The following is a 72089-nucleotide window of genomic DNA, read 5'->3' as shown; positions in this document are numbered from 1 at the left end:
TAGGGTCTCATTTTTTGCGTGATTTTTTGCGTGATCAGGCGGCGGTTTGATTGGTACCATTTTGGGTGGCATACGTCTTTTTGATCGCTTGGTGTAAGGTGTCAAAAATAGCTTTTTTAAAACAGTTTTTTTTATGGTGTTTATTGGATGGGGTGGATCACAAGATATTTATAGAGCCGGTTGTTACGGATGCGGCAATATCTAATATGTGTGTGTTTTCCTTTTTTTTCTTCTTTTTTTATATAAAATCATTTTTTTAACTTGATACGTTATTTTTTTTATTAAACTTTTTTTTTACTTTTTTTTTTAAACTTTATTTCTGTCCCACTCTGGGACTTTACATTTGGGGGTCTGATTTCCTCTGCAATTTAATACAATACATCTGTATTGTAATGCTTTGCTTTTTAGTGTATTACACTGAGTAATACACTAACAGGTTGCCTAGGAGACCAAGCCTGAGGCTGTATCTCCTGGGCACCCGTAGAAGGCAGTTCCTGATGCCGTGCAGGGAATTGGGAAGCCTCTGCACGGCACCGGGCTGCCTTCTCACCCATCAGGTCCCCGCCACAGCTGCGTTGGGATTCGATGGACTCCCTCACCCCCTCAAATCCCTTCTATGTCGCGATCAGCGCTGATCGTGGCATAGAAGGGGTTAATCCGCCGCTTGTACAGAAATGCAGGCGAATACAGCAGGGGCCCGGCCATCAGGGACTGCCAGACCCTTACAGTGATCGGGCGCGCACCGCTCCAGTGCCCGCCTAATCACCATGACGTAATAGTACGTCAAAATGCGGGAACGCACTTGCCGCCATAACGTACTATTACATATATACAAATTAGCCTCTAGGAGCAATAGGGGCATTGCGATTACACCTAGAGGCTCAGCTCTCTATGCAACAGCCATACCCTCTCCACTTTGTTTGACAGGGTCATGTAGTGAAAACGTTAGGAGGTGTTGGGAACAGTGGTTATATGAGGGCATGCACACATGACGAACAGGCTCCGGGCGGCACAAACAGACCACCAGTAGAGAAGATCATTTGATCTGTCGTTAAGCACAAAGCAGCTCCCACAGTTTTGTTGTCCACCATCCAGACACAGATGGCACCTTCATTACCCACCCCTGTCTCTCCCTGGATCATTTTCAAGTGCATAGCAGAAGGAATATTGATGTGACACCACCCAATAAATTGACAGCTAGCCACCATCGCCCTTGTTTACAGTGGTGTTGGGACCAAGAAACCTGGACTGCTATACATTGGAACCTTATCATCTTTAGGGGAAAATCCAGATTCCATTTGGCATCAGACAATGGTCGTTTTCAGTATGGACACCTTGTGGTGGCTACTTCAATCGTGCTTTTTCTGTGGAGAGACACACTGCCCAAACTGCTTGTGTGATGATCTGAGGAACTCGGTCACCCCTAGAAGTGATAAAAAGGACACTAACAACTCAGCGATATGCGCAGGACATCCTGCAGAAACAACATTGCTTTTGTCTCTATAGAAACTCAGTTCAATTTAATTGGTGGGGAAAATCAAAAGATTGTATTTGATGCTCCAAACGCCACAATCAGCCACATAAACTGGAATCAATATAGATAATATAAAAAATAAAGAATACAACTTGGTAATAGTCACCACAATATAATTATATTCCCCCTGAATGATAAAAAGCAAACTCTACCTTGATGAACAAAAACACAATTTTAAAAAGGCCAACTTCCCTGATTTGAGGGCAGCTCTTCAGGGCATAGACTGGGAGCAGCTATTGTCAGATAATAGCATATATCAGGGGGAGAAAAACAGAACTGGATCGCACATTCACAATGCTATGCTTTGATCTAATTAAACTCGCTTCTTAGCGTCATATTAAAGTGTACAGCCCCCCATACTACATGCTGTACAAGAGGCATTAGTGTACATTTTGACCAAAAGGCATAAGCCCACTCACCACGCCAAGGTCGCCTCTTTGAGTGGGACCAACTCTAACAAAAGGCGCAGCACAATGCAGTGACAAAGCGGCACTACCCTAGTAGGCGGCAGGACCCAGGAGTCAAACAGCAACCCAGCTGTCTGACAATGCCACACTTTAATATGACGCTGAGAAGCGAGTTTAATTAGATCAAAGCATAGCATTGTGGATGTGCGATCCAGTTCTGTTTTTCTCCCCCTGATATATTGTCAGATAATAGTACAGAGGATAAATGGAAGAGCTTTAAAGCGTACCTATGTTTTTGAAACAAAGTTTGCATAATGGCTCTGCTTCTTTGTACAATCATAACTGTGAAGGAACAGTTATGTTTGGGCTTCCCTAATTTTTTTTTTTTGCCATATTATTCTGTTTCAGCTGCACAGCTAGATGCATTTCACTCAGAAGTAGAGGTTGTATCCCTTCAGCCTGCAATATACTGCTATGACATCCTTTCTCTTCCTTCCCACTATGTATGTTTGTAGCTCAAGAGATCACAGGACAGATAAGGAGGGATAAATCAAACTTATAGACACATAGGCTTACAATCTCATCTAGCTCTGACACCCCCCCATTTTCTGTGATAGTCTTCTGAGTCTCTGTTAATCAGGGACACATCTTGCCTGACAACAGGCAGTGGACTACAATTTAGGTGGAAGTGAGACTCCTAGTGGCCATGATTTTACAGATTTTTTTTCAGGTGGATGCAGGCAGATTTTTTAAATGAAATAATTTAGAAATCTTCTTGTTACACCATTCTCTGTTAAATGAAATAGTGAGAAAGTACAGTGACTCTTTAAATCTACATTGGGTAATTATACTGCAAAATTTAAACCCCACATGACTAACAGCTACTGTAAAAAGGGTAATAAAGACAAAAAGGGCTGTTAAAAAATACAAATCTGAGGGATCAGCTTCATAAAACCTGTGAAAAAGAGATAAATACTGCAAAAAAAAAATGGTGCCAAAGAGATCATAACTAGAGTTGAGCGAACACCTGGATGTTCGGGTTCGAGAAGTTCGGCCGAACATCCCGGAAATGTTCGGGTTCGGGATCCGAACCCGATCCGAACTTCGTCCCGAACCCGAACCCCATTGAAGTCAATGGGGACCCGAACTTTTCGGCACTAAAAAGGCTGTAAAACAGCCCAGGAAAGAGCTAGAGGGCTGCAAAAGGCAGCAACATGTAGGTAAATCCCCTGCAAACAAATGTGGATAGGGAAATGAATTAAAATAAAAATTAAATAAATAAAAATTAACCAAAATCAATTGGAGAGAGGTTCCATAGCAGAGAATCTGGCTTCCCGTCACCCACCACTGGAACAGTCCATTCTCAGATATTTAGGCCCCGGCACCCAGGCAGAGGAGAGAGGTCCCGTAACAGAGAATCTGTCTTCATGTCAGCAGAGAATTAGTCTGCATGTCATAGCAGAGAATGAGGCTTCACGTCAGCCACCACTGCAACAGTCCATTGGCATATATTTAGGCCCAGCACCCAGGCAGAGGAGAGAGGTCCCGTAACAGACAATCTGGCTTCATGTCAGCAGAGAATCAGTCTGCATGTCATAGCAGAGAATCAGGCTTCACGTCACCCACCACTGCAACAGTCCATTGTCATAAATTTAGGCCCAGCACTAGTGTTGAGCGGCATGTCCCATATTCGAATTCGCGAAATTTTGTGAATATTCGAAAGAATATTCGTAAAATATTCGCGATTATTCAAATTCGTTATTATTTCGCATATGCGATAATTCGAATTTTCGCATCGCATAATACATATGCTATGCAAAATTCACATGTGCGCTAATGAAATCGCCTTACGAAGATTCGCAACTCAATTCAATCACTAATGTATGAATGCAATGCCCTTTGCCTCTGTTCTGGGACAAGTGTAGATATTCGCATGTGCGCTAATAAAATCGCCTTACGAAGATTCGCACCTCAATCACTTTATAGGGAATGTGAGACTTTTGGGAATCAATCGAGATACAGTGGGGGGTGATGACAGTAGTTGACAGAGTACAGATCAATGTAATCTGTAAGGTGGAAAGTAAAATAAAAAATACGAATATTCGTAAATCGAATTTTACGAAGTTCTACGTATTCGCGAATATGGTGCTATACTATATGAATGCACAGGCCTTTGCCTCTCTGTTCTGGGGACAAGTGTAGATATTTGCATTTGCGTTAATAAAATCGCCTTACGAAGATTCGCAGCTCAATTCAATCACTAATGTATGAATGCAAAGCCCTTTGCCTCTGTTCTGGGACAAGTGTAGATATTCGCATGTGCGCTAATAAAATCGCCTTACGAAGATTCGCAACTCAATTCACTAATGTATGAATGCAAAGCCCTTTGCCTCTGTTCTGGGACGTGCCGATATTCGCATGTGCGCTAATAAAATCGCCTTACGAAGATTCGCGCCTCAATCACTTTCTAGGCAATGTGAGTAAGATCTGAGCTGTTGGACCTTTGGGAAACAATCAATTATATGTGTACTGTAATTTTGTGGGGGGGGGGGAAAAAACAAAAAACGAATATTCGTTTTTACGAATATATAGCACTATATTCGAAATATTCGCGAAATCGCGAAGTTGCGATATTCGCGAAAAAAATTTGCTTTTCGAATATTCGCGCTCAACACTACCCAGCACCCAGGCAGAGGAGAGAGGTCCCGTAACAGACAATCTGGCTTCATGTCAGCAGAGAATCAGTCTGCATGTCATAGCAGAGAATGAGGCTTCACGTCAGCCACCACTGCAACAGTCCATTGGCATATATTTAGGCCCAGCACCCAGGCAGAGGAGGGAGGTCCCGTAACAGACAATCTGGCTTCATGTCAGCAGAGAATCAGTCTTACTCTTCATATCATAGCAGAGAATCAGGCTTCACGTCAGCCACCACTGTAAGAGTCCATTGGCATATATTTAGGCCCAGCACACACACAGGCAGAGGAGAGAGGTCCCGTAACAGAGAATCTGTCTTCATGTCAGCAGAGAATCAGTCTGCATGTCATAGCAGAGAATGAGGCTTCACGTCACCCACCACTGCAACAGTCCATTGGCATATATTTAGGCCCAGCACACACACAGGCAGAGGAGAGAGGTCCCGTAACAGACAATCTGGCTTCATGTCAGCAGAGAATCAGTCTGCATGTCATAGCAGAGAATGAGGCTTCACGTCACCCACCACTGCAACAGTCCATTGGCATATATTTAGGCCTAGCACACAGGCAGAGCAGAGAGGTCCCGTAACAGACAATCTGGCTTCATGTCAGCAGAGAATCAGTCTGCATGTCATAGCAGAGAATCAGGCTTCACGTCAGCCACCACTGCAACAGTCCATTGTCATAAATTTAGGCCCAGCACCCAGGCAGAGGAGAGAGGTCCCGTAACAGACAATCTGGCTTCATGTCAGCAGAGAATTAGTCTGCATGTCATAGCAGAGAATCAGGCTTCATGTCAGCCACCACTGCAACAGTCCATTGGCATATATTTAGGCCTAGCACACAGGCAGAGGAGAGGTTCATTCAACTTTGGGTAGCCTCGCAATATAATGGTAAAATGAAAATAAAAATAGGATTGAATGAGGAAGTGCCCTGGAGTCCAATAATATATGGTTATGGGGAGGTAGTTAATGTCTAATCTGGACAAGGGACGGACAGGTCCTGTGGGATCCATGCCTGGTTCATTTTTATGAACGTCAGCTTGTCCACATTGGCTGTAGACAGGCGGCTGCGTTTGTCTGTAATGACGCCCCCTGCCGTGCTGAATACACGTTCAGACAAAACGCTGGCTGCCGGGCAGGCCAGCACCTCCAAGGCATAAAAGGCTAGCTCTGGCCACGTGGACAATTTAGAGACCCAGAAGTTGAATGGGGCCGAACCATCAGTCAGTACGTGGAGGGGTGTGCACACGTACTGTTCCACCATGTTAGTGAAATGTTGCCTCCTGCTAACACGTTGCGTATCAGGTGGTGGTGCAGTTAGCTGTGGCGTGTTGACAAAAGTTTTCCACATCTCTGCCATGCTAACCCTGCCCTCAGAGGAGCTGGCCGTGACACAGCTGCCTTGGCGACCTCTTGCTCCTCCTCTGCCTTGGCCTTGGGCTTCCACTTGTTCCCCTGTGACATTTGGGAATGCTCTCAGTAGCGCGTCTACCAACGTGCGCTTGTACTCGCGCATCTTCCTATCACGCTCCAGTGCAGGAAGTAAGGTGGGCACATTGTCTTTGTAGCGTGGATCCAGCAGGGTGGCAACCCAGTAGTCCGCACAGGTTAAAATGTGGGCAACTCTGCTGTCGTTGCGCAGGCACTGCAGCATGTAGTCGCTCATGTGTGCCAGGCTGCCCAGGGATAAGGACAAGCTGTCCTCTGTGGGAGGCGTATCGTCATCGTCCTGCCTTTCCCCCCAGCCACGCACCAGTGATGGACCCGAGCTGCGTTGGGTGCCACCCCGCTGTGACCATGCTTCATCCTCATCCTCCTCCACCTCCTCCTCATCCTCGTCCTCCTCGTCCTCCAGTAGTGGGCCCTGGCTGGCCACATTTGTACCTGGCCTCTGCTGTTGCCAAAAACCTCCCTCTGAGTCACTTCGAAGAGACTGGCCTGAAAGTGCTAAAAATGACCCCTCTTCCTCCTCCTCCTCCTCCTCCTCCTGGGCCACCTCCTCTTCCATCATCGCCCTAAGTGTTTTCTCAAGGAGACATAGAAGTGGTATTGTAACGCTGATAACGGTGTCATCGCCACTGGCCATGTTGGTGGAGTACTCGAAACAGCGCAACAGGGCACACAGGTCTCGCATGGAGGCCCAGTCATTGGTGGTGAAGTGGTGCTGTTCTGTAGTGCGACTGACCCGTGCGTGCTGCAGCTGAAACTCCACTATGGCCTGCTGCTGCTCGCACAGTCTGTCCAGCATGTGCAAGGTGGAGTTCCACCTGGTGGGCACGTCGCATATGAGGCGGTGAGCGGGAAGGCCGAAGTTACGCTGTAGCGCAGACAGGCGAGCAGCAGCAGGATGTGAACGCCGGAAGCGCGAACAGACGGCCCGCACTTTATGCAGCAGCTCTGACATGTCGGGGTAGTTGTGAATGAACTTCTGCACCACCAAATTCAGCACATGCGCCAAGCAAGGGATGTGCGTCAAATTGGCTAGTCCCAGAGCTGCAACGAGATTTCGCCCATTATCACACACCACCAGGCCGGGCTTGAGGCTCACCGGCAGCAACCACTCGTCGGTCTGTTGTTCTATACCCCGCCACAACTCCTGTGCGGTGTGGGGCCTGTCCCCCAAACATATGAGTTTCAGAATGGCCTGCTGACGTTTACCCCGGGCTGTGCTGAAGTTGGTGGTGAAGGTGTGTGGCTGACTGGATGAGCAGGTGGAAGAAGAGGAGGAGGAAGCCGAGAAGGAGGAGGTGGCAACAGGAGGCAAAGAATGTTGCCCTGCGATCCTTGGCGGCGGAAGGACGTGCGCCAAACAGCTCTCCGCCTGGGGCCCAGCTGCCACTACATTTACCCAGTGTGCAGTTAGGGAGATATAGCGTCCCTGGCCGTGCTTACTGGTCCACGTATCTGTGGTTAGGTGGACCTTGCCACAGATGGCGTTGCGCAGTGCACACTTGATTTTATCGGATACTTGGTTGTGCAGGGAAGGCACGGCTCTCTTGGAGAAGTAGTGCCGGCTGGGAACAACATACTGTGGGACAGCAAGCGACATGAGCTGTTTGAAGCTGTCTGTGTCCACCAGCCTAAATGACAGCATTTCATAGGCCAGTAGTTTAGAAATGCTGGCATTCAGGGCCAGGGATCGAGGGTGGCTAGGTGGGAATTTACGCTTTCTATCAAATGTTTGTGAGATGGAGAGCTGAACGCTGGCGTGTGACATGGTTGAGACGCTTGGTGACGGAGGTGGTGGTGGTGGTGTTGGTGGTACATCCCCTGTTTGCTGGGCGGCAGGTGCCAACGTTCCTCCAGAGGCGGAGGAAGAGGCCGAGGCGGCAGCAGCAGAATAGGCCGAGGCGGCAGCAGCAGAAGAGGTAGCAGGGGGAGCCTGAGTGACTTCCTTGGTTTTAAGGTGTTTACTCCACTGCAGTTCATGCTTTGCATGCAGGTGCCTGGTCATGCAGGTTGTGCTCAGGTTCAGAACGTTAATGCCTCGCTTCAGGCTCTGATGGCACAGCGTGCAAACCACTCGGGTCTTGTCGTCAGCACATTGTTTGAAGAAGTGCCATGCCAGGGAACTCCTTGAAGCTGCCTTTGGGGTGCTCGGTCCCAGATGGCGGCGGTCAGTAGCAGGCGGAGTCTCTTGGCGGCGGGTGTTCTGCTTTTGCCCACTGCTCCCTCTTTTGCTACGCTGTTGGCTCGGTCTCACCACTGCCTCTTCCTCCGAACTGTGAAAGTCAGTGGCACGACCTTCATTCCATGTGGGGTCTAGGACCTCATCGTCCCCTGCATCGTCTTCCACCCAGTCTTGATCCCTGACCTCCTGTTCAGTCTGCACACTGCAGAAAGACGCAGCAGTTGGCACCTGTGTTTCGTCATCATCAGAGACATGCTGAGGTGGTATTCCCATGTCCTCATCATCAGGAAACATAAGTGGTTGTGCGTCAGTGCATTCTATGTCTTTCACCGCTGGGGAAGGGCTAGGTGGATGCCCTTGGGAAACCCTGCCAGCGGAGTCTTCAAACAGCATAAGAGACTGCTGCATAACTTGAGGCTGAGACAGTTTCCCTGGTATGCATGGGGGTGATGTGACAGACTGATGGGGTTGGTTTTCAGGCGCCATCTGTGCGCTTTCTGCAGAAGACTGGGTGGGAGATAATGTGAACGTGCTGGATCCACTGTCGGCCACCCAATTGACTAATGCCTGTACCTGCTCAGGCCTTACCATCCTTAGAACGGCATTGGGCCCCACCATATATCGCTGTAAATTCTGGCGGCTACTGGGACCTGAGGTAGTTGGTACACTAGGACGTGTGGATGTGGCAGAACGGCCACGTCCTCTCCCAGCACCAGAGGGTCCACTAACACCACCACGACCATGTCCACGTCCGCGTCCCTTACTAGATGTTTTTCTCATTGTTATGGTTCACCACAACAACAAATATATTATTTGGCCCAATGTATTGTATTCAAATTCAGCGGGATATAAATTTGAGGCCTAGTATTTAGGCGCTGGGTGACCGGTATGGATTTAGTGACAGAATTAGACTTGGAAATGCACAGAAGCGTGTGTGTGAAGTTATTCTGAATGACCCTATGTGCACCTTCAATATGATCTACCCTTTTAGGGATAGATTTCAAATAGCTCTGATATAGCAGAAACGACTAAATTATGAAATTGCTAAATTGGGAATTGTATTTCAACCCAGAACAAAAAATGTGCTTTGACGGACACTAAATAACTTTCCCAGCCACAACAGGACAGCGGTAACGAGAGATTTAGCGGGATATAAATTTGAGGCCTAGTATTTAGGCGCTGGGTGACAGGTATGGGTTTAGTGACAGAATTAGATTTGGAAATGCACAGTAGCGGGTGTGTGAAGTTATTCTGAATGACCCTATGTGCACCTTGAATATTATATACCCTTTTAGGGATAGATTTCAAATAGCTCTGATATAGCAGAAACCACTAAATTATGAAATTGCTAAATTGGGAATTGTATTTCAACCCAGAACAAGAAATGTGCTTGAACGGACACTAAATAACTCGCCCAGCTACAGCACTAGGGACAGATTTAGCGGGATATAAATTTGAGGCCTAGTATTTAGGCGCTGGGTGACAGGTATGGGTTTAGTGCCAGAATTAGACTTGGAAATACACAGTAGCGGGTGTGTGTGAAGTTATTCTGAATGACCCAATGTGCACCTTGAATATTATATACCCTTTTAGGGATAGATTTCAAATAGCTCTGATATAGCAGAAACCACTAAATTATGAAATTGCTAAATTGGGAATTGTATTTCAACCCAGAACAAGAAATGTGCTTGAACGGACACTAAATAACTCGCCCAGCTACAGCACTAAGGACAGATTTAGCGGGATATAAATTTGAGGCCTAGTATTTAGGCGCTGGGTGACAGGTATGGGTTTAGTGCCAGAATTAGACTTGGAAATACACAGTAGCGGGTGTGTGTGAAGTTATTCTGAATGACCCAATGTGCACCTTGAATATTATATACCCTTTTAGGGATAGATTTCAAATAGCTCTGATATAGCAGAAACCACTAAATTATGAAATTGCTAAATTGGGAATTGTATTTCAACCCAGAACAAGAAATGTGCTTGAACGGACACTAAATAACTCGCCCAGCTACAGCACTAAGGACAGATTTAGCGGGATATAAATTTGAGGCCTAGTATTTAGGCGCTGGGTGACAGGTATGGGTTTAGTGCCAGAATTAGACTTGGAAATACACAGTAGCGGGTGTGTGTGAAGTTATTCTGAATGACCCAATGTGCACCTTGAATATTATATACCCTTTTAGGGATAGATTTCAAATAGCTCTGATATAGCAGAAACCACTAAATTATGAAATTGCTAAATTGGGAATTGTATTTCAACCCAGAACAAGAAATGTGCTTGAACGGACACTAAATAACTCGCCCAGCTACAGCACTAGGGACAGATTTAGCGGGATATAAATTTGAGGCCTAGTATTTAGGCGCTGGGTGACAGGTATGGGTTTAGTGCCAGAATTAGACTTGGAAATACACAGTAGCGGGTGTGTGTGAAGTTATTCTGAATGACCCAATGTGCACCTTGAATATTATATACCCTTTTAGGGATAGATTTCAAATAGCTCTGATATAGCAGAAACCACTAAATTATGAAATTGCTAAATTGGGAATTGTATTTCAACCCAGAACAAGAAATGTGCTTGAAGGGATACTAAATAACTCGCCCAGCTACAGCACTAAGGACAGATTTAGCGGGATATAAATTTGAGGCCTAGTATTTAGGCGCTGGGTGACAGGTATGGGTTTAGTGCCAGAATTAGACTTGGAAATACACAGTAGCGGGTGTGTGTGAAGTTATTCTGAATGACCCAATGTGCACCTTGAATATTATATACCCTTTTAGGGATAGATTTCAAATAGCTCTGATATAGCAGAAACCACTAAATTATGAAATTGCTAAATTGGGAATTGTATTTCAACCCAGAACAAGAAATGTGCTTGAACGGACACTAAATAACTCGCCCAGCTACAGCACTAAGGACAGATTTAGCGGGATATAAATTTGAGGCCTAGTATTTAGGCGCTGGGTGACAGGTATGGGTTTAGTGCCAGAATTAGACTTGGAAATACACAGTAGCGGGTGTGTGTGAAGTTATTCTGAATGACCCAATGTGCACCTTGAATATTATATACCCTTTTAGGGATAGATTTCAAATAGCTCTGATATAGCAGAAACCACTAAATTATGAAATTGCTAAATTGGGAATTGTATTTCAACCCAGAACAAGAAATGTGCTTGAACGGACACTAAATAACTCGCCCAGCTACAGCACTAGGGACAGATTTAGCTGGATATAAATTTGAGGCCTAGTATTTAGGCGCTGGGTGACCGGTATGGATTTAGTGACAGAATTAGACTGGGATATGGCCAAAAAATAAACAGACTATTGCTGGTTAAATGCACTTGGTGTGACAGCTTCACCCTGATGTAGGCTTTAGCCAAAAAACAACCACACCATTGAGGGTTAAATGCACTTGGTGACAGGCGCAGCTTGCCCCTGATTTAGTATATGGCCAAAAAATGAACAGACTATTGCTGGTTAAATGCACTTGGTGTGACAGCTTCACCCTGATGTAGGCTTTAGCCAAAAAACAACCACACCATTGAGGGTTAAATGCACTTGGTGACAGGCGCAGCTTGCCCCTGATTTTGTATATGGCCAAAAAATGAACAGACTATTGCTGGTTAAATGCACTTGGTGTGACAGCTTCACCCTGATGTAGGCTTTAGCCAAAAAACAACCACACCATTGAGGGTTAAATGCACTTGGTCGCAGCTTGTGCTGGCGCACCACAAGACACAAGATGGCCGCCGATCACCCCAGAAAAATGTGACTGACAAACGGTCTGGGCAGCCTAAAAACAGTGAGCAATTGAGGATCAGCAGCTCAATGATCCACAGCTGCAGATCGATCAGTTAATCAAGTCCTTTGGAGGAGTTAATCTGCCTAATCTCGCCCTACTGTCGCAGCCGCAACCTCTCCCTACGCTAATCAGAGCAGAGTGACGGGCGGCGCTATGTGACTCCAGCTTAAATAGAGGCTGGGTCACATGGTGCTCTGGCCAATCACAGCCATGCCAATAGTAGGCATGGCTGTGATGGCCTCTTGGGGCAAGTAGTATGACGCTTGTTGATTGGCTGCTTTGCAGCCTTTCAAAAAGCGCCAAGAAAGCGTCACAAAAGCGCGAAGAAAGCGACGAACACCGAACCCGAACCCGGACTTTTACGAAAATGTCCGGGTTCGGGTCCGTGTCACGGACACCCCAAAATTCGGTACGAACCCGAACTATACAGTTCGAGTTCGCTCATCCCTAATCATAACCAATCCCAAAACATTCTTTAAATGCTAAAAACCCAAGGTCAGAGCAGGTAGGTACCCTAAATAATGGTCACTGGAGATATGGAAAAGGCAGAGTAACTAAATAGTTTTTTTTAGCTCTGTATGTATATAAGAAGAGAAAGAAACTAGTATTGGTGGTGCCAGGGCTGTAAGTATATCCAGTAATACTCTCAATTGGCTAATTATAGATATGGTCCAAGCTAAGGGTACTTTCACACTAGAGTTATTCTTTTCCGGTATTGAAATCTGGCAAAGGGTTTCAATACCGAAAAAAAACAAACATCTGTTTTGTCCAAATACATTCTGAATGGAAAGCAATCTGTTCAGTATGCTTCAGGATGTATTCCGTTCAGTCCCTTGTATGGTATCTGACCTGACAAAATACTGCAGCTTGCTGCGGTATTTTTTCTGGCCAAAATTCCGGAACAATACCGCACTTAATTTCCATTGAGCTGTATTAATGCAGAGTGTTCCGGAAATTGCAGTTAGCATAAGTACATAGGGGATGTAGGCGTTACAGTACCTAGGACTACTGCTCCTAGCATCCCCTATGTACTTATACTACCTGCAGACCCTATGTACTATTGCATATGGAAAGCTAGTAGTATAAGTACATAGGTGAAGCTAGGGGTAGTAGTCCAAGGTACTGCAACTCCTAGCATCCCCTATGTACTTATACTACCTGCAGTCCCTATGCAATAGTACATAGGGACTGCAGGTAGTATAAGTACATAGGGGATGCTAGGAGTAGTAGTCCTAGGTACTGCAACTCCTAGCATCCCCTATGTATTTATACTACCTGCAGTCCCTAAGTACTATTGCGGTTTGCGGCGGCGTGTGGCGGTGCCATCGGGTCCCCATGCGGCTGTAGGAGGGACCCGACGGCCTGGAAGTCAGCGCGATGTCTAAGGAAGGCATCACGCTGCCTTCTGGTGACAAGCCTGTGTTCATAGGCCGGAAGCTGTATGAGTAATACACACAGTATTACTCATACAGCCAATGCATTCCAATACAGAAGTATTGGAATGCATTGTAAAGGATTAGACCACCAAAAGTTCAAGTCCCAAAGTGGGACAAAAAATAAAGTGAAAAAAAAAGTTTAAAAAATAAAAGTTTTCCACAAAAGAAATTAAAAGTTTCAAGTAAAAATAAACAAAAATGTCATTTTCCCCAAATAAAGTAAAAAAAAAAAGGGAAAAAATAGGGGAAAAAAAAAAGTATACATATTAGGTATCGCCGCGTCCGTATTGACCAGCTCTATAAACATATCACATGACCTAATCCCTCAGATGAACACCGTAATAAATAAAAACTGTGCTCAATAAACCATTTTTTTTGTCACCTTACATCACAAAAAGTACAACAGCAAGCGATCAAAAAGGCGTTTGCCCACCAAAATAGTATAAATCTTACCGTCACCTCATCCTGCAAAAAATTAGCCCCTACCTGAGACAATTGCCCAAAAAATAAAAAAAACTATGGCTCAGAATATGGAGACACTAAAACATATTATTTTTTGTTTTAAAAAAGCTTTTATTGTGTAAAACTTCCATTAATAAAAAAAAGTATACATATTTGGTATCGCCGCGTTCATATCGACCGGCTCTATAAAAATATCACATGACCTAACCCCTTAGATGAACACTGTAAAAAAAAAAAACTGTACTAAATAAACAATTTTTTTGTCACCCTACATCACAAAAAGTGTAATAACAAGCGATCAAAAAGTCATATGCACCCCAACATAGTGCCAATCAAACCGTCATCTCATTCCGCAAAAAATGAGACCCTACCTCAGATAATCGCCTAAAAACTGGAAAAAACTATGGCTCTCAGAATATGGAGACACTAAAACATGATTTTTTTGGCTTCAAAAATGAAATCTTTGTGTAAGGCCTCCTGCACACGACCGTTGTGTGCACCCGTGGCCGTTGTGCCGTTTTCCGTTTTTTTTCGCGGACCCATTGACTTTCAATGGGTCCGTGGAAAAATCGGAAAATGCACCGTTTTGCAGCCGAGGCCGTGATCCGTGTATCCTGTCCGTCAAAAAAATATGACCTGTCCTATTTTTTTGACGGACAACGGTTCACGGACCCATTCAAGTCAATGGGTCCGTGAAAGAACACGGATGCACACAAGATTGGCATCCGTGTCCGTGATCCGTGGCCGTAGGTTGCTTTCATACAGACGGATCCGAAGATCCGTCTGCGTAAAAGCTTTTTCAGAGGTGAGTTTTCACTTCGTGAAAACTCAGATCCGACAGTATATTCTAACACAGAGGCGTTCCCATGGTGATGGGGACGCTTCAGGTTAGAATATACTGAAAAACTGTGTACATGACTGCCCCCTGCTGCCTGGCAGTTGCTGCCAGGCAGCAGGGGGCAGACCCCCCCCCCCCTGTTTTTAACTCATTTGTGGCCAGTGCGGCCGCCCCCCCCCCCCTCCCTCCCCTGTAGTTAACTTCTTGGTAGCCAGCCCCCCCTCCCTCCCCTGTAGTTAACTAATTGGTGTCCAGTGGGCCCCCCCTCCGTCCGCTATAGATAACTCATTGGTGGCCAGTGGGCCCTCTCCCCTCCCACCCCCTCCTAATTAAAATCGCCCCCCTATCATTGGTGGCAGTGGTGAGTACCGATCGGAGTCCCAGTGTAATCGCTGGGGCTCCGATGGGTAACCATGGCAACCGGGACGCTACTGCAGTCCCGGTTGCCATGGTAGCTTAGCAATTTGTAGAAGCTTCATACTTACCTGAAGAGCAGCGATGTCTGTGACCGGCCGGGAGCTCCTCCTACTGGTAAGTGACAGGTCTGTGCTATAAGCAATGCGCCGCACAGACCTTTCACTTACCAGTAGGAGGAGCTCCCGGCCGGTCACAGACATCGCAGCTCTTCAGGTAAGTATGAAGCTTCTACAAATTGCTAAGCTACCATGGCAACCGGGACTGCAGTAGGGTCCCGGTTGCCATGGTTACCGATCGGAGCCCCAGCGATTACACTGGGACTCCGATCGGTACTCACCACTGCCACCAATGATAGGGGGGCGATTTTAATTAGGAGGGGGAGGGAGGGGAGAGGGCCCACTGGCCACCAACGAGTTATCTACAGCGGAGGGAGGGGGGGCCCACTGGACACCAATGAGTTATCTATAGCGGACGGAGGGGGGGCCCACTGGACACCAATGAGTTATCTATAGCGGACGGAGGGGGGGGCCCACTGGCCACCAACGAGTTAACTACAGGGGAGGGAGGGGGGGCCCACTGGACACCAACGAGTTTACTACAGGGGAGGGAGGGGGGGGGCGGCCGCACAGGGGAGGGAGGGGGGGGGCGGCCGCACTGGCCACCAATGAGTTAACTACAGGGGAGGGAGGGGGGGCGGCCGCACTGGCCACCAATGAGTTAACTACAGGGGAGGGAGGGGGGGCGGCCGCACTGGCCACCAATGAGTTAAAAACGGGGGGGGGGTCTGCCCCCTGCTGCCTGGCAGCACCTGCCAGGCAGCAGGGGGCAGTCATGTACACAGTTTTTCAGTATATTCTAACCTGAAGCGTCCCCATCACCATGGGAACGCCTCTGTGTTAGAATATACTGTCGGATCTGATTTTCACGATGTAGCTCATATCCGACAGTATATTCTAACATAGAGGCGTTCCCATGGTGATGGGGACGCTTCAAGTTAAAATATACCATCGGATTGGAGAAAACTCCAATCCGATGGTATAAAAGAACTCCAGACTTTACATTGAAAGTCAATGGGGACGGATCCGTTTGAAATGGCACCATATTGTGTCAACTTCAAACGGATCCGTCCCTATTGACTTGCATTGTAATTCAGGACGGATCCGTTTGGCTCCGCACGGCCAGGCGGACACCAAAACGACTTTTTTTTCATGTCCGTGGATCCTCCAAAAATCAAGGAAGACCCACGGACGAAAAAACGGTCACGGATCACGGACCCACGGACCCCGTTTTTGCGGACCGTGTAAAAAAACGTTCGTGTGCAGGAGGCCTTAAACTTACATAAATAAAAAAAAAGGTATATATATTAGGTATTGCCGCGTCCGTATCGACCGGCTATATAAAAATATCACATGATTTTATCCCTCAGATGAACACCGTAAATTTTTTTAAATAAAAACTGTGCTAAAAAAACCATTTTTTGTCACCTTACATCACAAAAAGTGTAATAGCAAGCAATAAAAAAGTCACACACACCCCAAAATAGTGCCAATAAAACCGTCATCTCATCCCGCAACAATCATACCCTACCCAAGGTAATCGTCCAAAAACTGAAAAAATTATGGCTCTCAGACTATGGAAACACTAAAACATGATTTTTTGGGCTTCAAAAAAGAAATCATTGTGTAAAACTTACATAAATTAAAAAAAGTATACATATTAGGTGTCGCCGCATCCGTGACAACCTGGTCTATAAAAATATCACATGATCTAACCTGTCAGATGAATGTTGTAAATAACAAAAAATAAAAACAGTGCCAAAACAGCTATTTCTTGTTATCTTTTGCCTCACAAAAAGTGTAATATAGAGCAACCAAAAATCATATGTACCCTAAACTAATACCAACAATACTGCCACCCTATCCCGTAGTTTCTAAAATGGGGCCACTTTTTTTGAGTTTCTACTCTAGGAGTGCATCAGGGGGGCTTCAAATGGGACATGGTGTCAAAAAAACCAGTCCAGCAAAATCTGCCTTCCAGAAACCGTATGGCATTCCTTTCCTTCTGCGCCCTGCCGTGTGCCCGTACAGCGGTTTACGACCACATATGGGGTGTTTCTGTAAACTACAGAATTAGGGCCATAAATATTGAGTTTTGTTTGGCTGTTAACCCTTGCTTTGTTATCGGGAAAAATGGGTTAAAATAGAAAATTTGCCCAAAAACTTAAATTCTGAAATTTCATCTCCATTTGCCAATAACTCTTGTGGAACACCTAAAGGGTTAATGACGTTTTTTAAAATCTGTTTTGAATACCTTGAGGGGTGCAGTTTCTTAGATGGGGTCACTTTTATGGAGTTTATACTCTAGGGGTGCATCAGGGGGATTCAAATGGGACATGGTTTAAAAAAAACTGTCCAGAAATCCTGCCTTCCAAAAACCGTATGGCATTCCTTTCATTCTGCGCCCTGTCGTGTGCCCGTACAGCGGTTTACGACCACATATGGGGTGTTTCTGTAAACGACAGAATCTGGGCCATAAATATTGAGTTTGTTTTGGCTGTTAACCCTTGCTTTGTAACTGGAAAAAAAAATGTATTATTGGAAAATCTGCCAAAAAAGTGAAATTTTGAAATTGTATCTCTATTTTCCATTAATTCTTGTGGAACACCTAAAGGGTTAACAAAGTTTGTAAAATCAGTTTTGAATACCTTGAGGGGTGTAGTTTATAGAATGTGGTAATTTTTGGGTGGTTTCTATTATGTAAGCCTCGCAAAGTAACTTCAGACCTGAACTGGTCCCTAAAAATTGGGTTTTTGAAAATGTATGCAAAATTTCAAGATTTGCTTCTAAACTAAGCCTTGTAACATCCCCAAAAAATAAAATATCATTCCCAAAATGATCCAAACATGAAGTAGACAAAGGGGAATGTGAAGTAATAACTATTTTTAGAGGTATTACTATGTATTATAGAAGTAGAGAAATAGAAACTTGGAAATTTGCAATAAATTTTTTTTTTTTGTAAATTTGTTTTTTTTTTAGAAATAAAATGATTTTTTTTTACTTTATTTTACCAGTGTCATGAAGTACAATATGTGACGAAAAACAATCTCAGAATGGCCTGGCTAAGTCAAAGCGTTTTAAAGTTATCACCACTTAAAGTGACATTGGTCAGATTTGCAAAAAATAGCCGGGTCTTTAAGGTGAAATAGGGCTGAGTCCTTAAGGGGATAATATAATGGAAAAAATATTTTTTGTAATAAAGTACTCAGAACCAGTGCCTTGGGGCTTGATGCTTGATAATACATATATGTTTCCCATCCACTGCCCCAAGACAATTAGGAAACTGGCACACCTCCCTACATTTTTCTGAAATTTCGATCCACTGTTGCCTACTTGGATGTGGTATAAATTCTGCATGAAACTGCTCCCACAAAGCACGGCACGTATCCTTAACAATCAAGGAAACTGTGGATATTCCTAGACGAAACTGATAATGGAGGGACGACAAACTTTCTCCTGTTGCCAGAAATCTATCATAAGAAAAAAAAAATGAGCAAATATGTTAAAAAAAAGCCCCAAAAAACAATACAAGCTATAAAATTTGGTTGGCCTTGTTTGGGACCTTAAACTGGCCATACCACTGTTAAATGCTTAAATGCTTTTCTTTGTTCTGTGGTTAGAGATGTCCCGAACTATTCGCCGGCGAGCAGTTCCTGGCGAACATAGCTTGTTCGCGTTCGCCGCAGCGGGCAAACATATGCGATGTTCAGTCTGCCCCCTATACATCATCATTGAATAAACTTTGACCCTGTACCTCACAGTCAGCAGACACATTCCAGCCAATCAGCAGCAGACCCTCCCTCCCAGACCCTCCCACCTCCTGGACAGCATCAATGTTAGATTCATTCGGAAGCTGCATTCTTAGTGAGAGGAGGGACAGTGTAGCTGCTGCTGATTTAATAGGGAAATCGATAGCTCAGCTAGTGTATTCAGTGTCCACTGCAGTCCTGAAGGACTCATCTGATCTCTGCTGTAAGGACAGCACCCCAAAAAGCCCTTTTTAGGGCTAGAACATCAGTCTGCTTTTTTTTTTTTTTTTTTTCCTGTGTAATCAAATTGCAGTTGCCTGCCTGCCAGCGTGTGTGTCAGGCTCACAGCCCTGCAAGTGCATAGTGTCACCAGCGCCATTCATATCTGGTGTCACATTCGATTCCATTTAAAGAAAAAAAACAATTTTGACTGAATAAATAGCAGTCAGTTGCACATGTGTTTGTGTGTTTAAGGCCCAGTGCAGTACATAGTGTCACTTCAGCGCCATTCATATCTGGTGTCACATTCGATTCCATTTAAAGAAAAAAAACTATTTTGACTGAATAAATAGCAGTCAGTTGCACATGTGTTTGTGTGTTTAAGGCCCAGTGCAGTGCATAGTGTCACTTCAGCGCAACTCATATCTGGTGTCACAGTACCTTGCACGCATAGTACAACTTAACTAATCTAAATAAAATGACAGGCAGAGGCAGGCCACCCCGCAGGGGCCGTCGTGCTCGTGGTGCTGTGATTCCCTTTTGCCCTAGACTAATGCCCAGTGTTCAGAGGCTACGTACCCTGAACTCGAAAAGTTCTGAGGACATAGTTGACTGGCTAACACAGGACACCCAATCTTCTACAGCTTCCGCTCGGAACCTTGACGCACCATCCTCCTCCAGCTCAGCTTCAGGCACCTCTCAAGTTACCACTCGCCCGCCTGCCGCCACCACCAACTCTAGCACCACAGCCGCTTCACTTGATCTGTCAGAGGAGTTATTTACACATCGGTTGGAAGAAATGAGTGATGCGCAACCATTATTGCCAGAGGATGTAGATAACAGGGATATGTCTCAGTCAGGCAGCATTACACAGATGGACGTACGGTGTGATGATGATGATGTTGTATCCGCTGCTGCTTCCTTTGCTGAGTTGTCAGATACAAGTGAAGCGGTTGATGATGACAATGTGTTGGTGGATGTCATGTGGGTGCCCGCTCGAAGAGAAGAATAACAGGGGGAAAGTTCAGATTGGGAGACAGAGAGGAGGAGGAGACGAGTTGGAAGCAGGGGGAGGTTGTTGCAAGGAGCTAGTGGCACAGTCAGACAGCATGTATCGTCACCCGTGGTCAGCCAGACAGCACGCTAATCAACGCATGCTGTTGCCATCACCAGAATGTCGTCATTGCAAAGCTCAGCAGTGTGGTATTTTTTTTGTGTGTCTGCCTCTGATAACAGCGATGCCATTTGCAACCTGTGCCAAAAGAAACTGAGTCGTGGGAAGTCCAACACCCACCTAGGTAAAAATGCTTTGCGAAGGCACATGATTTCACATCACAAACGCCTATGGGATCAACACATGAGTAAAAGCAGCACACAAACTCAAAGCAACCATCCTCCTCCTGGTCTAGCATCTTCAGCCATGTCAACCACTGCTGTCCTCCTTGCCCCCTCTCAACCACCCGCCACTCCGCCTCTCGCCTTGAGCAGTTCCTGCTCATCTGCCCACAGTCAGGTGTCTGTCAAGGACATGTTTGAGCGTAAGAAGCCAATTTCACAAAGTCACCCCCTTGCCCGGCGTCTGACAGCTGGCTTGTCTGAACAGGTAAACCTGCTCATGGCTGCCAAGCATGGAATGCGTGGCTCTGCAGACGAGTTGGTGACACCGCCACGACTTGCAGGCAGGCCTGCTGCCACCTCCTCTACTCCTCCTACTCCATCCTCTTCCATAACCTCCTCAGCTGAGTCCTCTTCTGCTGCTGCATCTTGCTCCACATCAACCGCACCCCCACAGCTCCCCAGGGGCTATTCCACATCCTGGATACGACAGTGTCACGCCGTCTTGGGGTTGACTTGCCTGAAAGCAGAGAGTCACACCGGACCAGCACTCCTGTACGCCCTGAACACACAGGTGGATCAGTGGCTGACTCCGCACCAACTGGAGATCGGCAAAGTGGTGTGTGACAACGGAAGCAATTTGTTGGCGGCATTGAATTTGGGCAAGTTGACACATGTGCCATGCATGGCACATGTGTGTAACCTGATCGTACAACGCTTTGTGCATAAGTACCCAAGCTTACAGGACATCCTCAAGCAGGCCAGAAAGGTGTGTGGCCATTTCAGGCGTTCCTACATGGCCACTTTTCAGACATTTAGCACCGAAACAACATGCCAGTGAGGCGCTTGAGTTGCGACAGCCCGACACGTTGGAATTCAACACTCCTAATGTTCGACCGCCTGCTCAAACAAGAAAAAGCCGTCAATGAGTATTTGTATGACCGGGGTGCTAGGACAGCCTCTGCGGAGCTGGGAATTTTTTTGCCACGTTACTGGACGCTCATGCGTAATGCCTGTAGGCTCATGCGTCCTTTTGAGGAGGTGACAAACCTAGTCAGTCGCACCGAAGGCACCATCAGCGACATCATCCCATTTGTTTTCTTCCTGGAGCGTGCCCTGCGAAGAGTGCTGGATCAGGCCGTAGATGAGCGTGAAGAGGAAGAGGAAGAGTTGTTGTCACCATCATCACCACCAGAAACAGCCTTATCAGCATCGCTTGCTGGACCTGCGGCAACGCTTGTAGAGGAGTCTGAGGAAGAGGAGTCAGAGGAGGAATGTGGCTTTGAGGAGGAGTAAGACCAACCACAGCAGGCATCCCAGGGTGCTCGTTGTCACCTATCTGGTACCCATGGTGTTGTACGTGGCTGGGGGGAAGAACAGACCTTCAGTGAGATCAGTGAGGACGAGGAACGGGATATGAGGAGCTCGGCATCCAACCTTGTGCAAATGGGGTCATGCTGTCGTGCCTGTTGAGGGACCCTCGTATTAAAAGGCTGAAGGAGAACGACCTGTACTGGGTGGCCACGCTACTAGACCCCCGGTATAAGCAGAAAGTGCCTGAAATGTTACCGAATTACTGGAAGTCGGAAAGGATGCAGCAGTTCCAAAATAAATTAAAAAGTATGCTTTGCACAGCATATAAGGGTGATGTCACAGCACAACGGGAATCTAACAGGGGAAGAGGTGAAAGTAATCCTCCTCCTACCACGACCACGCCGGCAAGGACAGGACGCTTTACAGACATGTTGTTGATGGAGGACATGCAGAGCTTTTTAAGTCCTATGCATCGCCACAGCCCTTTGGGGTCCACCCTCAGAGAATGACTTGATCGACAGGTAGCAGACTACCTCGCCTTAACTGCAGATATCGACACTCTGAGGAGCGATGAACCCCTTGACTACTGGGTGTGCAGGCTTGACCTGTGGCCTGAGCTATCCCAATTTGTGATAGAACTTCTGGCCTGCCCCGCTTCAAGTGTCCTGTCAGAAAGGACCTTCAGTGCAGCAGGAGGTATTGTCACTGATAAGAGAAGTCGCCTAGGTCAAAAAAGTCTAGATTACCTCACCTTTATTAAGATGAATGAGGGATGGATCCCGAAGGGACTGACAGTGGGCGATACATTCGACTAAAAAATGCCTGATGACTGAGATGAGCTGCCTTGGGCTAAGAATGGTCCACACGCTGCTGTATTTTATCTCTGAATGCCGGATGACTTGCGTGACTTATCCGCCACCAACTAGGGTTCAAGCCGCAATGTTTTAGGGCACTTTCTGCCTGGGAAACAGGCAGTACAGCAGCGGCTGCAACAATGACTAGTTTTTCAGGCATGTGTACATGCCTAATTTTTCTGGCCTCTGGTGCTGCACTGTGGCTTCAAAAACCAAACAAAAAAAAAGGCACATACATGTGTCAATTCCCCTTCGTCATCGTACCTTGTTGTGGTGAAGGGGCTTGCATAGCACAATGAAGCGACCACCTCTATGAGTGTGTTGGCAATGGCAATGTTGGCACACCCCAGATGATAAGGTGGTTGCTTCATTGTGAACAGACCAAAAGCGATTGGCTGGATAATTTTGCATAGAAAAAACATTCATTTTCTTTGTGATCATCTAAGGTGATCATTAAAGCCTACTAGGCCAACAATGGGCCCACACTGCAGAATCATTGTTTTCTGGATCACTTAACTGTTATTGAACTACCTCAGCACGACCATAGGCTTCTGCAATCTCTTAAACGTGCGCACGAGCACAGACATCACTACACCAAGATTGACGCATAGAGGAATACAATTTATGTCATGAGTGTGTCAACTATTGACAACTCTTTGTGGTTGTCTAAAATCTATTCCATACACGTCCCCTGATAGGGGACGTAACAGGGATTAAACTGATAGGAATAGTACTACTTAACACACCACACATATTGGGATTGCAGAGTACAATACACAGCGCACACGCAGTGCCCCAAATTGGAATTAAGAGGACCGACAAAGCATTTTTTTCCATCTCCCGGTTCTTTAAATCAATGCCATATGCACGTCCCCTGATAGGGGACGTAACAAGGATTAAACTGATAAGAATAGTACTACTTAACATGCCGCTCATATCTGGTGGCACATTCGATTGCAGGCGCAGTGCTCCAAATTTGAAGTAGGAGGACCGACCAAGCATCTTTTTCCATCTCCCGGTTCCTAAAATCGATGCCATATACACGTCCCCTGATAGGGGACGTAACAGGGATTAAACTGTTAAGAATAGTACTACTTAACACACCACTCCTATCTGGTGGCACAGTATATTGCACGCGCAGTGCCCCAAATTGGAAGTAGATGGACCAACCAAGCATCTTTTTCCATCTACCGCTTCCTAAAATCTATTCCATACAGTCCCCTGATAGGGGACGTAACAGGGATTAAACTGATAGGAATAGTACTACTTAACACACCTTATAATAACGCAGAGAGAGGAGTCTGAAGAAGAGGAGTCAGAGGAGGAAGGTGGCTTTAAGGAGGTGGAAGACCAAACACAGCAGGCGTCCCAGGGGGCTTGTTGTCACCTTTCAGGGACCCTTGGTGTTGTACGTGGCTGGGTGGAGGAAGAGACCTTCAATGACATCAGTGAGGACAAGGAACGGGACATGGCTAGCTTGGTATCCAACCTTGTGAAAATGGGGAGTTTGCGGTTGTGCAAATGGACTGTTTGCGGTTGTTTGCGGTGCGTTAAACAGGGAGTTTGGTCTGTCACTGTGAAGCGGGCGTAACTGTTACACAACCTGATTGATGCAACATCGTACCTCATGTTTTAAAGCACGTTATTCCAAACAATTTAGAAATGTTAGGTGATTTATGCTCTTTATGGATTAAAACCCGACTCTGTGTCAACTACGTAATTTTCCATGGCCTCCGGCATGCCACAGTCCAGGTGTTAGTCCCCTTGAAACAACTTTTCCATCACTATTGTGGCCAGAAAGAGTCCCTGTGGGTTTTAAAATTCGCCTGCCCATTGAAGTCAATGGCGGTTCGCCCGGTTCGCCCGTTCGGAAACATTAGCAAAAATTTGCGTTTGCCGTTCGCGAACGGAAAATTTTATGTTTGCGACATCTCTATCTGTGGTCATTATCACAGGGCAAAGGAATTTTTGGGGAAATCCAGTGATGGAATGGGCTCTCCATGGAGAACAATAGGCGTATGCTTCTAGCTAGCATTGCTCACAGTGAAGTCAACTTCTCTAATGGTCGAGATAGGGGTAAAGCCTCACCATAGGAGACGATGAAGTCACAGTGAACAATACTAATGCAAAGCCTCCAAAGCCCTTGGCCTGTGCAATCAAGAGCTGCGCTAGGTAGAGTACAGCATGAACTACTGAGAGCCTGAAATCCAAACTGAATGTGGTCCAGCATCATGTTTGCTGTCTTTTGAGGCAGCATCTGAGGGGTATGTGACCTTCGGTTGTCTTTTATAGCCACTGTACAATTTGCATCATTACAAGATTTCCGTTTACAGTTTGCCAGATCCATCTGGAACTGCCTGCCAGATTCTGGAACTGCCTGCCAGATTCTAACAACGCTAGTGTGAAAGTAGCCTAAGTTAATAAAGGTAAATGAGACTAAGGCTCCAGGTCCAGATGGGTTACACGCAAGAATTATAACAAACTTAGTGGAGTTATTGATGTGCCCTTGTTCATAATTTTTAGAGATTCTATAATGAGTGGTGCAGTGTCAAGTGAATGGCGCAAGGCAAATGTGGTGCCCATATTCAAACAGGACTCTAGGTCTTTTCCAAGTAGTTAGAGACCAGTAAGTTTAATGTCTGTTGTGGGAAAAATATTTAAAGGACTCTTAGGGGACTATACAGGAGTATGGTACTGTTAATAATATCACAAGTGATAGCCAGCACAGGTTTACCAAGGTAAAATTGTCAGATTAACCTGATTTGTTCTTATGAGGAGGTGAATAGAAGTCTGGACAGAGGGGCGGCTGTGGATGTAGTGTTTTTGGATTTTCCAAAGATAATTGATACTCTCCCTCATAGACATTTAATAAAGTCTATAGGCTTATATAGTATAGTTTGTAATTGGATTAAAAACTGGGTATAATGAGTATATATAGTGGCTTACCCGTTTTGGAGTCTAGATTTAGGTGCTCTGTTATCAGACTACACCACAGTCTGAATATTTTGAAAATGTTATGTTATAAATTGAAAACCAGGTACTCAATCATCAGGAAATGTCTCAAAAGGCAGATATGTATCAATAAACAATATTTATTATATCCACATACATATTGTGGGGATTCGCTCTGGTAGTTGGGATAAGCGGGTGCAGTACAGAGGCAAAATACAAGTTCGTAATTCAAATGTCCGTGTTTATTCACACATAAGGTCAAACAAAAAACACTCTTTGCAGGGTTGGTGTTTGTTCACACCGAGTAGAAAGTTCATGCATAACAAAACATGTCACCTTGTCGGCGGTTTTGCCTCCAGCAGTCTAAATGCAGGCTTTAGATGGCCTGCTCTCCCAACACACGGGTCTCAGCTTTTCAGCCCAGCACAGAGCTCAGATCACAACACGCAGGGCATTCTCTGCTGCTGAGCCCAGCTGCCTTTCTAAGGATAGCCAGATGCTGTCAAAAACAGTCCTGGAACGTGGCGAGTAGTCACCCACCCAGCACTTTGACTACTCCCAATAAGAGCTGTCCTGGATCAGCTATTTACAGCCATACTAAATAGCAAAAGTGTCAATTAGCATTAGCTGCCGCTGACACATGAAAATATCGGCTCTTACTTCACCGAGGCTAGGAACCTCGGTGACACATACCTATCATCAATGACGACCCCTTGTACTTTCCTACAATATATATAATAAAACTATATAAAAAAATATCAAAATATAGATATAAAACTATAGAAAATATAAAAACATAAGATATCAATTCACAGATGATCATGTGTGTTCCCGTCTGGCCCAGTGAAGCCAATCTAGGCTAATAGATGGAGTACCTGAGGCAGATGGGGGTACACTCTATCAGATGTGTATATTATAGCGGAGTCAACAATGAGGTCTATTTAAAACAATAACCGTTAAAGCAAATGTCCTTTTTGGAGGGAAAATCAGTATTCAGTTTTCTTTAGCCATAGATGTCAGACAAATTTTGTCCTTATTTCATGATCCCATTTCACTTAATTGATGACAATGATTATGTAGAAACTTTGGCATGAACTTCAGTCTATACAAAAACCTATATTATAACTACTCCAACTTCATTGTTAAAGCAATGCATATGATTAGAATGAGAAATTTATACCATGATTGTAGATGTAAATAAAGCCATGTCCAATTTCAATCGTAATCACATGTGCATGATGAGTAATATTAATAAGTGACTTAGTCCAGATACAGATGGTTAATGTTCATAATTCTTATTATATACTGTGAGGGATTAGCTCTTTTTAGGGGGTCATTCTCACAATTATCTTCACAACAGCCGGATTGCAGGTCCAAACGTGAGGTTTATTTTCACAGCAACAAGACATAAATAAAAAATAAAAAAACACCTGCCCATCTAGGCACTTGCTAATACAAAAACGCAAGCCCTGACTCACCGAGATCGAGCACTGTTCACATGTGGAACATAAATGCGGCTTTCTCCAGCCATACAGTCCATGTGATCCTTCAACACCTTTTTGGTGGATTGTGGCCCAGTAGTCCTCACGACTCTGGCCTGGACTCTGGCCTGGTGACCCTTGTTCCCAGGCGTCACAGCGTCACGGCGTCCTTCAACGTCCTGGCTGGCACCTAGCCCCGTGGCCCCTCAGCCAGCCCGGATGAGACCACTCGTACAGAGCCTACAGCAGGACTCTGTTTCACAAAGACTCTCTCTCCCCTGACTAGCAATCTGTGCTGTGCTCTTATTCCAGACTGATTGTGGCACCTGGTGCTGCCTCAGACCTGATGACTGACGGGGAAGACATGGAAACTCCTGCCATAAATCTCCCCTAGTAGCTATGAGGTGTGTCACTGCCTCACATACCCCCCCCCCCTTTGTTCAAGCCTGTAGGGGTGAACACTAGCATCAAATCCAGATGCTTGTGAGTGGGCATCGACCTGGCCTACAGTCTTCCCTTTATTCTGCCAGACCCAGGACAACAGCGCTTGGTTTGTCACAAACATGAATTTATTCCGGGGCAGGTAAGACCTATGGTATTTTCAGGAGCAGGTGCTCTCTTTCACAAGCGAGAATAATGCGCTTTTGCACCCGCGGTCTCTCTCTTTTCTTTTTTCTGTTCCTCTCCACATTTGGCATTCGGTCTCTGAAACATCTCTCAGAAAGATGCTTTTATATGACCGGCAGGCTCTCTTTTTAGATTTATTGGCTTCTGCACATGCTCCTTATGTCCTTTCTTGGACTGCTGCAACTCTTGACCGAACTGTTCCCAGTCATTGTCATGTCCCAACCCTTTCTCCTTTGCCTTGCTGGGCTCCTTCAGCAGAGCAGGCTTATCCCCGCTTGCTTCTTTTATGTGCCTCCGATTCACTTCTTCCTTCTTTCCAGCAGAGGTTTCCCCCGCTTTAGCGGCAGTTTCAGAGACCTCTGCTTCTTTAGTGTTTTATTCCACTTCGGTAGCTGCTCGTTCGGTCACTGCAGCACCTGAGGACTTCACGTCCTCCAACACCTCCGCCCTAACTTCTTCAGCCTTGGTTTTCTTGGACCCGGCATCATATTCCTGCCCTCTTAAGTCCTTTTCCTCTTTCTCATCGAGGTAGGAGGTAACGGGGGACACCAGGGTTTTCACTAGACTCATCGACTTCTGGCATTTTCTCCAGAGGCTCACTTAGGACACTGTTCTCCTTTCGAGAAGAATTCAGGAGAGCCAGCCCACAGTAGTAGACAGGATCCCCATACTGGTCGTCCATCTCCTTATATTCCTTCCCCAGCAGGCTGCTGGCTACTTGGACGGCCTTGCAGGCAGAAGGGACGTCTTTCGGGACCATGTCCTGGCTACCCACTGCCATGAGTCTCTTGGTCTCTGCATCCACATCAGCCCTATCAACGGGTTCAGCAGAAAGATCTTCTGTCTTCTCTGCCCCAGACAGCACCGCAGCGCCACCATCTCCAGATCCCTTCTTAACAGGCTCTGGCTTAGACTTCTTGGCCTCTTGTAGAGGATTCTCCTCTTCGATTTTCTCATTTTCCTTTGATTGAGCCAACCTGTCATCTTCAGAAGCTCTTGCCTCTAACTCTTCAGGCATAGTCTTCTCCAACTCATAGATGTTCTTTCCGACGTCATCCTTTGAGCTCATAAGATCCTCCATCTCTGCTCTGAGTTACTTGTTGCGCCTCTCATACTTATCTCGCTCCTCTTGCGCTTTATCAAGGGCTCTAGCCAAGGAGAGGGCCTTGGTCTCTTTTTCCCGAGCATCCGCCTTCGCTCGATCATGTTCTTCGGCATATCGGGCCAAGATGTATTTCTCTTCAGCCCGGGGCCGGTTAAACTTCTTGTTTCTTCTTAGTTTTTCACACCAGTTTGTTTGAAGGGCCCCGCTCTTGGGCCTCCTGGTCCACCTGCTCCTCGCTGTGTTCTGCTGCAGCAGATATAGGAGTATCACCATTCTCTTTTGGAGACCCTGTGGGGGTTCCACCCAGAGTCCCTTTAAGCACTTTATCGGTGTCTTCTGCAGTTTTCTGTATTTCTTTGGAGCCTTTGCTCTTCACCTGGATTTCAGGCCGTAGACCCTTCAGCTCACTCATTTGTTTCGGGGTCTCCTCCCTTGATTCCTCTGCAACCTTCTTCGGTGACTCTGTTAAGACAGCTAGTTTTTTCTTTATCATATCTAGGGACCGTGTAGAGAGGGAGAAATTGTCTTCCTGATTGCAGCTGTACCGACATGTCAGGTGATCTACCACGGCCTGGGTATGGGTCTCAGACACTAGGCTGAAGTCTCCCCACTTAACTCTCGTCATGTCAGGTATAACCCATGACTGGTCGCTACCAGTAACCTCCTCAATTTCGCAAGACCTCGACATGGTAGTATCCCTCTCGGAGTTGCTAACAGTCACAGCACACACGTCATCTATACCGCCCGGGTCATTATTAACCCTGACCTCTAGGGGCACCGATGAGCTATTCCCTACCTTGGACTCCTCCTCAGCCTCCATAGAACCCTGTGGTATGTGTGGTACCCCCTCTAGTACTTCCACACTTTCCTGTCCGTTCACCACCTTGGGTTCACCCAGCTTTAATTTCTCAACATTTATCAACCATTCTGCCTTTTTTATAATTTTTCCTCCAGGGGGCGCTATTTTCCCGACCACATCCTGCAACGGAAAAGGCATGTCATTATCATCACCGATTTCACAAGACGTCACATTTTCATTTTGCACTTTATCAGCACCATTATTTATAATGGTAACTTCATTTAAAGGGCTAGAAACCTCTTTTGCAGGAGTTTTGTCCCTGACTGCAGAAGTGTTTCCACCTCTCCACAAATCACAGACCAACATTCCCTCATGTATGAGTGTATTTATATTACCAACAAATCCATCAGTCCCAGTTGTCCCTATAGTCTCACATCTAGTGAGAACTACCTGGCAGTCCTCATTAACCGCATGTCTGTCCAGCGTATTTATCCGTTTACCAGTCTCCGGTTTCAATATTGTGCTACCTCTTACCTGGGCCAGCATAGGGTCTCTAATTTTCGCCACCCCAAGCCTAGCCTTGGTCACGGGCATTTTTTGCAATGCAATAACCTTCTTCACTGCAGATTCCTGTGAGGGAGCAACCACAACAGGCTTACCTGCCTGTTCAGACACTGCGTTTTCCACATAGTCACATCCCCTTGCAACAGTTCCTAGCCTCTGCGACTTATCACCTACCAACCCAGCAGGTAGCAACTGTTGCCGGTTTACTGTCAAGGGGTCTGCCAGACCAATAAAAACATGAACATTCTTACGGCCTGACGTCGTGGATTCGGTAGTCTGGGGAGACGAAGATATTCCCGGGACATCTCTACTGAGATCAGCAGCCTGCTCTTGGTTCCTGGTATCCCGAACACCGGAAGACTCCTTACTGCAACCGTTGCCACCGGAAACAGCATGTCCTGGAGTCCCGACTTTTCCTGGACGGTCACTCCAGCCGTACCCTTTAGGACTCTGTGCAAAGTCGCAGGTAATATAGGAACTCCGGAAAACCGCACTGTTCTCTACCTTCTTGTCTTCCCGACGGTGGTTGTCCTTGGCAACGGCATACATCCGCTTTTCCACCGGAACTCCGACTGCAGAACGTGAAGTACTCTCACTGTACGATATCTGCCAAAATAAGGAAAAAATACTTGCCCAGAACGAATTCTCGCCTCAGGGTCTCGCACTTTAACAGCTCCCACTGCACGGAGCCATAGTCCGCCACAAAGGTCAGTGACACCTTAGTTTTTGTCTCTGACCCTCTTGTTATAAAGTCCAGAATTTCAGGCAGGACCCAAGATACTTTCTGGTGGGAGTCTAATATAACCCCCAGCGGGATTCCCCCGATCACCAACTCGCAGGACTTTTCCCACGGGCTCCACCATTTTGCTGCCATTTTCACAGATCAGTTTCATTTCCCTCCAATTTCATCACTCCATTCATTTCTATAGTGTGAGTCTATATTCTAACTTATTCATTATCTTTACATACTCTACTTCTATGAAGGCACCCAACAAAGAGACTTATCTCAATATAGTATTTTAAAGAAAAAACGCATGTATATAAAAAAAAAACGCAGATGCGTTTTTTATGGAAATTAGGAAATTTTGTTTCCTCTAATCTCTATCAACATATACACAATTTGTAATCCAGATTTCTGAAACAACCACTTCTAAATTTCTGTTTAGGGGTTATACAAGAGCACCGAACTTAGGGTTATAGGTTGCCTCTTCACATAAAAAGACTATGACAATGAAGACATGTAATTGGCTCGGATTGAAAGGATTCTTTAGATATGGGACATGTAACAACTGTAAAATCACTAAATTTCCCAAGAAGACCACTGAGGTACACTCTACAAAAAATTCCTTCCTAACACTCTGATTGTTTGGGCATCCACTTGGCAAATGAGGTTCAATGTGGATAAATGTAAAGTTATGCATCTGGGTAGTAATTATCTACAAGAATCACATGTCCTAGGGAAAGTTACACTAGGAAAGTTGTTTGTAGAGAAGGATGTGGGTGTACTTGTAGATCATAGATTAAATAACAGCATGCAATGTCAATCAGCTGCCTCTAAGGCTACTTTCACGCTAGTGTTTTTACTGGATCCAGCAGGGTTCAGCAAAACTGTTCTGCTACTGATAATACAACCGTCTGCATCGGTTATGAACGGATCTGGTTGTATTAGCTTTAACATTGCCAAGAAGGATCCGTCATGAACTCCATTGAAAGTCAATGGAGGATAGATCCGTTTTTTTCTATTGTGTCAGAATGTGTCAGAGAAAACTGATCCGTCCCCATTGACTTGCATTGTGGGTCATGACGGACCCGTCTTGCTCCGCAACCCAGGACGGAAAGCAAACCGCAGCATGCTGCGGTTTGCTCTCTGGTATGAGAATGGAACGGAATGCATTTTGGTGCATTCCGTTCTGTGCAGTAATGTTTTATCCCCATTGACAATGAATGGGGACAAAACGGAAGCGTTCTTTTCTGATATTGAGACCCTATGACGGATCTCAATTCCGGAAAATATTAACGCTAGTGTGAAAGTAGCCTAAGCCAAGCACAACATGGTCATGTACTCTATTGAAAGAGGCATGGACAGGGATGTAATATTGCCACTTTATAAACTATTGGTGCAGCCTCATCTGGAATATGCAGTTCAGTTCTGGGCACCAGTCCATAGAAAGGATGCCCTGGAGATAGAAAAAGAGAGCGAGCAAGCAAGTGAGCAAGAGAACAAGTGAGAGAGCCTAGTACACAAATGTGTAAGTAGAGAAAAGCAGACGAGAACAACATTTCTAGTTGCAAAGCTTTAGGGGGAAGCTCTGGGTAGGTACTATTTCTATTGTGGAGACCAGTTTATATATGTGACAACTGTTGTAGGCTAAAAAACACTCTGCTGGATTTCTGAGTAAAATATATGCAAATTATCATGTGCCGACTATGTATAAAAAACATACAATGCATGTATAAAAACCTCAAGTCATGTAAGTATGCAAGAAATACAAAGATTACCTTCAAAAGCACTAATATATCCTTCAATTCCAGAAGACTATTCCCATTGTGTACTTCAGGGCCCTTGCAGATTGCAATACCAGCAGCTAGCAAAGCCGTATAAAGACCTTCACTGCAGCGATGATGTACCTGACTACACCTGACTGCTAAGGCCAGTGACTGACTGCAGCAAACACGTGGCAATTATGATAATGTCATCACTGCATCAAAACCCCTAGCGTGATGCAAATGAATGGAGGGTATATAGCACGTAAATAAACTTTTTACATTTTAGGTCATTCCCAGTCTTCATTAAATCTTTTTGGTATCCCATAAATTCACCTTTAACAGTATGGCTGATTGGTGTATGTATACACTTTAAAGGGTTTGTGCCACAAAAATATTCTACATTCTTCAAACCAGCACTTGTATCAGGTCCCCTGAAGAAGCCAGTTTTACTGGCGAAACGACGTCGGGAGGAGGCGGCTGAGGGATCCACACGCACCTTGGGGTAGTTATTGCCACTTACTTCGACACATAGCCTGTTATTTTTCCTTACTATCAGACTGGGGCTTATATTACTTCATGTCGGCTCTTTGTGTGGGTTTCACTGCAACTTTGTGTGCCCCTGTGTGTTGACCCCTCAGCCTTCTCTAGGGCTGTTTTTGTTCCTCACTGAAGGTTTCCCCCTTTCTTGCTGCTGTTTTTATACATGCTACAAGTAATGTAAACCTAATAAAGACTTTCTAGGTTTACATCTGGATGTGTTTAGTTCTATTTTTTGGATTGTTTAGATTTTCTAATCATTTGGGCTGATCTCAGCATTATGTATTTTCAACAACCCGGTGACCAAATTTAGTAGGTACAGCACTTGCATCAGAATACTTTTGTAATTGCATGTATTTACAAATTTTGTATAGTCACTTTAGTTATTGAGTTATTGAATAAAATGAATCTGTATAGCACCACCTGCTGCTTCTTTTTTTCCCCCTTATTTCTCCATCCACCTTACTGAGGCGGTCGCACATGCTCAGTTTGACTCCTCAAATGCCACCCGCTATATCTTTTGTTAGAAACTGTGGCAGTTAAAGGGAGAGATCTGCTGCAGAAAAGACAAGCCCCCTAAGAAAGGACACAACCCCTGAGCTGCTAGCCTGGAATACATTTTTCATAGAACAATAGGAGCAACCAATGCAGAGATCTCTGGTTCTAGCTTTGTCTAGAGATTGTCATGTACTGTATGATGTCCGATTTTAATTTTTTACATCAATCATGGCTTGATCCCTTTAAGTCATTGCAAAACGAATCACAGGGCTTATTGCAAAAGAGCCAACCACAGGAACTAAAACTAGAAAAAAAAAAAACTGAGGAGAACAGGGTGAGGAACTAAGAGATACATATTTTGGTAAGCAAAGATGTAGAAATTCCTAACTATATATCAAAACATCTGTATGCCTTTTGTATAACTATGTATTTTAAAGACAATGGGGTGAATGTATCATGAGAGGAATATTTGAAGTCAGTTTTGCTTGTGTCTGTGTTGGTGTACTTTTTGCCACATTTATCAAATGTTTCATGTTGTTTGATAACTTTGTCTTATCCTAAGACGTAGGGTTCTGAAGAGTGTCTGTTAGCCCCTTATTTTCCTAATCTCCAGAGGGAACCATTCCAAATTGTCCTCACGTAAAACCTTGAGTTTCCAGACAGCAGAATGACCTGCTACTTCTATATCTACAGACACTGTTGTAAGGTGAGGGGCTACAGCCAAAACACCCATCACCAAAAAACGACTAGGTCAGTATCACCTAAGTGCTGAATTACCGTCAACCAACCTGCATCAATATCCTAGCTGGTGTCAGAGAGAATTTTACCAACGACTGCTGCTACTGTATGTTTATTCAAGTCCTTTGTTGAACTTAGCAAAAAAAAGATTTTGTTTAGTTTAACTCTGGCCTCATTGTTCACTACTGTAACTTTCATTGTAACTGACACGATGGAGAGACGGTCTGAAGTAGGACACAGTGACACAACTGTTCATCAGGGACACTAACACTCCTATCCTCTACACCGTCTCCTCAGGGGTCGATGCAGTTGCCTGTATTGTTTTGCAATTTAGTTCCTCCAGTAAATGGATGTGGATGTGATTTCTTAAAATATCATTAACTTTGCAGCTATTGTAAAATAAAAATACTGTACTGAAAGAGGGAGCTTTGATGTACCAAAAATAAGTTGACTATTATGGACATGTTCATCAGTTGACATATTCCTTGATTAACTATAATTGGCATGTGAACTGGATGACTATAAGGGCATGTTCATTATTTTATATTTTTATTTGTTGACTATCATGAACATATTTATCACTTGACTATCACACCAAGTTCAGCAGTTTATTGTCATGGTTATATTCATTGGTTGACTACCATGTGCTTCTTCATCTGTTGACTATCATGAGCATGTTCATTGGTTTACTGTCATAGGTATGTTTAGTGTTTAACTATCAGGAATATATTTATTACTTGACTCTTACTTGACTTAGCATTTGACTGTTATGGGCATGTTCATCAGTTATCTATCATTAGTATGTTTTTTGGATGACTATCATAGATGTGGTAAGCAGTTGACTATCAGGGCTATGTTTAGAATTTGACTGTTATGGGCATGTTTATTGTTTGAATATTATAGGCATGTTTATCACTTGACTATAATGGGCATGCTCATGGGGTGGCTAATGAGGACATCTTCATTGGTTGAACCATCATAGTAATGTTCATCAGTTGACTTTTAAGGGTATGTTTATGATTAGACTGTATTGGTTATGTTCACTCATTGACTATCATGAGCATGTACAGAGTTACTGATCGAGGTCATGTTCATTAATTAGTTATCATGTTAATGTTTATAGTTTGCTTATCATGGGCATGTTCATTGATTAACTAACATGGGTATGTTCATTAGTTAACTATTAACAGAAATTGCTGGCTATGATAGGGTCCAGGTTCATATCCCCCCAACATGACCAAAAAACACATTGTTAGGAAATGTGTGGATGAAACCAAAACATTTGGTTTGGTTGGTGGCTATACTTATAATTATATCATGCTTACTAACCTAACATGAACTTGATACCAGAGATTATCGAAACTCTTAAAATTCGATTGGGGTCTGATTCGTCTAAATGGGCCAAAAGATTTGATTATGGTATGAATAGATTCTACCTGAATCTACAGTACTTTTTACTACCCTGAACATATCCCTCTCTCTCTCTCTCTCTCTCTCTCTACTCTTCCTTAGAATCAAAATTGGCCAATTTTTCTTAAGATATTCTGATTCTAAAAAATAAAAATAAATAAATCTGGTCAAATTTTGATTTGATTTTTGATTTGTTCATCTCTACTGAATGCACTTATATAAATTAATAAAAAATGTAGCATGCATTGGATTATTGTATGGATTGATTTAATTGACAAGACCTCTACTGGCACCACACATAAGCCCTTAGAGTGCAGCCTCCATTTATAAATTTTTTGTCAGCTGGCTACCGTGGGCATGTTTTTCACTTAGAATTGGCATGTTGTTTGGTTGACTAGCATGGGCATGTACATTGATTGGTATTGGTTGCCGATCATGGGTATGTTCACTGTTTGATTTTTCAAATTAGTTCAGAATGGATAGAAGACAATTTGATGGGAAGGGACAGTTGCATATTTATTTGACAAGGGTGCTATGTAAATATTTTTACCTGTCAAAGTACTAGAAAAAAGGGGCACATACACAAACTACAGATACATTCAGCTCTACAACCACCTATAGACCTCATGCACAGGACTGTATTTTTCAAATCGACATATGGATGTGGACAACACACCATATGCTGTCTGCGTCTTTGCGGCCCAATTGAAAGGAATGGGTCTGCATCTGATATGCAAAAAATGTGGATTGGATGCGAACCCATTCATTTCAATTGGGCCACAAAAACGCAGACAGCACACCACAAAACACATACAGTCATGTGCATGAGGCGTTCACCATATATACCAGATATAGACACATGAAGAAAATGCAATAAACAGTTTCATAGATACAGGTAGCATACTAACCTCAATTAAAAAAAAAAAAAATATTACATACAAGAGACACAGTACAGTCCAAAGTTTTTATTAACACGGAATTATTACAGAAAATGAAAATTATATGATATTGTTTATGTTAATCCAGACATGATCAATATAAAAATAATGATATATGATATTTTGTGGATTTTTTTTTTTTTACTTGATATCTTTCATGCATTAAAGCCGTCTTCTTAGTTGGAAAATTCTAGAACTTCTAGGCTTCTTTTATGTAAGAAGTTTGTCCTGAACTCAGAAGCGAGGGACAACCCTCATCTGGTATGAATGAGGTCTTGAAGCATTGGTGTTGGGCTCTGGTCTTATGCTCAAATTCTTTCTATCTACAGTGGGCTCCAAAGTAAACTTTTGCAGTATGGTGGTTAGAAAGAGGAAGAGCTCCATGCGAGCCAGGCCTTCTCCCATACACGTGCGTTTACCTGAGAAGACAGAACAAGCACATGCAAAAAGAAATCACGCTTAACAGAGAGGTTCTCTGATTTACAAAAGCCATTTAAATTGCCTCAATTCTGAGTTAATAGAGCGGAGACTTCTGTTCAGTACCCCCATCAACAAACCAGTATGCAGAGTGAGTTTCAATGGGCATTGTGTCATGTTTTTTTTTCTCCTGTGGGGGCACGGCAGTGTAATTGAACACACTGCTGGGTTCCATCACAGATCACAGCTAATATGGAAAAAATGTAATCACTTAAAGGGCTTCTGTCACTCCACTAAACTCATATATATTTTTTTTGTCTCCTTAAAATCCTTATGCTGCGATTTCTCAATAAATAGGGCTATTACTCCGTTTGGTTCAGTAGTTATATAAAAAAACGGACTTTTATAATATGCAAATTACCTCTCTAGCAGCAGGTAGGGCGCTAGAGACGCCCCCTCCTCATGTTGATTGACAGGGCCAGCGGACGCGCTCATTCTCTGACTGGCCCTGTCTGCGTTTTAAATCTCGCGCCGGTCTTCAGTTGGCGCAGGCGCCTGCGCCGATGACGTCACATGTACACCCGGCGCAGGCTCACTGAGGATGGAGAGGCCGAGCGAGCGTCCTCCACTGAGTGCGCCTGCGCCAACGCAGACAGGGCCAGTCAGAGAATGAGCGCGTCCGCTGGCCCTGTCAATCAACATGAGGAGGGGGCGTCATTATGAATGGAGGATGCGGCTGCTACCAGCAGGTAGCCGCCCTACCTGCTGCTAGAGAGGTAATTTGCATATTATAAAAGTCAGTTTTTTTATATAACTACTGAACCAAACGGAGTAATAGCCCTATATATTGAGAAATCGCAGCATAAGGATTTTAAGGAGACAAAAAAATATATATGAGTTTAGTGGAGTGACAGAAGCCCTTTAAGTTCTTCCTACAATTTTTACAAAATAAGAGGTTTGGATTATCATGCTTATTTTATGCATAAGGATATAAAAACCATTACTGTTATAAGGCCAATGTAACTGACATTTCCAGTTGTTGTACTCTACTGTAGGTGTATATTACATTAATAAATGCAACAGAATCACGATTGTCCATGCAGCATCATGGAATCTGTCACTTAGCATGATCTGACATGAAGTACCGGTAGTATTCCATAGGACTGCCGGTAAATCTAATAAGTTATCTCAACTCAATAAGAGATATCTTAAAGACAAAATTAGTTCTGGTTCATTAGTATTCTTGATGTTCTTCCATGGTCCGTATTAAAGAGGTATATGAGAAGAACTTTTCTAGCATGAACACTAGCTGAAGACTGTTAGATGTTACACATATGTTGCATCTGCTCTAGTTCTAGCCATGACTTGACTGCAGCCTGTGTCTTGTGTGCATATGATGTGTGCAAAGTCCAATGAAGTCATAGATTCCTAAGTTCTATCAAGTCATGTTCTTAATCTTCCAAAACAGAACTTAGAAGCGCCAACTGCATCAAAATAGGAAGCACTCAAAATATTTTTCTATGGCAACCTGGATTAATATAAAGCTCATTGTCATTTATAGCTCACAGATCATTTTTTCTAGTTAGCACTGAACTAATAGGCAATGTATGATCACTTACCTGTAGAGAACGGCATGAATGCATCACTTTTCTTAAAGCAACCATTCTCATTAAGAAAATGTCCAGGATCAAATTCATCTGGATTCTTGAATTGCTTTGAGTCTTTCAAAACAGAAGTGAGGACTGGAAACACCAAGGTTCCCTGAAAGTAAATGTATGAAATATGTACATCTAGTAAAACCAGAAGTGTTAAAAGTCAGGTCTTTGTCAGGAAATTACAGCCATGATACAGTGCATGGTTGTTTTAGGAGGGTTGCTATGCAGACCAGTCAAGCCCCAGCTATTCAATGTATCTATGAGACATCTTATAGTTCAGTCTCTGGCTGAAGTAGAGGATTTCATCCTTTTGCTCACTGCTACCCTTACCTGTGATTTTGTATCCTGGTTCCAGATAAAGGTGCTACTCATTTGAACGCCTGGTAATCTGACTATAGTGTGTTTTCTGGATTTACCTCTAAACTGCTGGTTTGGCTTCTACTGATTCTGTTGGTATTCTGATTATATCTCGTTTTCTGGATTAACTCCTTGTCCACTATTTTGAGTCTATCCATCTCTCTTCTTTCTCGCCCTACTTATCTACTACTCTTTGCACTCTGGTCATTCTGTAGGTTTGTTCTAATGAACTTGCACCAGCTTTCTGCTACCTTACTCCATACATTACATGAGCCCCTAACAGCCAAATCCAATATTCCTTATGGCAGGCCCTGGTAAAGAACCTAAAGGTTCCCCTAGCTTCCTATCAACCAGAGTGGTTAAGGAAGCCTGGTAGCAATTTTTGAGTTTGCTGGCTGTGGTTTTGGATGATGACTATAGTTTTTCTGACAGTATGGTTGGTAAGAAGAAATGAACCAAGGCACTGAGAAGATCAGCACACTTTCTGCAGGAAGGGATATTCCTTGAAGGTAGTTCATGTTAATTTGCCATGATGCATATAGGTACCTTATTAATATGAATAATATAAGGTTTTAAACTGTAAAAGTTTAATATTGGCCTTCATTTGTAAGCATTAGGGTTGAGAGAATTGAAGTATCCGAAGTGGACTTCGATCCGAATTTCAGGGAAAAGTCGATTTTCCACAAATCCAAATTTCCTCATGCTTTGTGGTAACGGTAAAAAAAAAAAACCTGATCCATTTGAGTGCGAAGAGGCTTCCGCAGCTATCTTGTTTGGAGATCCCACGTGATTGAAGACGCCGGCCAGTGTGATGACTTCATCACGCATGGTGGAAGATTTTGTGCAGGTTCTTCAATAAAGATGACCACAGTGGCCTCATCGCACTGAAACGGATCACACATGTTTTTTGTTTTTTTTGTTTTTTAAGTGCCATTTTAAGGGGAAAAAAATTCTTAACCTTTAAAAGGCCTCCATTTTTACATCAGATGCCACGATCAGCAATGAACTTGGCATCTGAAGGGTTCAGTGGTAGGGGGGTAGCACTTCACTCGACACTATTAAGCATAAAAGATAGGAATATGTGATAAACTAATAGGTTGAGAACACCAGCATAATGTACCTTTGGAATTTGATATCCTCTGAAGCTTGTGTCTTTGCTGGCAGCATGGGGTACTCCTAAGGGAACAATATCAGCAAATCTCTGGATCTCATGGATTACAGCTTCTGTATATGGCATTTTACTCTTATCTTCTATTGATGGACTACGTTCTTTGCCGATTACATTGTCAATCTCTTTGTAGATCTTCTCTAAAAAAAGAAAGAGAGTCCTGTTATACAGTAATTGTATCCATAGTGCAACTACAATCAGACTAATAACTGAAGACTATCTGATTTTGATGAGTACTTAGGTGATATGCAATTAACAACAACACAGATTCCTAATGTGACAACTATAAAAATCTATGGCTGCAAATAACGTACTTCCATATGCCTCATTGAATATGTGAAACACACAGGTCCTTTTTTATGTGGTCTTATGAAAAGTGTGTTAAAAAATCTTGCCATGTTCCATCACATGCCATATACAGAGATATCTTCCCTCACTAAATACAGAATCTTAGTGTGTTGTGGGGACAGTCTAGGACATATTTAGTTAGATAGATTAAAGGTGTGTGTTTATACTGAGGGCAGCTGCTGCAAGTGGAAAACATCACACTGCAATAGTAAAGATCCTGCAGTGCCCCCAGAAAGATATTTTTCCGCAGCCACACTTTTTTTATTTTGTAAGCAAATTCCCCGACAATACCAGCACCGCAGCACACATTTTGCTGGCATTGCTGTGCAATAGCTCCTTTTTCTTTCTAAAAACCAGTGACAATGTTGCTACTATTTAAAATTGCTCAGTTCAATGCATTGTACTACTGCGCTAGTTCAATTCAAAGCATTGCACTAGTACATTAATATACCAGTTAATTGCATTAAACTGTTGCATTAATATATCAGTTAAATTTAAAGCATTATACTGCTATGTAATTATCCTAGATTAATTTAATGCATAACAACGCTATGACGCCAGTTAAGTTTAACACATTACATTATTACACCAGTTAAATTTAAAGCATTACGTTAATACGCCAGTTAAATTTAATGCAGTATACTTTTGCAGTAAGGGTACTTTCACACTAGCGTTAAAATTTTCTGGTATTGAGTTCCGTCATTGGGGCTCAATACTGGAAAGAAAATGCATCAGTTTGGTCCTAATGCATTCTGAATGGAAAGCAATCCATTCAGTATGCCTCATGATGTTTTCCGTTCCGTCCCTTTTACGGTATTTTCTCCGGCCAAAATACTGCAACATGCAGCGTTTTTTTCTCCGGACAAAATTCCGGAACAGTTGTCAGAATGCCATAAATGTATTAGTGCCGAATCCGGCATTAAAATTACCACATTGACGGATCCGGTCTTCGGTCTGCGCATGAGCAGACCTTTAAAAATGTGAAAAAAAAATTACCAGATCTGTTTTTCCGGATGACACCGGAGAGATGGATCCAGTATTTCAATGCATTTGTCAGATGGATCCGAATCCATAAACTAATGACATCCGTTTTCATACCGATTTATGGATCCGGCAGGCAGTTCCAGCAACGGAACTACCTGCCAGAATCTCACAATGCAAGTGTGAAAGGGGCCTAAAACACCAGCTAAATTTAACATATTATACTGTTACATTAATATACCAGATAAGATTAAACATTAATATGTTACATTAATATGCAAGTTAAATTTAATACATTGTGTTGATATACCAATGCTTTTAATGCATTATTAGGTTGCATTAACCGTTTTGCTACCAGGCAAACATGGCACATGCAAGCAGGCATCATGGCCTGCAGGTCTCTGCTGTTTCAAACAGCAGAGACCTGCGGATAAATACAGCGACCGGCAATAATGCCAACCACGGTAATTAAAGGCTTTAGATGACGTGATTAAATGAGATCATGGCATCTAAATGCGCAAAAACCCAGAAGCTCGCACTTATGGGCATCCTACGGGCATTTCCTGCGGTCAATAAGGATGTCGGTAATTGGTTTGAATGGGCTCATGTCACGGACAGTGTACAGGAAACAATGAAAAACAACAAGCATAAATAACTCGCTGGATCCAAAAGCTAAGGAACAAAAGGGAGACCCCTGTAGAAGACCTGGCACTTTCCCTGGCTGCTCAGCCTATGCATAGATCCAAATGGTGGAGGTATGCATATCCACGTACCTTGACTATATAAGCCCTGAGCACCCTACAATAGTGAGGGGACACGACCACCGGCTCCCTACACCAGACACGGAGGGAGTCAGGGTCACCTGGGATCCAACAAACAGAAAATAACAGATAACAGTTAACACTTAACACTTAACTTAGTAGAGGAGAGGAGAACCAGCTTGGGCATGCACACATACTCCAGGAAGAAATATAAGCCGCCCAGAAAAGCTTTCTGGGGAAGAATTTAAAGGGAAGCCATTAGTCCAACACATGACAGCTGAGAGAGACTAACGAGAGGAGGAGCTGAATACCACAACACAGAAACTCAAGGGGGAGGTTCTGAAAAGCCTCTGTCAGAGCTTCTCAGCTGTCTGGTTGTGACAGTACCCCTCCCTCTACGAGTGGACTCCGGACACTCAGAACCCACCTTCTCAGGATGGGACCTATGGAAAGCCCTGATGAGACGAGAGGCCTTAATGTCCGTCACTGGGACCCACATCCTCTCCTCAGGACCATACCCCTCCCACTGAACAAGGTACTGAAGAGAACCGCGGACAAGACGAGAATCCACAATCCTAGAGACCTGAAATTCAAGATTCCCATCAACCATAATCGGAGGAGGAGGCAAAGGCGAGGGTACAATGGGTTGAACATAAGGTTTCAATAAGGACTTATGAAAAACATTATGGATCTTCCGAGTCTGAGGAAGATCAAGACGGTATGCAACAGGATTGATGACAGACATGATTTTGTAAGGTCCAATAAACCTAGGACCCAACTTCCAGGAGGGAACCTTCAATTTGATATTCTTGGTAGACAACCACACCAGATCACCAACATTCAGGTCCGGACCAAGCACACGTCTCTTATCAGCCACACGCTTATATCTCTCACTCATGCTCTTTAGATTATCTTGAATCTTTTGCCAAATAGATGACAAAGACGTGGAGAACCTGTCCTCATCAGGTAAACCAGAAGACCCCTCTCCCGAGAAAGTCCCAAACTGTGGATGAAACCCATATGCACCAAAAAATGGTGACTTATCAGAGGACTCCTGACGACGGTTATTTAAAGCAAACTCAGCAAGGGACAAAAAAGAACACCAATCCTCTTGATTCTCCGCCACAAAACAACGCAGATATGTCTCCAGATTCTGATTGACGCGCTCTGTCTGGCCATTCGACTGCGGGTGGAAAGCAGAAGAGAATGACAACCGAACCCCCAAGCGAGAACAGAAAGCCTTCCAGAATCTGGAAACAAACTGCGTGCCCCTATCAGAGACTATGTCTGAAGGAATACCGTGCAATTTGACAATGTGATCAACAAATGCCTGCGCCAGCGTCTTAGCATTGGGCAAACCAGGAAAAGGGATGAAATGCACCATTTTGCTAAAACGGTCCACCACCACCAGAATCACAGTCTTCCCCGAGGAACGAGGCAGGTCCGTTATAAAGTCCATGGACAGATGTGTCCAAGGACGGGAAGGAATGGGTAAGGGAAGGAGAGGACCTGATGGCCGTGAATGAGGGACTTTGGCACGAGCGCAAGTCTCGCAGGCTGCCACAAAACCCTCAACCGACTTACGAAGCGCAGGCCACCAGAATCTCCGAGCGATGAGATCCAGTGTGGCTCTTACCCCCGGGTGCCCAGCAAGGACCGTATCGTGGTGTTCTTTAAAAATCTTGTGTCTTAAAGCGAGAGGCACAAACAACCTCCCAGGAGGACAAAGATCAGGAGCCTCTGACTGGGCTGCCTGCACCTCTGCCTCCAATTCAGGAAAAAGAGCAGAGACCACCACACCTTCAGCCAAAATGGGACCCGGGTCTTCAAAATTCCCACCTCCCGGAAAACAACGTGACAGGGCATCTGCCTTCACATTCTTAACTCCAGGGCGGAACGTGACAACAAAATTAAACCTAGAAAAGAACAACGACCATCTGGCCTGTCTCGGGTTCAGACGCTTGGCTGACTCCAAGTAGGCCAGATTTTTATGGTCAGTAAATACGGTAATAGGGTGTCTGGCTCCCTCTAGCCAATGGCGCCATTCCTCAAAAGCCAACTTGATGGCCAACAATTCCCTATCTCCCACATCGTAATTTCTCTCTGCGGAGGAGAGTTTCTTCGAGAAAAAGGCACACGGTCGCCATTTGGCAGGAGAGGAACCCTGAGACAAGACCGCACCCACACCCACCTCAGAAGCATCAACCTCAACTATGAAGGGTAAAGAAACATCAGGTTGCACCAAGATGGGAGCGGAAGCAAAACTCTCCTTGATATCAGAAAAAGCCTTACGCGCCTCTACTGACCAAGAAGAAAAATCTACCCCCTTTCTGGTCATATCAGTGAGTGGTTTAACAATAGAAGAATAATTCAAAATGAACTTCCTGTAATAATTGGCAAAGCCCAAAAAACGCATCAGCGCCTTTTGATTCTCAGGAAGCTCCCACTCAAGCACAGCGCGGACCTTCTCGGGGTCCATGCGAAAACCAGAAGGGGAGAGAAGAAACCCCAGAAATTGAATTTCTGGAACCGCAAACACACATTTTTCCAGTTTCGCATATAATTTATTCTCCCGCAGGATGAGCAAGACCTGACGTAAATGTTCCTTATGAGTTTTGAAATCGGGAGAAAAAATCAAAATGTCATCCAAATACACCAATACAAATTTTCCCATCAAATGATAAAAAATGCTGTTCACGAAATGCTGAAAAACGGCTGGGGCATTCATCAAACCAAAAGGCATAACCAAATTTTCATAATGGCCCTCAGGGGTATTGAAGGCCGTCTTCCATTCGTCCCCTTCTCTGACCCTGACCAGGTTGTATGCCCCTCTTAAATCTAATTTGGAAAAGACTTTAGCCCCAACAACCTGGTTAAATAGGTCCGGGATGAGAGGAAGCGGATAAGGGTCACGAATTGTGATATTGTTCAGCTCCCTGAAATCCAGACAAGGTCTTAAAGAACCATCTTTTTTCTTGACAAAGAAAAAACCAGCGGCAACAGGTGACTTCGAGGGTCGTATGTGTCCCTTTCTCAGACTCTCAGAGATATAAGCACGCATAGCGACCCTTTCAGGTTGGGAAAGATTGTATAAACGAGATTTAGGCAGCTTGGCGTCTGGAATGAGATTAATAGGGCAATCGTACTCCCTGTGCGGGGGCAAATCCTGAACTCCACTCTCAGAGAAGACATCCGAAAATTCAGAGAGAAAAGATGGTACAGTCTTAGTAGCAACCTCAGAAACAGATGTCATGAGGCAATTCTCTCTGCAAAAGTCACTCCAACCATTTATTTGCCTCGCTTGCCAATCAATGGTGGGGTTATGCTTAGTGAGCCAGGGCAGCCCCAACACCAGAGGGGTGGGTAAACCGCTAAGGACGAAACATGACACATCCTCAACATGAGCATCACTCACAATTAAACGGATATTGTGAACTATGCCCTTTAATGATTTTTGAGAAAGTGGAGCGGAGTCGATAGCAAAAACAGGAATATCCTTTCCCAAAGTGCGCACCTGGAATCCATGAGTTATCGCAAATTGATTATCAATGAGATTGACCGCTGCTCCACTATCCACAAAAATCTTGCTCTCTAGCGCCACCCTAGCCGGCAGGACAAAACGGGAACTACAAGCAAACGGAAAACCTTCAATTTCCGCCTCAACCCTGCCAATAGTAACAGACGGAACATTTTTAAAAGATTTTTTCCTCTTTGTTTCTTTATTATACTCAGAGAACTGCCTGAATCTCCTAGAGGGACAAATATTTGCCAAATGATTAATACCTCCACAACAAAAACAAACCCTCCCATGCGAGCTGAATCTTCTATTGTCAGAAGCAATCAACCCCAGCTGCATGGGCTCCTGCTCAGAAGGGGCTGACAGCGACTGAGACCCCTGCGCACAGAATGGGACCGCTGCACAGTCCTGGGACCGAGTATGACAGGAAGGAGAGATCTCTCCTCTCTCTCTAAGACGCCTGTCAATACGAACGGCCTGAGACATAGCAGAGTCCAAAGAAATAGGCCTCTCATGAAAGGCAAATGCATCTTTCAATCCCTCTGAAAGACCATGGCAAAATTGACTTCGGAGTGCAGCATCATTCCAACCAGTATCAGCTGCCCATCTCCGAAATTCTGAGCAGTATATTTCTGCGGATTGTTTACCCTGGCATAAGAGACGTAGTCTAGACTCCGCCAGAGCAATACGATCCGGATCATCATATATCTGACCCAGGGCTAAAAAGAATTCCTCCACTGAACGGAGGGGCCGTGCCCCCTCCGGCAGCGAAAAGGCCCAGGACTGAGCGTTACCCCTGAGCAGCGATATAATGATCCCCACCCTCCGTTCCTCATCACCAGAAGAATGGGGAAGAAGGCGAAAATGGAGTTTGCAAGCCTCTCTAAAACGCACAAAATTCTCACTACCCCCGGAAAACATATCCGGGAGCGAGATCTTAGGCTCAGAACAAACTCCATGAACGCCAGCTGAACCGGTCACTTGAAGCTGAGAATAAGTCCTGCGGAGATCAGCTACCTCCAATGAAAGACCCTGAAGGCGTTCAGCCAAAAGTGAAACCGGATCCATGCTTGAGACGGTTATGGCGGCTTATAATGTCACGGACAGTGTACAGGAAACAATGAAAAACAACAAGCATAAATAACTCGCTGGATCCAAAAGCTAAGGAACAAAAGGGAGACCCCTGTAGAAGACCTGGCACTTTCCCTGGCTGCTCAGCCTATGCATAGATCCAAATGGTGGAGGTATGCATATCCACGTACCTTGACTATATAAGCCCTGAGCACCCTACAATAGTGAGGGGACACGACCACCGGCTCCCTACACCAGACACGGAGGGAGTCAGGGTCACCTGGGATCCAACAAACAGAAAATAACAGATAACAGTTAACACTTAACACTTAACACTTAACTTCGTAGAGGAGAGGAGAACCAGCTTGGGCATGCACACATACTCCAGGAAGAAATATAAGCCGCCCAGAAAAGCTTTCTGGGGAAGAATTTAAAGGGAAGCCATTAGTCCAACACATGACAGCTGAGAGAGACTAACGAGAGGAGGAGCTGAATACCACAACACAGAAACTCAAGGGGGAGGTTCTGAAAAGCCTCTGTCAGAGCTTCTCAGCTGTCTGGTTGTGACAGCTCAGCCTCACTGAAGAGGCTGGGAACATTCAAACTGCATCTCTTATTAGGCGAAGATAAGAAATTAGCAATTCTCAATAATAAGTCCAGTTTAAAAATACATGATTGTTCAAAATTTGAAATAATAAAATAGATTTTATAGGCTCATATATGAGCTTCAAAATTATTACAAAAAATAAAAATTAAAAAAAAATATATAAAACAAATTAGAAAAATATAAAAGTTTAAATCACCCCCCTTTCCATATAATAGAAAAATAAATACCTAAATAACAAAAAATATAAACATCATTGGTATCGCGACCGAAAATGCACGTACTATTAACCCTTTCAGAACCCAGCCATTTTTCACCTTAAGGACCAGGCCATTTTTCAGATATGTGTCACTTCATGTGGTAATAACATTAAAATGCTTTTACTTATCCAGGCCATTCTGAGATTGTTTTCTCGTCACATATTGTACTTCATGACAGTTGTAAAACTGAGTCAAAATATTTTATTTTTATTCATAAAAAAATACCAAATTTACAAAAAAATAGAAAAATTAGCAAATTTCGCATTTTTTTTCTCTACTTTTATAATAGATAGTAATTAGAGATGTCCCGAACATTCATGTTTGGATAATTTTGAAAATTAAATATTTTTTTTTGGGACATACATAAGCAAATCTTAAAATTTTAAGGAGAATTTCCAAAACCCAATTATTTCAGGACCAGTTCAGTTATGAAGTCACTTTCTGGGGCTTACCTATTAGAAATCACCCATAAATCACCCCATTTTAGAAGCTATACCTCTCAAGCTATTCAAAACCGATTTTTACTAATGTTGTTAACCCTTTAGGTTATTTAGAGAATTAAAGGAAAATGGGAATTCAATTTCAAAATTATTTTATTTTTTTTGCAGATTTTAAATTTGTATCTCTTTTTTTCTGCAATAGATCAAGGGTTAACAGCCAAACAAAACTCTAAATCTATTACTCTGAATCTGGAGTTTACAGAAACACATGTGTGCTCAAAAACTGATGTATGGGCACACAGCAGGCTCCAGAGTAGAAGGAGCACCATATGGCTTTTGGAGAGTGGATTTAGCTGGAATGGTAATTGGGAGCTATGTCGCATATGAAGACACCTTGAGGTGGCCCTGCAGGGGAAACCCCCAAAAAGTGACAGCATTCCAGAAACTACACCCCTCAAGGAATCTTTCAAGGTGTGTAGTGAGCACTTTGACTCATCAGGTGTTTCACAGAATTAGGAAACACTTGGCTGTGAAAAGTAAAAATTGCAATTTTTTCCTGAAAAAGTTGCTTTACATCCACATTTTTCACTTTGACAAGGGGTAACAGGACAAAATGCACCACACATTTTGTTACCCATTTCCCCCCAAATACGGCAACACCCCAGATGTGCTCAAAAAATGATGAATGGGCGCACAGCAGGCTTCTGAGTGGAAGGATCACCATATGGCTTTTGGAGAGCGAATTTACTGTAGCTGGAATGGTAATTGGGAGCTATGTCGCATATCAAGACACCCTGAGGTGGCCCTACAGTGGAAACCCCCCAAAATGTATCCCATTCTGAAACTACACCCCTCAAGGAATATTTCAATGTGTGTATTGAGCACTTTAACCCATCAGGCATTTTACAGAATTAGGAATTGGAAATATTGTGAAAAGGAAGAATAATTTTTTTTTCCTGAAAAAGTTGCTTTACACTCACATTTTTCACTTTCAGAAGGGGTACCAGGACAAAATGCACCCCATATTTTGTTACCACTTAAAATGGTGTCAATGACAGGCCTAACTTTGAACAGACGGTCAAGTGTTAGGTTGTTTTGGGGTGGGCACTGTGCATTGTGGTTGTAGTGTAGGAATTTCCTAATTGACTCAAATCACTTCCGGGTCATGGTGTTTAACGTAAATTGGAGTCTGGTAGAAAATGTCCGAACTCCAATATTGTCTAACGTTCGTTTTTTTACAACACCCATATGCAGCACGAGTCCCCAAAACTTCATCATCTCTGCTGCACTTACTGGGGTCCAACCTAGGGGTCTAGCGTATGGCGATGTAGGGTTCTGATCAATAAATAGTTGGGCATATAAATTGGTTTGGGCCACCATTAAATTTACAAAATCTTCTGAGAAGATTTTAAATAAAAATCTAGTTCAGTGAAGCCCGCACAGTCTATCTGTATTCCGGAGCTGCCCTGAAAATCCGAAATTTGGGGCTGATAATCGTCAGGGGGTGGGGTCCGTAAGGGTTCACTCTGGGGGGCTGCTTCCCCTGCTATGCTGGGGTTCCTTCTAGAGGGTCCCTCATCAGCGGATGATGATGAGGGGGTAGAGGAGTAGAGGAAAGTGGCATCCTCTTCTCTCTCACTGGCAGACTCCGTATCGGAGGCAAGCATGGTGTATGCCTTTTCAGCTGAGTATACACATTGGGACGGACGGCCATTTATATTTTATTGGGGTGTGACATGTGAAATGTGTAAACCTTTATTTTGTGTGAGGTGTGTTGTGTTTTCACACGTAAAGGGATTTGTAATAAATTTAAAATAAAATTTAAGAAAAAAAAAAAAGGAGAAAAAAAAAGTATTTTCTGCACAAAAAAAAAACCTTGCAGTGCAAACTGAGCAGACACAATCAGTAATGGACACTACTAATCGGTGTCATTCTATATATTTTGCCCAGGTCCTGCATATTGTGCATTTCCTATGTTTGAAAATGTTGTGTTCATGTAATGTACCTGGTTCACCAGAGGTGGCAGCAGACTTGACAGTGCTACTGTTAGAATGTAACCAACTCTCCATTCTGACTCTCACTAAGGAAGGGAGAAGACTAGTTGGCCAGAGGTCAGTTCAGCTTAGCCCCTTCTAGGGAAAAGTTCTAACTTACAGTACCCCAGATAAGCAAAGTTAGCCAGCAGAGGACCTTCAGGTCTGGAGCATACAGCAAAGGAAAAGTTTCTATTTAAGCCTGTTTGCATAGCAGAGCCGAGATTTCTATTGCCTGCCATTTTATGCTAAGACCTTCTGGTAACCAAGCAAACGTTGGAAGATTGTTTTTCTGATGAAAGTTTATTCAAGTAAAGCTGCTAACAACTATATACAAGGTCTGGACTCAATTAATTGTACGAAAAATTGACTTAAAAACAACCCCAAACGCATGTACGGACGCTGCATATACAGCTTCTGGAACTGCGATATGCCTGTCTTCATTAACCGGCCAATCGCAGTGCTTGGAGCTGCAGGGGGGCGGTGCAGCACCATGCTGCCCTTACCCGGTATGGATGCCTGCCTGTAAGTATAGCTATGGTTCCCCGATTCCCCCACAATCATGCCCCAGCGCCCGGCGGACCTTGTGATGTACATGTATGTCACTGGCCATTAAGTCCCGTCCAGATATGACATACATGTACGTCACAGGTCCTTAAGGGGTTAAGATATAAAATTATTTTTCCGATATGGCGAATGGCGTAACGGAAAAAATGGGCAAAATGGTCAATTTGTCATTTTTTTATTAGTTCTCCTACTCAAAAAAATTTAATAAAATGTAATCACAAAGTCACAAACATATCAAAATGGTATCAATAAAAACTACAGATTGTTCCGCCAAAAAATTAGCCCCCACACAACACAGTAGATATAACTATAAAAATGTATGGGGGTCAGAATATGGTGATATAAAATTTTATTTTTATTTTTACACGATTTAGACAAAAAACCTATACATATGGGGTATCGCTGTAATCATACTAGAGGTAGGGAATTGCAGGGAGATTGGAACAGTGGCTGGAACTGGATCAGTTTACACTCTACTGTCTTGTCCAGCCTCCATTGTCATCTCAGAGAGGATTTTTTAGTTTCTGATATGGCGTCCTCACACCCAAATGGACAACCTTGTCCTCCACAAGTGCATAAAACATCACATTTGTCAAAGTCAATGAGGCATGAATCTGGGAGTATTTTTCCCACACCTGCAGCTGATATATAGATCCACCATGCTGACAGTAGCTATTTACCATTGGCCTGATCATGACACTGCCACTATCTGCCTACCATCATCTTCAATGCTGCATGAATGTTGCTGTTTTCGCTGCAATAGTTGCTACTCCACCATTACCTCTACCATTAAGTCTGCCCAGCAGCACTTATACTGTCTTGTAGTGATGAGCGGGAGGTGCAATATTCGATTTCGCGAATATTCGATTGAATATTCTTCTAATATTCGTCAAAATTGAATATTTGTAATTTTTCTATTTATCGCGAAAAATATACGATTTAATTATTTGCGTATTGCGATTTTCCTTTTGACAGTATAAGGCAACGTTCCTATGACTATGGCTAGGCTAATATGTGTATTTTACGAATATTCATAATAATGCTCTAACTTCGTCTTTTAGAATATTACGAATATTCTAAAAGGCGAAGTTACAGCAAATTACGAATATTCGTAAAATACACATATAGATTCTAATTTAGCTAATATAGTGCTATAATCTTTTTTTTTGTCAATTTTTTTTTGCCTCTTCTGAACTTCAGTTTTGGAAAATATATACACTATTAAAAAAATGACTATAGCACTATATAAGCTAAATTGCAGTCTATACGTGTATTTTACGAATTTTCGTATTATTGCTCTAACTTCGTCTTTTAGAATATTCCGAATATTCTAAAAGACGAAGTTAGAGCAATATTACGAATCAATTCGTTATTTAGAATATTCGTCTTTTTTTTTTTTATGTGTACTGTTATTCCACTTTGGCATACTGCTCCTCAACAAGCGTCCCCGTCACCATGGGAACGCCTGTGCATTAGAATATACCATCGGATCTGAGTTTTCATGATCTCAGGGAAAGCTCAGATCCGATGGTATTTTCTAACCCACAGGCGTTCCCATGGTGACGGGGACGCTTGTCGGGGAGGAGTATGCGGACAACTGTACAGATAGGAAAAAATGATGCGAAAATTCTAAATAATGAATATATTTACTATATTGCTATGTATTCGTTTTTTTAGAATATTGGTCATTTTATTTTCCATATGAAAACATGATTCCCCCCTGATTAAGTTGCTTGTGGGCCAATGGCTTATTGACCCACAAGCAAGAAGCAGGGAGGAATCATATTTTCAGATGAAAATAAAAAAACTAATATTCGATTTCGTGAATATATAGAAGTATATTTGAAATATTCGTGAAATCTTGAAGTTGCGATATTCGAGAAAAAAAATTGTTATTCGAATATTCGCACTCAACACTACTGTCTTGTCTGTCCCATGCTGTGCTGCTACTGCCACTATTGCTGCCACTAATATATCTACACAGCTTACCCCTTCCACATCCACACTGCACTGCTGCTGCTTCTAAAAAAGGACTGAAAGGATAATTTTGTGAGGCTTGTTCAGAACAAGCCACTGTTTCTTTTGACATTAACAACTGTGTGAGTATATACAGGAGCAGGCATTTACCCCCATTAAGGCATTATTTTGGGATGCTTGTTCAGGACAAGTGCTTCCCACACTGTGTATATATACTGTGTGTATATAAACACAGGCAAATAAATGCTCCTATTAAGGCATAATATTTGAACCGCTTATTCAGGACAGGACACTTTTTTTATAACACAGTGTGTGAATTAAAAAATAGCTCTCAAAGACAACAGGTTGAACTGGATGTACTTAATGTCTTTCGGCCTTACAAACCATGTTACTATGTAATACTAGTGTCATTTCGGCATCCTCAGGTCTACGTGTGGTGAAAAATAGTGTGATTTTACCTTGAATTTCAGGATATTTCATGAGTATAAGAAAACTGTATCTCAGTGTCAAACTTGAAGTCTCAGTTCCAGCAAAGAATAGGTCTAATATTGTTGCCTGTAAGTTCTCTTCATGAAATTCTGTGGCTGGATTCCTTTTTTCCTAAAATAATTTAAATAACCATTATTTTAATTGTAAAACATTATCAAAGCCCCCAAAGGTTTTTAGATGAAATAGAAGTAAAGAAAAAGTGCAATGTTTCCCATGGCAATCAATAGAACCAGGGCCGTCTTTAACAAGGGGCAAAAGGGGCAGCTTCCCCGGACCCAGTTGCTCCTGGGGGGCCCAAGGCAGCTGCCTCTTGAGCCCTGCTAGCCACTGCCCCGGGTGTAAGGCTGTCAGCTACACAGGGGGTGCTGCCATGCCATGCCTGCCGGCACTCCAGGCAGTGTACTGTGAGAGCTGTGATTCTCTAGGACCTTAGATGACATCATCACCATGTGACCAGTAACCTAGCAATATTACTGGTCACATGGCTATGAGGTCATCAAGGTCCTTTCTACCAGGAGTGTTGCTGTAGAAGTTTGCCTTAACTGTGGAGCTTTTTTTGTGAAGATTACATCAGAAAAAAGTGACAGGGGCTGTTATGCTAATATACTGTAAACTACTGTATAGTGGGGTGCTGTATAGTGTGGGGGCCTGTATACTGTGGGGGCTGTATACTGTGGGGGGCTGTATACTGTGGGGGGCTGTACACTGTATACTGTGGGTGCTGTATATTGTGGAGTGCTATACTGCTGTACTGTATACTTTGGGGGGTTGTATACTGTGGGGGACTGTATACTGTGTGTGCTGTATATTGTGGAGTGCTGTACTGCTGTACTGTATACTGTGGGAGGCTGTATACTGTAGGGGGCTGTATACTGTGAGTGCTGTATATTGTGGAGTGCTATACTGCTGTACTGTATAGTGTGGGGTGCTGTATCGTGTATAGTTTGGGGTGCTGTATACGGTGAGGTGCTATACTGCTCTACTGTATACTGTGAGGTGTTGTATACTGTGGGCTGCTATACTGCTCTGCTATATACTGTGGGGTACTGTATAGTGTGGGGTGCTATACTGCATACTGTGTGGTGCTGTATACTGTGGGCTGCTATACTGCTCTACTATATACTGTGGGGTGCTGTATAGTGTGGGGTGCTATACTGCATACTGTGTGGTGCTGTATACTATAGGGTGCTATACTGCATACTGTGGGTTGCTGTATACTATAGGGTGCTATACTGCAAACTGTGGGGTGCTGGGGTGCACTGTAACGCTAGGGTGAGCCGAGCCCTGCTCTCCTTCCTGCAGACCGGTGCCCACTTCCAGCCTGAGCCCAGCTGCCCAGAGCACTGATCCTGAGCCGCTGGAGTCTTCAGAACTGGAAGTATTTACAGTCATTCACTGTACTCTACCAGATGTGTGGATTTTTTGTGTGTGTGTTGTGATGAAGGGCATGATTGCCTGCTAAGGTGTGGGAAGGTGGGATCCAGGTGGCCCAAGTAAATTTTTGCCCAGGGTCCAATCAATATTAAAGATGGCCCTGAATAGAACGATTGCTTAAAGATCTTATACTTGAACTTTTTATGGACTCCCTACAAATATTTTATCTCAAAAGTCCATGGGATACTAATTCTCCTTGTGGAGAGTGTCTAATAAGTTAATTAGACTCCTTACATCTACTTGTTGCTCTCAACAAAAATAAATAAATAATACCTCCTTGATCTTGACAAAGGCATCTCACCCAGTTTTATCTGCTCTGCAATCACCTTGAAACACCAGTCTGCAGATGAGGTACTGGCTTGGCTAAGTTGTCCTGGCAGTTTAAATGGTGAAATAATGACTTACACGGTAGCTATTTTAATCATCTATAAACTCACCTCTTCCATCTTCATGAGGAAGCAGTCTATGAAGTCTCGAGGGCAGTTCTCATCTAGGGTGGCTCGGTGGCTTTTCATTGCATCCTTAATAAATTGTTTCAGGTTGTCTATAATTTTGAAGATCCCTTGGTGAGGACCAGGAATGTAGGCCATCATGGTCGGGAACATGTTAAAAAGCTAATTGAGAAAAAGTGTGGAAAAAGTGTGATAGAAAAAAACAGCATTAATATTCTTCTGTTGCATGAGTGTGATATTTACATTCATTTCATAGTTCAATATTTTGTATGCATACTTTTACAATATATTTTGTATTGCCACAGTGCATCTGAAATAAAATAAAAAATTATATCTTTGCAGATAGTCTTGATTGCAAAAATATATTTTGTGTCTACAGCTTTTATGCTGTCTTTCCATGGTTACAGACTACAAATAAACCTTGTCTGGTCTGATCCTGCAGTCATGCTATTATTTTTCCTTATGTCTTGCTTAGCTGGCAAATCCAAGATGATAAGGGCTGATCAAAGGGCATATGATCACAATAACCATGGATACACATAGGTTTGCATGCTGAGGAATACCTTGTAACTCCTGAGAGCCAGTTCTCACCTGCCATGTGCCATTTATAATACCTGTGTCTTATATTTGTAGCTCAGTGGGCAAACACCTTGACCTGGGGGCAACTGTTACCTCTGCCACCTTATAGGTACACCCCATTATAAAAATTGCAGACACAATATTATAGGCTATATTAATCAAGACTATCTGCAAATCTCCCTTATTATAATAGCTTCTTTGAAGGATGTTCTGTTAAAATTTTGTGCCAAGGCTGCGAAAATCTCTGATTCGAAACAAAGTGTCCAGACATCCGATAATATATGCATCCATAATTGTATATTACTATATTCTCCAAACAGACCAATAGGATATATAGAATAGATATATAAAATGGGCACCAGGCAGTTTACTTTAAACCATGTGAGCAGTGAAACCCTATAATTCTTGTAAATTTACGTTACTTGCATTGCACCCATATACCTAACATAGTAGCAAAGTTTATAAGGATGAAAAAATACATATGTCCATCTGGGTAGGCTTGTTTTCCTGCAAATTTGATCCACAGGAAGGCAAAAATCACTCATAGGGAAGAAGAAAATGTTGAAATCATATCTTTCCGACTCCAATCAGGCAATCAAATAACTCCCTGGATCAACAAACCTTCTCCAGAATTCTAGCTACTATAACCAATAATATTATTGCACACCAGAAATAAATCCAGGCCTCTCCTGGTCTCTAATGAGTTCACCATCACCACCTCCTCAGGCAGAGAGTTCCATAGTCTCACTGCTCTTAACGTATAGAATCCTCTTCTATGTTTGTGTAGAAACCTTCTTTCCTTTAGCCGTAGAGGATGTCCTGTTTTCACGGTCACAGTCCTGTCTATAAATAGATCATGGGAGAGATCTCTGTACTGACCCCTGATATACAGTAGTTATACATCGTTCGTAAATTATCCCTCAGTTGTCTTTTTTCTAAACTAAAAAAAAAAATCGATTTTTCATAATCTTTCCAGATATTGTAGTTCACTAATTCCAGTTATTACTTTAGTTGCCTTCCTCTGAACCCTTTCTAGATCTGCTTTGTATTTCTTGTGCATTGGTGCCCAAAATGTTACTCAATACTCAATGTGTGGTCTGACTAGTGATTTGTGGCAGATATTTTGTAATGCTTACCTGCCCTGGACGACTGTTGAACAACTGGAGAAGATCATGAACATATGACAAAAGAGTCAAGTATTTTTGGTCTTCATAGTCAAATCTTTCACCAAACACAACCGAGCAAATGACATTTGAAACAGCGAGCCGTAGAGCATATGTGGGGTCAACTGGAGTATCTGTTATTCAAAATAAAAAGATGGTCAGTCACGGCTTTAACCATATGATATAAGTCACACATTTGAAAAGCATGGAAAATGCTAAGAATTACTACACAGAGTATGTCAATCCCACTACAGCTAGCCCCAAATCTCAAGTATTTGGCAGATTCTTTATCACATATCTTGGTGGGAAAGAAAGATTGAGCATGCTGGATTTCAACAAGCCAAATCTTTTATTCGCCCAGAAACCAAGCATGCATGTTTATTGGAGTGTTCAAGGAGATGGCTGCTGGCCAACTTTTGTATGACTGACCTGAGAGTATAAAACATTTTGAAACTTCACACACCTTTTTCCTTCATTAATTTGTCAGCAAGAAATCTGGCTTCTTCTTGGATTCTTTCTTCAATGCTCCTCTTTCCCATTCCAAAATTTCTCAAAGTTGTCAGAGAAAATCGACGAATTATTTTCCACCTTTCTCCACTGCTTGCAATGACCCCTGTAAGTTCAAGCATACATTTAAAGCAATTGGCTAGGATTAGAAAAACATGGATGACTTCTTCAAGCAACCTACCGTCATTCATAGCAGGAACCATTATAGTGGCCAGAGCAGGTAGGATTAATGGAGTTTTCTTGGTATGACCTCAAAGTAGTTTTTCCATGAAATATGATTGAATCTGGAGCAGATCCTCTGATGCTGATGTGAACAGAGCCTGAGTGTTTCACGCAGGAAGCCTTACATTTGGACATTGGTCTTCTTGTGTGTGCGCAACAGTCAATGTTGGCGAAACAACTAGGAGTGCACCACCAATGAGGTGAGGTGAGGCGATTGCCTCAGACAGCACCAGGTAGGGGAAAGAGGGGGGCAGCAGACGGGAGATTATTACCCTGTATTGTTTTGTAGCTCTCTATGTAATGTTTTCCAAGTATGTCTTTAAGAGTAGGGCTGGAGGGAAGGGGATAGGTTAAGAAATTGGCATTGGGGGATTGGGGCGCGATTTCAGTTTTTGCCTCAGGCAGGAGAAAAACTAGGTGTCCCCCTGAACACAGAACCAAGAATGTTATTTTGCTGCAAATATAGGCAAATTCAACGGAAATCAAAATATTAGACAGTGTTCTCCTGTGACCTCTACTTGCTGGTAAACTACACCTCTCAGCCTTCCCTAAAAGCCAGCTGCTGCCTGGATATGTAAGGAGTTGTAGTTTTCTAACATATGGGGGTAAATGCCAATGCAGATAATGTAGACTTTTTTTGGTCTCCATGCCTCTCAATTGTCCTGAATCTGCTAGGACAGGGCCAGACTTCAGCGACTGCCCCTCAGTCCCATGAGGGATGGAGAATGTCCCACTTTCAACTGTATCTACATCCTCAACACACAGATACAGTTGAAAACTTTGTTGAAGCAGGGTGACATCAGCTCCCTGTTCTACCATTTTTCCTGTCCTTTACCCTCTGCCACAGGCAAGCATGATGCAGTAATGTCATTGCATCTGCTGAGCTGAACAGGAGAGAGCACAAGCCAGAGGATGATGTGCTCTGATTATTGAGGCTAGGTGAATTTCCTAGTTTATAGTTTTGAAACTACAGAGGTATCAATATTGTAAGGGGGTCACTAAGGGGGCAACACTATTTTAAATAAGGAACTAAGAGATCAACACAATTGTGAGGTGCCTCCTCACATTAATGTTGCCCTATTAGTGAGGGGGCACTAAGGGAGAAAAGCTTTTGCGAGGGGGCAACACTGTTGATAAAAGACACTAAGGGAGAAACATTACTGTAATGGGGAAACACTATTGTGAGAGGGGCACCAAGGTTGCATTGTTTGTGTGAGAGGGTATAAAGAGAGCATAGCTATTGCAGAGTCATAACTACTGCTTTGGAGCACAAAGGGGTAATTCTAATTGTAAGGGAAACTCTAAGGGAGCACTAAAGGGGCTTACATACTGTGAAGGGGCACAAAGGAGGCCCAATCACTATGTGGGGACACTATTATAGCATGTCACACAGAGTGGTCACTGTCAAAGTGTGCAAGGGACAAAGGAACACAGAAGAATGGAAAAAGAAACGGTGGTGTGAAAACAGCCTTAGAGGCATGGCTTTACCAAAAATGCACTGTACAATACAAATTTTGTCTGTATTTGCTTTCTGTTTCTCAAGAAATATATGTGTGAAGGCTTTTGCCTGGATTTGTGGGAGGGGCTGAGGTCCGCCTCCAGCCTATTTAGGGCACCCCTCTACCTGGCTCCTGCACCGTCCGAGGTCTGAGCTTGAGAGAGAGAGTCGCTTGTGGAGTTAACTGGAGAGTTACTTACGAGTTGCTGAGTTTTCTGAAGTTCGTTGCTATCGGGTCCAGGATTTGGAGCATTCCGGTTCCATCCGTCCGGCTTCACCTGGTTCTCTGCGGGTCGCGTTTGCCCGTTAAACTGTGAGTCATCCATACGGTACAGCACGGGGCCTCACGGTTGCCCCCTGTACTAGCTCAATTCATTTCACCATTTCATTTCACTCATGTCACGCTATTTTGTCGCTCACAAGTCACTGGTTTCATGTCTGCCATACTCCGGCTCATGCAGTACACCACTGCACGGCATCCCCACTCCAAATCACCTGCCAGCACGGGTACTAGTTCCCATGACTGCCACCATTTCAGTTTTCCCTCTATCACCACGGCACCTATCTCACACATGTCCCCCCCCCCCCCAACCAACCCCCGGGTCCAGCTCAGTGGCATGCCCGCACTCATATCCACCTCATGCCTGGCTCATCCCGGCCACTCCACACACACTCCCCCTCCACAGTCAGAGCTGCTGCTGCGGTTTCTCAGTCTCCCCACCGCTGCGCCGGCCCGTCCCTCCGTCCTCCTGCCACGCTGCCGATAGCGGCCGCCCGCGTCCCGGTACCTGGTCTGCGCACGCGCGGCCGGGGTACGGCGCATGCGCGGCGGCATCGGTGCATGCGCAGTATCCCGGCGGCCGTCCGCTGGTGCCGCGGGTGTGGGGGGGGGGGCCGCCACGGTCTGCTCGGCTCCAGGCATCACAGTGTCCTGCCCCAGGGTTCCAGCCACTGCCCCCCTCCATCAGGCGACACAATTTAGGAGGGGCGCAGATGTTCCCCTCCACCCGCCCCCCCCCTTTTTTCAACCAACACCCCCCACCACGCCGGGCATAGACCCGGTTTCATAAACCCGCCACACCACCCGCGTGCCGCGTGGGTATAAACCCGCCATACGGGAAATAAAATTTAGTTCATGGTGTCACAAGGTAATAAACCCGCCATACTGGCAAAAAAATAAAAAATTTCAATGGTTCCAACAGTGTCACAGGAAGAAACCCGCCATATAGTCCAAGGAAAAAAAAAAATATATATATATAAATAAATAAAACAAACTTTCAACGGTCCCGATAATGTCACGGGGAAAAACCCGCCATATAGTAAAAAATAAATAAATTGAAAATTAAAAACTTTCAACGGTCCAGATAATGTCACAGGGGAAAACCCGCCATATAATCCCCCCCAAAAAAAGGTCCGCCTCCAGCCTATTTAGGGCACCCCTCTACCTGGATCCTGCACCGTCCGAGGTCTGAGCTTGACCCTCCCACCACTCCACTCATTTATAACTCATTTCTCCCACATCTCTTTCCTTGGGTGGGCCCTCTTCTTTCTCAGGCCTACCTCATCCTCGGTTTCGGCACACCACAACCGACTACGCCTATTCCCTGATTGCCTAGGTTTCTTCACTATACTACCGTAAGTGCCTTACACAAATATTTTATATCTGAATTATATAGTAAACCTCAAGGTACCAAGCAGGGAAGACACAACATAAAGAAATTTAGAGTAACCAAGAAAGCAGAACCTGATTAATCGGTTATAGAAAGAAAAATCTGCTCGTGAAATAGCCAAACATCAAGGAGCAGATGGGAAACTGGAAAAAAATCTATAAAAAACGTCTCAATGTTGTAGGTGGCTCCGAAATGGACCAAAGGCAGGGTGACAAAAGTAGGGGGTCAGCAATACCATAGTGCAACTTGAAATACTGCCATTCTCAATATGCTTGAGAAAGGCTAAGGAGTAGCCGAAATGTCGCATGTCTGGGTTGCTTGTACTTTGCCTTTTAGTGGTGGTCAGCACCAGCTGCTTCATCCTGAGGACGGTGATACAATTAAATTCAGGACACCTGCAGTCGTCAACCAGATACATACTGTAAGTACCCGATGCTCCAGCATTAATTAGCACTGAGAACATCAGATAATTATGTACCAGCCCACCAGGAAATGACCTTGTACCGTCTATGGCCAGACTGTACCTGCATAAACCCCCCACATTGTTATTTGTCTTATATGTGCTGTATGAGAAATATCATTTAACACTGTTAAGCACTTTAAATAATGACCCCCTTCAGTACAGTATTACAAATATTACCAGAGATGGATGGCTTCTGCACAGTAGTATGGAGTAATTCACACTGAAATCAAAGCAAACAAATGATGTTTTTTTTATGTTAGTCATTTACTATATCAACTTACCAAAATCTTTAGAAAAAAACTCTCCTGTTCCTATGTCTCCTCTATCACTAAATGCATCGCTGCGGTCCACCAATGCTTCCTTCACAGCATCGTACCCAATCAGTACGATAGTACGAATGTTGGCCATGTAGAGGGTATAGACAGGTCCATATGTCTCACTCAACTGGGGAAACATAGAAAACATAAAAACTGTGAACATAACACATACCGTAGGCTGTTTTCACACAAGTCTATTACAAGTCTGAGCAGGAGATGTATACTCAAAGCAGAGGATCATGCCTAGTGAGATTAAGATCTCCTTACCTACAAGGTTTGGGAAAATCTTTTTGGATCTCATAAGGTGGGATATGATTTCTGCATGGACCACTACTAAGCTGTCAGGGAATTTTGAGTTAATCGGGGAGGTAGGACTCCCTTTTTGTGACTAGATTGGAGAACAGCTCCAAGAGCACCTCTCTGGAGGATACAAAAGGTCCATGTATTAATTTAACCTATTAAATTCTGTTCACCGTAAAATACTTCATTTTCCCTGTGGTGGTGCTGCAGGCACATTTAGCAGTTGCTGCCGGGTTTCCATAATTAACTGTTGATTGCGACAAACCCTGTAATCAGCTTAGTGGCAATGAACCCTTCTAACAAAATTGTGTTGACCAATGTAGACAATCCCTTTAATTTTTCGGTGAAACCTATATGATACAAATTCAATAAAAAAAAAATTTGGAAAATATAAATATAAATACATGTAAATAAAAACAGAATGCAATGAGTTTTCAATCTCATAGATCTGACAATAGATGAGAGAAAACAGATCAGATGTTGAAAGTGAGACACGTTATTTCATGAAAGAAATGTAATTTAAAACATGATAGCAATGAAGCTCGAAAAAGTTAGGACAGGGCCATGCCTACCATTGTGTGGCATCCCCTTTTTTTTTTTAAAGGGGTTGTCTCATATCAGACAATTGGGGCATATCGCTAGGATATGCCTCCATTGTCTTATCTCCTAAACAGAGCCTCGTGAAGTGGTGGCTGGAGGACTCCAGCGCTCTCCCCATAGCAGGCAAAGGAAGCGCACCTCGCATGACTGCCCACCACTTCCATTCACTTCTATGGTTAGCGCTCAGCTTTTTTCGGCGGCCCCATAGAAATGAACAGAGGGCGGACAGGTATAGAAGCCTGCATCATACAGTGGACATCTATAACCTACAGCCACAGTACTACAGCCATAGGGAAGGGAATCAGGAGAGAGAATTTGTCAGCTAGCAAACCTTTGAGTGTTAACTTCTGCCACATTGACAGCCACCATATCTCATTATCTGGGAGAAGAAATTGCACTTTGCATGAACTCCTGCTGGATGAGCTGCTATCTGTTTTTTTTTGCACTCAGTAAAGAAAGATGTTCTTCATTTAAAATCTGTGCCTTGTTCCTTCAATTCACTTCTTTAACTTTTTCATCCTGCCCTGTTCCTTCTGATTAGCTTGAGGACTAATGCCTGTAGCTTATCAAAGGCCGGCACAGATGGCACAATAACTCATTCTCGTTTTGCCACCTGAGCCGGGGAGCATACAGTGCAGGGCAAGGCCAGAAGCACGATGGAGTCAAGTATTAGTGATTATTCTTCTTCATTTGACTGACAAACACATGGTGCAACAGCACTCTACAAGCCAAAAGTAGAGTACAAAGGTATATTACATTGCAAATGCTATGCTAATAACTTAGAGATGCTTAGCAAATACATTTTGTACAAAATCATTTGAGCCCGTCTGCTGCACACCAAGGCGATCTCTATAAGACGGGTCCTTATTCTTCATTTGACACCATACTGTTTGGCCAATTTGGGGAAGAGGGTGAGAAGCACTATGGGGGGCATCTACTGAGGAAACTGCATAGGGGCAAGGGGCATTATATACTGGCACACATTATGGGGGGCACTATGGGGATGGAGGATTCACTATGGGGGGGCATGTACTGGGAGAACTTTATAGGGGCATTATATATTGGCACACATTATTGGGGCACTATGGGAAAGTGGGGAATAGGAACACTATGGAGGTATATACTAGGAGGCATTTTATAGGGTCATTTTATACTGGCACACATTATGAAGGGCACACACTATGGGGAAGGGAGGAAAGGAGGACTATAGGGGCATCTACTGGGAGCATTAAATAGAGTATTATATACTGGCACACATTGTGGAGGCACTATGGAGACATTGGCTCAACTGGGGGCAATAAGAGTATTATTTGTAATGGCACACACAAGAGGCATTGACACGCATTATGGGGGCACTATGAAGGACATTGGTTCTGCTGGGGGAACTAAGAAGATGTATTTTTTTGTACTGGCACAGAAAAGAGGTGCATTATTTGTACTGGCACACATTTTGGGATCACTATGGGGACATTGGCTCTACTGGGGGCACTAAGAGGGGGTATTTTTTGTACTGGCACACAGTAGGGGGCATTGGCACACATTATGGGGATATTGGCTCTACTGGGGGTACTAAGAGGAGGTATTTTTGAACTAGCTCACAATGGGGCATTTTTGTACTGGCACACATTATGGAGGATATTTTGTACTGGCACACATTATAAAGGGGCATTTTTTTTTACTGGCACACAGGAAAATTATTACTACCGGGGACATTATGGTGAGCTTTATTACTACTAGGGGCTATGGGGAACATGATTACTAGTATAGGTACTATGGGTGCATTATTACTTCTGGGGCACAGTGGGGACATTAGTACTGTTGGGGGGGGGCACTGTAGGGGCACTATTACTACTAAGTGCACTCTGGCAGAGAATTATTACTATTAGTGGTACTTTTGGAAGCACTATTCCTGTGGGAGGCACCCAAGCACATTATCAACTTAGCACAATTATTTTTTGGGGACGTTATGGTTAAATCATTAATGTTAGGGCTCTATTTGCTGGGTACAGTTATTTTTTAGGGCACTTAATGCCAATAAGTATTGAAGGGGGAACTAACTGTGTGGTATTAGATTTTATGGGGGGACTGTTTCTGCAGTATAGTATTGGGAAGCACAGCTGGCATAGTATTGGGGGTGGCAGAATAGAGTGTTTGTCAAATTCTGAAAGAGATAGCTGATAGAAATCATCAAACTGGTCTGGGTTGAAAGGAGAAGATGAGGAAAGAGAGTAGACATCACTGGATGTAAGAGGTACGTATGTGGTGCTGTATTACCCTGTATGTTTTGTAGTGCTGAATATAATGGGAGCAGGGAAGAGGTTAGGTTGAGAATTTGGCAAGGGGATGGGGGGGTGTCGCCGTTTTAATTTTTGCCTCAGGCAGAAGAAAGGCTAGGTGCACCCCTACTACTACCACTCCCATCCTGTGACCCGGCTCATCAGGGGCTCGCTGCAGTGTAATATTGGACATCTTTGCAATTTTAAGTTGAGGAACATTTTTCTGAAATAGTTCCACAATTTTAGACAGTTTTTCACAGATTGGTAAACCTCTGCCCATCTTTGCTTCTGAATAACTTGCATGTTCTTTTTATATCCAGTCATGTGACTTAGCAATTGCTCCTCCAGCTATCTTTTCTTCGTCCCAGCCTTTTATTGCTCCTGTCCTAACTTTTTTGAGAACTTTGACTGCCATCAAGTTCTAAATACATTATTATTTTTTTATGACCTATGAATAAAATATGAATAAAGTAAGGTCTATGAAAGTTGCAGATCATTGCATTCTGTTTCTATTTGCATGTATTTATATATTACACAGCATCCCAACTTTTTGGGGAAGTGCGGCTGTAATAATAACCGTTAGTGTGTATCAGCCTCTGAAGTGACTGTTTTTAAATGATGCACCTCACTTATCCCAGGTCTGCTTTTCTTTCTTGAAACACACAGCGGAGAGTGCATCCTCTGTCATGTGAGGTTAACATACTATGTAATAGATACATATATATATATACAGAGAGAGATGGAAAATAGTGCATGATACATAATGAAAAACATATAGACACACTGTAAGATTTTCTGACAGACGGATTCACAGACACTGAGTAATACAGAAACAGACAACTACAAACAGACGGCTAAGTAAAAGGTTGAAACATACAGTATGAAGAATAGTGATGAGTGTCACAGGCAATATTCGTTTTCGCGATATTTCGCTAATTTTTCACTTAATATTCGCAATCTCCAGTCGTTATTTTCACAAATTATTTTGCAAATCGGCACTAATGAAGCGCATATTTTTTGCTCAATACATGCAACCACATTTTATCAGGTCTGAGTAGATATTACTGATTGGTGCACTAAGGGCTCTTTCACACTTGCGTTCTTTTCTTCCGGCATAGAGTTCCGTCGTCGGGGCTCTATGCCAGAAGAATCCTGATCAGTTTTATCCTAATGCATTCTGAATGGAGAGAAATCCGTTCAGGATGCATCAGGATGTCTTCAGTTCAGGACCGGAACGTTTTTTGGCCGGAGAAAATACCGCAGCATGCTGCGCTTTTTGCTCCGGCCAAAAATCCTGAACACTTGCCGCAAGGCCGGATCCGGAAATAATGCCCATTGATCCGGGTCCGGCCTTAAGCTAAACGTCGTTTTGGCGCATTGCCGGATCCGACGTTTAGCTTTTTCTGAATGGTTACCATGGCTGCCGGGACGCTAAAGTCCTGGCAGCCATGGTAAAGTGTAGTGGGGAGCGGGGGAGCAGTATACTTACCGTCCGTGCGGCTCCCGGGGCGCTCCAGAGTGACGTCAGGGCGCCCCAAGCGCATGGATCACGTGATCGCATGGCACGTCATCCATGCGCATGGGGCGCTCTGACGTCATTCTGGAGCGCCCCGGGAGCCGCGCGGACTGTAAGTATACCGCTCCCCCGCTCCCCGCTCCTACTATGGCAACCAGGACTTTAATAGCGTCCTGGGTGCCATAGTAACACTGAAAGCATTTTGAAGACGGATCCGTCTTCAAATGCTTTCAGTACACTTGCGTTTTTCCGGATCCGGCGTGTAATTCCGGCAAGTGGAGTACACGCCGGACAACGCAAGTGTGAAAGAGCCCTAAGTACTGTTCTGACTAGTGTTGGGCGAGCATCCTCGAGTCAGTGTATTTAAATGTAATTCAGCCTGTATTTCTGAAAAGATTGAGGCAGGATTCAAACTCACAGGCTTTGACATTACAGCCCAGAATGTTATCCACTACACTACAAGAGCTGCATGGCCAGCTACTATAAATTAAGAAATTAAAATTATAATATATATATATATATATATATATATATATATATATATATATATATATATATATATATATATATATGAGACTTCAGCTGTATAGGTATACTTAGTAGTAGTAAGTGTTCCTATAGCGCAGAAGTCTCATTGGTTTTCTTTTTCTTAGTAGCTTGCCATCCAGCTCTTATAGTGTAGTGGTCAATGTTCTGGGCTGTAATGTCAAAGCTTGTATGAGGTCAAATCCAGTCATAAACATTTCAAAAATGCAGGCTAAATTTAACTTAAACATATTTACATATATTATTATATATTTAGAATATATAATATATTATAATATATGTAAATATATTATGGCTAAAACATCAGTAGTAGTTTACCACATATTATGCATTCATATATATCAGAAGTTTGATTTCATCTATATGTATATATATACTAGCAGAAGGACCCGGCTTCGCTCGGGTATATTTAATCTATTTCATTTAATGTTTGTGTGTGTCGTTAAAAGATATCAACACTATCCACTATAACAGTGACATCTACAGCACCCCGTTCCCAAAACAGTGACCTCCACAGCCCTCCACCCCTAACACTGACCCCCCCCCCCACAGTGCCCTGTCCCTTTAAATTGGACCTCCACAGCAGCCCACCTCCTTAACTTTGACCATTATAGCAGCATTCCCCTTTAACAGTGACTTTTACAGCATAGCACCCCCTTGACAGTGACCTCCACAGGGGCCCACCCCCTTAACAGTGGCCTTTACTGGATCGGGGGCGTGTCATTTCGAACAGCTCGCTCTAAGACAGCAGCACTGTACTCTCTGAGTGTGTGCTGCAGGGAGAACGTCACCGTCCCTCCCAACTCTACAGCTGACAGAAGTTGATTTTTACCTTCATTTTTTCAATCCCCGTCGGCTGAGGAGTGGAGGGGGGTGGCCTAACCATATCTGGGCGTGGCTTAGTGGGACTGATTTCTAACTTCATTTTTTCAATCTCAGTTGGCTGAGGAGCGGGAGGGGGCTTGGCGTAACCGGATCGGGGGCATGTCCTTTTGAACAGCTCACTCTAAGACAGCAGCACTGTGCTGTCAGAGTGTAAGCTGCAGGGAGAAAGTCTCCCTCCCACCCCTGCAGCTGACAGAAGTTGATTTTTACCTTCATTTTATTCAATCCCCGTTGGCTCAGGAGTTGGGAAGGGCGTGGCCTAACCAGATCTGGGCGTGGCTTGGCAGACCTGGGGGGTTAAGTCATTTGAGGGTGGCGTGTCTGGACTCCTTCTTGCAAGAGTGACGCCCCTCTAGGCACCTTACTTGCTCATTTGCATATCAAATTAACTGGATTTTCAGAGGAGAAAAAAGGCACATCTTGAAATAAGGTACTAAGTGCTATTAGGCCATGGCTTTACTTCAATAGCAATTATCCTGGTGACAGATTTCCTTTAAAGATCTCCTACAGCAGTGAAGTTAAATGGCTGGGTTATTATGGAAACCTGGAGTAAAACTGTGTATGTGGAGGCTGGAGGATCTGCGAGCTTCTATTGGCTGATAATGGTCATATGACCAAGCTTGTATTGGCTAAAGCATTTTTTGGGGAATATCTCTGGAACGGTACGTCCTAGAGACCTGAGACCTGGTCTAAAACCTTTCCGGACACCTGATATACCTGTGTGCCACATTTCGTGATTGTAAATGCGACGGTGCGTATTCCTTTAACATACATACACACACAGGTACACTCAGCTTTATATATTAGATAAAATCATACTTCTGATACATATGTATGCAGAATAAATGGGAAACTACTACTGATGTTTTAGTCATAATATATTTACATATAATATATTATATATTCTAAATATATAATAATATATGTAAATATATTATGGCTAAAAAGTTATATACAGTTGCAAGAAAAAGTATGTGAACCCTTTGGAATGATATGGATTTCTGCACAAATTGGTCATAAAATATAATCTGATCTTCACCTAAGGCTACTTTCACACTTGTGGCAGGACGGATCCGACAGGCTGTTCACCATGTCGGATCCGTCCTGCTGCTATTTTGCCGTGCCGCCGGACCGCCGCTCCGTCCCCATTGACTATAATGGGGACAGGGGCGGAGCTCCGGCGCAGCAAGGTGGTGCACGGCGAAAGGCCGCCGGACTAAAATTACTGCATGTCAGGCTTTTTAGTCCAGCGGCTTTCGCCGTGCACCGCCATGCTGCGCCGGAGCTCCGCCCCCGTCCCCATTATAGTCAATGGGGACGGAGCGGCGGTCCGGTGGCACGGCGAAATAGCCGCAGGACGGATCCGACATGGTGAACAGCCTGTCGGATCCGTCCTGCCGCAAGTGTGAAAGTACCCTTAGTCACAACAATAGACAATCACAGTCTGCTTAAACTAATAACACACAAAGAATTAAATGTTACCATGTTTTTATTGAACACACCATGTAAACATTCCCAGTGCAGGTGGAAAAAGTATGTGAACCCCTAGACTAATGACATCTCCAAGAGCTAATTGGAGTGAGGTGTCAGCCAACTGTAGTCCAATCAATGAGATGAGATTGGACCAAAGTGCACTATGTCTGTAGCATGTATGTATGGGCAGCAGAGAAACAGTAATTCCTATCACACTACCTAACACCCTGCACTGGAACCTATCAGCTACACTATATCACTATCGAACCTACACTGACTATCTCCCTCTAACTATCTGTATTATATATATAAGCTAACTAACTATCTAATGTAATTGGATAAGGAATAGGATCCAGATGAAAGCACAGAGCACAGCAATGTCACTGCTCTCTCTCTCAGAACTACAAAAAAACTGCAGAGAATGGCTGCTGGGGAGGTTCTTATATAGTAAGGGGTAGGTAACTTTCCTATTGGTTGCTAGGGATAATGCTAAGCTCTCACAAAGATATTGCAGCCTTCTCATTGGCCCACAAGCAAGAAGGGAGGTTACTGATGGAAACAAAATCTAGAATATTTGCGATTACGAATATATAGCACTATATTCTACATCTTCGTGAATTCTCAAAGTGCCGATGATCGCGATAAAAATTTGCGAATAGAATATTGGCGATCAACACTGATAAAGACACACAAAGCAGTTTGAAACAGCAAGAACAGAAGAAACCGATAGGGAAAGACCAAGTGACACTGAGCAAGTTCTACCTAGGCAAGCTGAAAAAAGAAACAGGAAAAGTTACAACAAAACCTCAGTTTTACCGCCATGTGTCAGGATTCCTCAGCAAGCCAGCTTTGCGTGATGTAGAGCGCTGCTCCCTTACATGCCTTGTGGAATCAGCAGACAAATAGTTCAGAGCAGAGAAGCCCTGACCAGAGCTAGTCCCAGGTGCAAGAGAACACACTTCACAGAGCTGGGACTAGACACAGAGCAGAGAAACTGAGCATGAGCGACCGGCAGCAGGAGAGAGCAGACAGGTCGTAAATAAGAAATGTAAGAGTGTAAACAAGGTAGAGGGAGACTAAGAAGTAGGTATTATTAGAGAACAGTGCAAAAATGTTTATTACAATATATTAGACATTTGTAAAAGCTGCACAATGCTTTCAAAGCAGACCCAAATCAGGGAACCGGAATACCCCTTTAATTCAAATGCCCCTGTCGGTGAGTTTGCTAGCAGAATATAGGCCGCTGTTTACCGTACTCTGTTATTAGCTAATTGAGCAGCAGACACAGATATCCCATATACACTAATGTACATGTACAGCATCTTCATGGCATATTAGTTCCCTATGGTTTCCTTTGTCTATTACCATATCACTCTGCCTTGTGAGCTTGCTCAACAACAGATTTATATATTGAAAACGAGTCTACGTACATACCTTAACTAAAGACTGTGGAAGTTCTGAGGGGCTTAGCTGAAGGATATTTCCCAAGCCTGGTAGAGGTGTAGGTCCTGGAGGTAGGTTCTTCTGTTTAACCCTACTCCACCATTTAAGGAGATAGATTAGAAGAGTAAGACCTGTAGCCAGGAGAAGCGTGGAAGCAATGTTCAGAGCCATCCTGTGATTACTGCTCTCTCTGTACTCTGTCCCTGTGTATTTATACATGACCAAGTACAGAGCAGCAAACCAGATAACGTGATCATTGAGAACAGGAAGTGTGTATAAGGTTACAGCTCTATTGCATAATGTGTTCTAGTTGCTAGTATAATTACCAAGTTCATGTAAAATGATTTTGTATTCAAGGTCCCTTGCTATTTTACAACTCTTGGGTTTTGTTTCCATTTGCATTAAAATGTGAATTCATATGGACTTAATAAAGGGACGAATATCGGTAATGAACGTTCCGACAAATGCTCATTTCCAATAATTTGCCTTTTTAAAGGTGTTTCAGATCACCTGATGAATGAGCAAAACACTTGTTCATCAGGTGAAATGATTGGAGATGCAGACACCTCAATCATTGTCCCCGGGCAGCAGACTGTGATGTCTAAACAGGACTCTGCTGCCCAGGAGCGAGGATTTTGTATGGGCACAAGTGACAGTATTAGCAATCCCTTGTTCTCATACTGTGGAGGTGACGACTGCATGTCAGGCCCCCTTTTGCCATGAGGTGAGATGAGAATCTTGCCTCAGGTGGTGTCTTGTGCTGTCTTTGAAGGGGCGGCATCGTTGCAGCCTGTGGCCGATGCCCCCCCCCCCTTTGCCAGTGGTATTGTACTTTTCCCTTTATAAGACGCTGTGCAGTTCCATTATGAAAGCACTCACTAGTATGCAGGAGGTGGAGAAGTGAAGCGCTAAGCATTCCTCCTGCTTACTCTTCTCAGGTCCCGCGCTGTTGTGTCCTGGCTGCCTGCAGCATCAGGACGTACAGAGCGCACTGCAATGGGGGTCTGGAAGTCTAATGGGGGTCTGATACGGAGGTCTAGTTCTGAGCTTTGGTATGGGGGTCTGGAAGTCTAATGGGGTCTGGAAGTCTAATGGGGATCTGGAAGTCTAATGGTGGTCTGATATAGGGGTCTGGAGGTGTAATGAGGGTCTGGTCTGAGTTATGATATGGGGGTCTAAAAGGTGTAATAGCGGTCTGGTCTGAAGT

The 72089-nt window shown here is 43.7% G+C and overlaps 1 protein-coding gene across 1 annotated transcript; it reads right to left on the bottom strand.

Annotated features, from left to right (window-relative positions):
* Window positions 1-36905: 36905 nt before the first annotated feature.
* On the bottom strand, window positions 36906-71121 carry LOC122945938 (cytochrome P450 2G1-like). The gene is made up of 9 exons (XM_044305162.1): window positions 70874-71121; window positions 61808-61970; window positions 57630-57779; window positions 57140-57300; window positions 55410-55586; window positions 53508-53649; window positions 40443-40630; window positions 38930-39071; window positions 36906-37312 (listed from the first exon to the last, which is right to left on the bottom strand). Exons 1-9 carry the CDS (start codon window positions 71099-71101, stop codon window positions 37128-37130), a joined length of 1536 nt encoding a protein of 511 aa, XP_044161097.1. The 5' UTR covers window positions 71102-71121; the 3' UTR covers window positions 36906-37127.
* Window positions 71122-72089: the final 968 nt, after the last annotated feature.

The sequence above is a fragment of the Bufo gargarizans genome, chromosome 9, assembly GCF_014858855.1.
Source record: "Bufo gargarizans isolate SCDJY-AF-19 chromosome 9, ASM1485885v1, whole genome shotgun sequence".
NCBI lineage: Eukaryota > Metazoa > Chordata > Amphibia > Anura > Bufonidae > Bufo > Bufo gargarizans.
Note: the sequence above shows the minus strand (reverse complement) of the source record. Positions and strands in the feature narration are given on the sequence as shown.

What these genes read in the sequence shown, in the direction of transcription:
- LOC122945938 (XM_044305162.1), bottom strand. Translation starts at nt 71,101, where the DNA reads ATGTATAAATACACAGGGACAGAGTACAGAGAGAGCAGTAATCACAGG. An exon ending in GAAATATCCTGAAATTCAAG is followed by an intron (nt 40,631 to 53,507) that starts GTAAAATCACAC and finishes TTCTTTTTTTAG; the next exon opens with AGAAGATCTACAAAGAGATT. An exon ending in ATTCATGCCGTTCTCTACAG is followed by an intron (nt 37,313 to 38,929) that starts GTAAGTGATCAT and finishes CTGTCTTCTCAG; the next exon opens with GTAAACGCACGTGTATGGGA.